The sequence below is a fragment of the Lytechinus pictus genome, chromosome 13 (assembly GCF_037042905.1).
Source record: "Lytechinus pictus isolate F3 Inbred chromosome 13, Lp3.0, whole genome shotgun sequence".
Lineage (NCBI taxonomy): Eukaryota > Metazoa > Echinodermata > Echinoidea > Temnopleuroida > Toxopneustidae > Lytechinus > Lytechinus pictus.
Window position 1 is genome coordinate 23,680,186 of NC_087257.1, and position 72,089 is coordinate 23,752,274.

At 37.4% G+C, this 72,089-nt stretch overlaps 3 protein-coding genes and 1 long non-coding RNA gene across 5 annotated transcripts in view; 1 reads left to right on the forward strand and 3 right to left on the reverse strand.

Annotated features, from left to right (window-relative positions):
- Positions 1-513: 513 nt before the first annotated feature.
- Positions 514-7,164, reverse strand: LOC135156289 (uncharacterized). The gene is made up of 3 exons (XR_010295393.1): positions 6,854-7,164; positions 1,165-1,311; positions 514-832 (listed from the first exon to the last, which is right to left on the reverse strand). It is a non-coding gene; the product is annotated as an uncharacterized LOC135156289 (long non-coding RNA).
- Positions 7,165-15,175: 8,011 nt separating this feature from the next.
- On the forward strand, positions 15,176-50,987 carry LOC129275254 (telomere-associated protein RIF1-like). 2 transcript variants are annotated; one of them, XM_064108819.1, is made up of 33 exons: positions 15,176-15,499; positions 17,347-17,575; positions 18,267-18,431; positions 18,837-18,978; positions 20,442-20,539; positions 21,107-21,389; positions 22,053-22,191; positions 22,760-22,911; positions 23,817-23,949; positions 24,558-24,719; positions 25,214-25,330; positions 26,517-26,674; positions 27,368-27,451; positions 28,278-28,348; positions 28,983-29,163; positions 30,079-30,183; positions 30,972-31,121; positions 31,828-31,918; positions 32,278-32,426; positions 33,178-33,323; positions 33,677-33,925; positions 34,310-34,406; positions 34,724-35,008; positions 35,429-35,601; positions 36,510-40,789; positions 41,213-41,613; positions 42,335-42,532; positions 43,559-43,738; positions 44,549-44,751; positions 45,809-45,887; positions 46,453-46,527; positions 46,949-47,009; positions 48,433-50,987. In XM_064108819.1, the coding sequence occupies exons 2-33, from the start codon at positions 17,445-17,447 to the stop codon at positions 48,735-48,737; spliced, it is 9,243 nt and encodes a 3,080-aa protein (XP_063964889.1). In that variant the 5' UTR covers positions 15,176-15,499; positions 17,347-17,444; the 3' UTR covers positions 48,738-50,987. The 2 variants fall into 2 exon arrangements, with proteins under 2 accessions (XP_063964889.1, XP_063964890.1); XM_064108820.1 differs by having other exon boundaries at positions 48,436-50,987.
- Positions 50,988-51,240: 253 nt separating this feature from the next.
- Positions 51,241-58,945, reverse strand: LOC135156408 (putative sodium-coupled neutral amino acid transporter 11). The gene is made up of 3 exons (XM_064108821.1): positions 58,753-58,945; positions 56,768-56,914; positions 51,241-56,084 (listed from the first exon to the last, which is right to left on the reverse strand). The coding sequence occupies exons 2-3, from the start codon at positions 56,897-56,899 to the stop codon at positions 55,791-55,793; spliced, it is 426 nt and encodes a 141-aa protein (XP_063964891.1). The 5' UTR covers positions 56,900-56,914; positions 58,753-58,945; the 3' UTR covers positions 51,241-55,790.
- Positions 58,946-69,703: 10,758 nt separating this feature from the next.
- LOC129274295 (putative sodium-coupled neutral amino acid transporter 11) overlaps positions 69,704-72,089 on the reverse strand; it is a 13,329-nt gene continuing 10,943 nt past the window's right edge. The window contains exons 9-10 of the mRNA XM_064108272.1: positions 71,442-71,603; positions 69,704-69,903 (exon numbers count right to left, since the gene is read on the reverse strand). Of these exons, the coding sequence (XP_063964342.1) occupies positions 69,704-69,903; positions 71,442-71,603 (362 nt within the window). The remainder of the gene's footprint in view (positions 69,904-71,441; positions 71,604-72,089) is intronic.

The window sequence follows — 72,089 nt, forward strand, 5'->3', positions numbered from 1 at the left end:
CCAACCGTCTCCTCAGCCATCCACCACCTCCTCCTCTGCCGTCTTCTCCTCTGCCGTCTTCTCCTCTGCCACCTCCTCCTCTCCAGCCGTCTCCTCCTCTGCCGACTCCTCTTCTCCAGCCGCGTCTCCTCAGCCATTCACCACCTCCTCCTCTGCCTTCTTCTCGTCTGCCGTCCCCTCTTCTGCCAACTCCTCCTCTTCCAACTCCTCAGCCATCCGCAATCTCCTCCTCTGCCGTCTCCTCTTCTGCCGACTTATCAATTTCCACCTCCTCAGCCATCCATCACATCCTCCTCTGCCGTCTCCTCTTCTGCCAACTCCTCCTCTTCCACCTCCTCAGCCATCCACCACCTCCTCCTCTGCCGTCTCCTCTTCTGCCAACTCCTCCTCTTCCACCTCCTCAGCCATCTGCCATCTCCTCCTCTACCTTCTTCCCCTCTGCCGTTTCCTCTTCTGCCAACTCCTCCTTTTCTACCTCCTCAGCCATCCGCCACCTCCTCCTCTGCCTTCTTCTCCTCTGCCGTCTCCTCTTCTGCCGACTTATCAATTTCCACCTCCTCAGCCATCCATCACATCCTCCTCTGCCGTCTCCTCTTCTGCCAACTCCTCCTTTTCTACCTCCTCAGCCATCCGCCACCTCCTCCTCTGCCTTCTTCTCCTCTGCCGTCTGCTCTTCTGCAGACTTATCACTTTCCACCTCCTCAGCCATCCATCACATCCTCCTCTGCCGTCTTCTCCTCTGCCGTCTCCTCCTCAGCCACTTCCTCCTCCTCCTTCTCTTCCATCCTTTCAAATTATTGTTCGTGTTTCCATAGCTTCATCATCATTATGTCTGGAAAGGAACAGAATAGTAGATATCATTGATTTTACAAATTTAGTGATTAACAGATTAAGTGAAATTGCACCACATATAATAATTCTGCGATTTTCAGCCCATTCTATTAGTATGGTAGGAAATGGGGGTTCCAGTACACCATCGAGAAGACCCTTTAACCAATTATTTGTATTGCCTGAATTGTTTAGTTAATGAATTTTGATAAATCGTGTTCCATGGGGTTCAAAATTTGCAATTTTGGCGGCCATGTTGGATATTTCATGAAAATCAATTATTTTCATATTTTTTGCTCAGATTATGGGAAGAGTTTCAATAAATGCGCTGTTCACCTCTTCCACCTCCTCAGCCATCCACCACCTCCTCCTATGCCGTCTTCTCTTCCTCCTCTGTCAAATCCTCCTCTGCCTCCACCTCCTCCTCAGCCACTTTCTCCTCAAATTATTGTTCGTGTTTCTGTAGCTTCATCATCATATTGTCTGGAAAGGAACAGAATAGTAGATATTATTATTACTTTTCTAATAATATAGGAGCACACTCATAGTTAATTGAGTCGCCAGGTTCAAGGTAAACAAAAATATCGAAATTTTGATAGATTTTTTTTTTTATAGAATTTGTGACCATATTTTCATGTTTTAATTAAAAATGTGTATGTGCTCTGTATTATGAACATTAGCAACTAATGCATAATGTACGCGTTCGACACGGAGATGGAAATGCCTCTTTCTCTTAAACGAATGGGGGCTCCCGCCCGGGTCAGGTTTGATTTACTAGACACTCTCCATAGGCGGATCCAGGGGGGCCGAGGGCCCCCCCCCCCCCATTGGTGGAGCAAAAAAGAAAAAAAGGAGAGGAAGAAAAAAGGGGGAAAAAGAGGAAAAAGAGAGGAGAAACAAAAAAGAGGAAGACGAGTGCATAAAATAAGATGAGGGGATGGCTTGGAAAATAAAAAGAATCTTTCCTTCCGCTATATAAAATTCTCGCTCGCGCTTCGCGCTCGCATTGCCTGTTAGGTGATTTACATACCTTTTTCAATATGGAGCTTGAATATCAAGTTTGGAAGTCAATATACAAAACATATTTCACCTCGAAAATCGAACTTTCATTATTTTTTGTGATTTACAAATTGACTTTTAAAAAGTGCTCTGTAAAAATGTCAGTTCTATGGTCTGAATAATAACATTTTCTGCTCGCGCTGCGCGCTCGCAAATTTTGATTTATCAGGTATCTATTATTTTAGTGTATTCCATAAAGTTTTCAAAATATCCCTTTTAAGGTCTGATTGTCAAAACGTATATCAGCTAGCGCTGCACGCTCACATTTTGATTGGCGAGTTATGTATATGTCTCAATATTGATAATACAACAAACTACTTAAAATCCCTTTTTCATGACAGTTTATCAAAAATTTTAACTCGTAACTTGCGCTCGCGTTAATGGTTAAAAGTATATTAAATGATGCATCCTATTCATAATTACGAAAGTGCTTGAAATTTCAAATTTTCAGGCCATAATATCATCAGATTTCGTGCCCTCATTAGGAATTAATAAATAAGATAATAATTTGATAATTAAATTGTCCCTTTTAATTCATCTCGCGTTTAGCAAGAGGAAAAGGAATATATTCATCATTTTCATATGATAACATATCCTAAGGATGTCCCGGTCCTATGTCAAAACTCAAAGTAATAATAATGAAAAATATCAGCTCTTTTTAAAGTGCGATCCATATCCACCTCACAATTTTCCTACAAAGTGCTTGTAATACAAAGCTAAAATCGACTCATTTTTTAGATCGGAATATCAAATATTTTAAGCTTTGATTTTCATGATAAAAGATGTATTTAGAATGCCTCGATTCTAGGTCTAAATTTTGAAACACGCGCGCGCATGTTTATTCAGATACTGAACTTGTTTTTCTATTTAAATCATTATCCAGTTTCAGATCACAATATCAAAAACTTTCTGCTCGCGCTTTGTGCTCGCAATATTAATACAGGAAGATCTCCTATTACTCATCCTTTTCATGATGTACAAAACATGAGTAGAGTGGCCCATTTTTAGGTCTAAATCTCGATTTTTTTCAGCTCGCGCTTCGCGCTCGCATCAATTGATTAGTTATATAGCTATCCTTTGCACAATACCAAAAATTGATAAAATGTTTCCATTCGTTATGTAGAAATGTCAAAAATTTCAGCTCGCGCTTCGCGCTCGCATTATTTGATTGTGAAAATATGTAACTTCTTCATGGCTAAGTGCAAGCAGTCCATAACAGGTACCTTTTCGATCAGTTCAAAACGTACATAAAAATGTTCTGCTCGCACTTTACGCTCGCATTATTAACATGATTTACAAAACATGAATAGAGTGTCTCGTTCAGTAGGACTAAATCTCAATTTTTTAGCTCGCGCTTCGCGCTCGCATCAATTGTTTAGTTACATACCTATTCTGTTTAAGTGATAAAAAGTGCTTAGAATTTCCATTCTTTAGGTGAAAATGTCAAAAAAATTCTAAATATGTAATATCTTCATTGCTAACTGCAAGCAGTCTTTAACAGGTACCTTTTCTATCAGTTCGTGTCTGCTGATCGCGCTTCGCGTTCGTAGTAATTATATAGTTGAATATACATCTTTTTCATGATAACAAACATTGCCCAGAATGTTCAAATTTTAGGAAAAGTACATAAAATTATTTTTAAAAAATTAGCTCGCGCTTCGCGCTCGCATCATATAAAATAAGGATTATGATATTATATATTTATGTTGATTTATAAGAATCAATATATAAAGAAGTGACTACTAGGACTACCCCTTCAAAGAAACAAACAAAAATCATCTTCGAGCGGCCGATCGGTGAAAATATGGCTGAAACGAAATTCCGCCGCCCCCCCCCTATTGGCGAAGGCTGGATCCGCCTCTGACTCTCCTCATATGTAGATTAGTGTCTCCTCTATCTTTTCCAAGAGAAAACAAAATAATGTGGTTTTGCGATGCCAAAAGACGATATTTCCGAATACAAGTCAAATACGAAAAGGAGTGATGTAACTATTAAAGGGGAAGTTCACCCTGGCAAAAACTTATTTTAAAAATAGCAGAAAAATGATAAAAAAATATTGTCGAAGGTTTGAGAGAAAAATCAATCAAAGAATTAAAAAGTTACGATTGTAATCATTTGATTTGTGACGTAATATGCGAGCAGGATTCCTGCATAGCGGATGGTAAAAAAAAATGTGTTTTACTGTACCTTTTGTATATCAATAGACAAATCATTTCACATCCGATTTTAAAAAAAGGAAAATAAGTCATCAGGACCAATAAAAAAAAGTGAAATTCATGCATCTATGACGTCACAAATCCAAACCTTAAAATAATAACTTTCCTCATCTTTAGCGGATTTTCCTCAAACCTTCGCCAATATTTTGTATTATTTTTTTTGCTATTTTTACAACAAATTTTTTCTTCAGGGTGAAATTCCCCTTTAACAGGTTCCAGTGAAGACAGGCGTTAATATGCCAGAATAACATTTGGAGCAACTGTCTCCTTTATCATCTGCATGAGATCCAAATAAACGCTGCTTTGTATTATCATTATAAGCGTCCCTTTCCAGTTGGAGTCTCCATTAAGACGATATTTTAAATTATATAGTCAAAATAAGGAAAAGGTGGGGTAACTTCGAAAAGCTCCTGCAAAGTAAAAAAAACTATACAACGCTGTTTACTATATGAACCTTAGAGTAATAAAAAGTTTAAACAAGTGTTTAAATCTTAAGCAACAAAGTTTAATTTTCAATATCTAATCTTCAATAAATTAAACATGATTGTTTAAACGGTTAAACAAATACTGTAAGGTTAATAAATTATAGTAAACAGCGTTGTATAAAATCTTAAACAGCGTTTTTACTGTGTAGGGGATAGGCTTCAATGTGCTTGAACCTATTTTAAAGTAACTTGTCGAAGAATGTATCCTCCATCTTCTCCAAGTATATCAATGGAAATAAAAGCGGCTTTGTGTAGTATAAATGCCACTTTCTTCCAATGGGGCGCTCCAAAATTGCATTTATTGCATTGCATTGCTAGGCAAAAATAGCACAAAAACGCCTTTTACCCATATATAGGGATATGATTTATGCTTTTACCTCACTCGGGGCTCCAAAATGGCGAATATGCCAATTAATAGACAACATAGGCAAAAGGAGTGGGGTGACTTCGACAGCCATTTGAGTAGGTAGGCTTCAATTTGTCTGCACTTCTTTATATGAAGCCGATGAAAAAAATCCTACTCTTTTATTTCAAAACAATGAGAGTGATTTTACGACATAGCAGAAACAACTTTTGTCTCGATTGAGGCTCCAGAATTACGAATTTTCCAATAGACAAAATCGGCAAAAGGGGTGGGATGATTTCAGCAGCCCGCAAAGGAGGATAGGCTTGATGTGCCAGCACTTCTTTAAATGTATCTGGAAAAGCCTATTCTTTCCTCTCTGAGGGGTTTAAAAATAAAAGTGACTTTAATAAATAGCAGAAATGCCCTTTTGCCTCAATGTGGCTCTAAAATGGGGTATTTTTCAATAAATAGGCAAAAGGGATGGGGTGAGCTCGTCAACCGCCAAAGGTGAATAGGTTTCGATGTGCAAGCACTTTGTTAGATGTAGTTGGTAGATAAACTCCTACTCTTTCCTCTCCATGTGGTTTAAGTGGCTTTACTGTATAGCACAAAGGCATTTTGCCCTGATTGGGGCTCCAAAATGGCTGATTTTCCGAGTATTGGTAAATTAGGCAAAGGTTTGGGATGACTTCGGCAGCCCCCCCCCCCCCACGAGGGGTAGACTCCGATGTGCCAGCACTTCTTTATATGAGCTGATACAAAATGCATATTCTGACCTCTACAAGTGGTTTCAAGAAAATACAAGTGTTTTTTCTTTTACAGTCGAAACATGATTTTGCCACATTGGGTGCTCCAAAAGCACGATATTCAAAAGTCAAACTATACGGATAGGTGTGGGGGTACATTCAACAGGCTCCTGCGGGACTATGCTTCAATGTGACAGGACGTAATTGTAAGAGCACGGCCTTCTCCTTTTTCCCCCCAAGAGGTTTCATAGACAACTTGGTTGATATTTGTAGATTTCTACTAAGCATTAGAAAGTCTTGATTGGAATTGAATTTTATAAATGAACGATTAGAAAAATTCGGTTTCAAAATAATGTTCAGAAAATGGGTTACGATTCTGTATACACACATTTCGAATTGCGTTCTTTTGAATGGATATTTTACAGAAACATTTTACCCCACTAGAAGGATAAGGCCAGGTTGCCCGTTGTCTGCTTTACTTTTCATCATATTTGTTGAGTTTGTCAGCAACAAAATCAGAAGTGATAAAGATATAAAGAGAATTCGTGTTGGAGACGAAATAAAGTTATGTCAGCTAGCTGACGACATGACACTTTTTATGCAAAATAATCATTCAGGAAATAAGGCTATTGAACATAAACGCAACATCAAAAGTAAGTCTCCCCCTATGAAGAACCCCATCAAAACTGCCAGTGTAACAAATTATTCAAGTTGAAACCAAGCATGGGCTATAGGGTTGTTAGGAATCATATTCTCGAATCAAGTCCCATTGGGTTCAAAATTGGCAATTTTGGCGGCCATCTTGGATTTTCCATGAAAATTACTTATTTTCACTGAGATAGTAGAAATCGATTGCAATGGTTTTCTGGACAGTCCGGGTGATAGCATTTGGGGAAAATGATTATCTAAGTCAAAGTTTAAATGTTTCGTAAAAAATCTTCATGAAAATGTATAATTAAATGTTAAATTAACCTCTTTTTCTTTTCTTAAACCGCAAACAATATGCTGAGGCTTCAAACAAACACAACCACCTTTTACTCGCTCGCTAGTCTTTTTCATTAAAAAATATATATTGAAATGTCGCCATATTACCATGCACTCTCAGCTATCAGTCTATTCACGCTTTCGCAATTTCAATCTGCTCTCACTCAAATTCAAATAAAAGTCAATTACCTTCTAGTCGTGGTCTTGAGCTTTTATTCAGCAAACTGGAGCAATTGGTTCTCAAATCTGCACCCAATATGAAGCAATTAAAACAACGGCAAAACAAAAACTGTCCTCCCCATCAGGGCATCACACCAACAGTTACTGTAATAGGCCTACTCGTCATGCTCGTACATGACATACAGGCCGCGGAACGGTTTTGAAAGTGAGGGCTGGCGGCCAATCACAAACAAGTGAGGGTTTCATCATTTTCGTTCGACAAGTTGTCAGATCTGACAACTTTCCTTGATGTTCATTGGCTAAAAAGCAGTGTTATTATGGTAACCGTCGGATAAATAGGACTTGTCGTATAAAACGTCCGACAACTCCTTTTATGAAAGCCCCCCCCCCCATGGTATAGAAAAAAAAGTGGGAAAGTGGGGAGGAGGGCTGAACCCCACCCCAAACCCCTGAATTGCTACCCCCTTTCGGAGCCAAACTCTAATTGGAGGAAGGTTAATTGTTCATTTTGGTTCGCTTTTATGTTTTATTTGAAGTCTGATCAGTTCCAGTAGGTCTATTCTATCCAGTTCAGGTTGGCATGTTCTAATCTTCAGTTCAGTTTCAAAAGATTTTCTTGTGTTCTTGATCACCTCAGCCAATGTCCTTCTCTGATCATCTTCATTCCTTCCTTATTCAGATGTAGTCTGCAGGCACAGACCCTTGGATTTCATAATTCGCATGGTACTTAAAGGAGAATGAAACCCTTGAAACCAGCTGAATCCATATCAAAGAGAAAAATCAAAGAAACATATTGTTGAAAGTTTGAGGAAGATTGAATGAATAATAAGAAAGTTATGAGCATTCGAATATTGAGATCACTAGTGCCATGTAGATCCTCCCAACGGCAATGCGACCAAGATCTGTGATATCACACACGTACAACTCCCTCATTACTTTAGTACTTATTTCACTTATATTCTCACTTTTATAGAGTCTATCACAAGGTGAGGTGTTCTCTTTATGAGATGACAAGTACAGAGGTTTCACAACATTATATCATTGATGAATCGTTTGTCATATGATTAGAATGAGCAAAAAGAGATGTTTTGGGGTATATTTTCAGTGTCCAAATGGGAGAGTTGTACGTGTGTGACATCACAGATCTTGGTCGCATTGCCAATGGGAGGATCTCCATAGCATTAGTGATCTCGACATTCAAATGCTCATAACTCTTTTATTGCTAGTCCTATTTTTCTCAAAGTTTTGTTGATCTTATTCTTTGATTTTTCTGCTTTCACAAAAGCTAACTTGCTCCAAGAGTTTCATTCTCCTTTAATACAGGGTCTGAAGTAGTGAGACTAGATTCACTATATGCACTGTGGTTGGGTCCACCAAGTGTTATTTCACACAGACAGAGCCTTTGGCCTCTAGTCTTCACTCTAGACATGGTATAATATTGTTTAAAGTGTCAAATAGGAGTCTGTGCTTGCAGACTAATTCAAATGCCTTCATTGATACACGTCTGACAAAACTCAAATACACACACACACACATTCATTCCATCCTCACATCTGGTTCCTTTGTTGAGCATTCTTTATTACATAATCACCCTGGTCAACCATCGTCATCAATTGGGTTGCGAGGGTTCTTCTATTTTCTATAAAGTTCATTGGTTATCTTTAGGTTGATTTACATAGTGTTATGTTACCGTGGATACAGTTTGAATATGGACCTGACAGCGAGGGCCCACTTTTTTTCCAAAACCATGTACAAAAATCGTAAAAATGACCATACGATTGTGATTTTTTTTTGTATGGTCAGCCCCCCACTTTTTGCTCAGCCCCCCCCCCCCCACTTTGAAAACCGTTCCGCGGCCCCTGAACCAGGAAATCCAAGTGATATTTTCAATAAACATTCAGTCTGTATACATACACGAATCGGCCTTTATTATAGTACAAGGCTTTCTCCCACAACAGCTGGTCAACAACCAATTACATCTATACAGGGCATATCCATTTTCCACGAGTAATAACTTTTGCAGAAATAATAGTGCAGTCACTTACCAACAGTTATATATATACATACATATATATATATCATGTTTTTAGTCAAAATCATCAAGAATCGCAATATCTACAAGAGATTGGCACACGATGACAACAAATCAGAACATAAAAGAATAAATATTAAGAATAAAACACAGAAAAATGACAGAATATTATGTAAACATATCAATTAAAAGCAAACTCCGAGACTGACAAAAGAATCACAAAGCAACGGGTTAAAGGGGAATCCAACCCAAATAAAAACCTGTTTTTATAGGAAAAAGATAGGTTGATAGGTGAAAGTTTGAACAATATTGGACAAACAACAAGAAAGTTATGAATTTTTCAAAGTTGTAAATATTGGTAATCACTATACTCATGGAGACTTCAAATTGACCGCATATGGGATGTCATAGTGATGTAAGGCAAGGACTATTCTTCCATGTACTCCACTTCATATTATGGCTAAAATGTCATTTTTCCTCAAAGTTTTACTTCAAATTATATTTTTCTTTCATGAGGACATTAACCAATATACTACCTGTGTTATATTTAGATTACTGCCCCAGGGGAATGGGTACTTAGGAGAAAACCACAAATCCCTGATAATAAAGTACATGGCCTATGGGAAAGTTGTCCTTGCCCCTTGTCATAATTTACTTACCCAGTTGCCAATTTGAAATCTACATACTATCAGTGATCCCAATTTTAAAGCAGCTATAACTTTCTTATTTCTTGTCCGATTTCTTTCAAATTTTCACCATTCTGTTTAATTTATTTTTCTCCTTCCCAACACAACATTTTATATGGCCAAGGCTGGATTCCCCTTTAAGCATGCAGTGAAACGGTCTTTTCGTTATTCATCTCACGATATCATTCGAATCCAGCTGTCAATTGTACTCCGAATTTGAGCTGGGGCACCGCCAGAATATTTGAAGATGGTGGTAAGACAACCCAACAATTGTGTTGATTTCTTCTTTTCTTAATGAAAATTAGGGTTATAAACGTCACAATTCATTTATTTTTCCAAGCTCTTGTTTTCTTATTCTTTTTGTCTTCGTTTCTTTATTATTATTTTTTCATTATTTGGTAAATTATGGGCAATCTTTCCCTCTGTATAGCATCGCCCGGAGGCATCCGTATGCGCAGTAAGTACTATTTACCATGCAGTGTATGATCGCATTTTTTCACATGCATAGGCGGATCCAGGGGGCCGAGTGGCCCAGGCCCTTCCCCCTATTGACGGACAAAAACGAAAGAAAAATGGGAAAGAAAGAAAATAAAAGAAAAAGAAGTGGAAAGAGAGAAGAACAAAAAAAGAGAAAAAAAATAAGAGGAGGAAGACGAGTGAATAAAATAAGGTGGGGGAAGACTTGGAAGATAATTAAAAAAACCTTTCACGTCACTTTACAAAATGTTCGCTTGCGCTTCGCGCTCGCATTGCCTGTTCAAAGAAATCTATATCTTGCTCAATAGGCTGATATGGACCTTATAAATATCAAGTTTTATTATGCCAAACCAGGGCCCTGTGAACGATTTTTTTAGCTGGGGGTGCTTAACAGGGGCGTCGATCCATTTTTCAGATTTGGGGGCAAAATCATGAATCAACTTTCTAAGGGCGCTCGATTACACAAAACAAACTCTCACACACGCACACACATATTATAAATTCAGGGGCGGATCCTGCTTTCGACAATAGGGGGCCGGCCCCGAAAAAAAAATCACCCATATTTCCCCCGATCGGCTGCTCAAAGTTTTTGTTTGTTTCTTTGAAGGGGTATAGTCCTTACGCTCACTTTTTAGCTATATGCTTATAAAACAACATTTATATGTAATCATCTCATGAGCCCTATTTAAATAGTGCGAGCGCGAAGCGCGAGCTAAATACTTTTTATGCATTTTGTCCTGAAAAATCCAGGCAATGTTTGAGATCCTGCATGAGCAAGATGTAACTAGATAATTACTGCGAGCGCGAAGCGCGAGCAGAAATTTTTGATATATAATACGTTCTGGCCTGATCTTAAAGGGACCTTTTAAGGACTGTTTGCAGTTAGCCATTAAGACGATATATATTTCAACTATAAAATAATGTGAGCGCGAAGCGCTAGCTGAATTTTTTTTGACATTCCGACCTAAAAAAATGACATTCTAAGCACTTTTTTGTAATCATGAACGGGATAAGTATATAACTAAAAAGATTTCAGACCAAAAAACGGGATACTCTATTCAAGTTTTGTGAATCATGAAAAGAATATGTAATTGGGTATCTTCCTTCATTATGCGAGCGCGAAGCGCGAGCAGAACATTTGTTATATTCTGATCTGAAACTTGATAATTTAGACCTAGAATCTGGACATTCTAAACACATTTCTGTTATTATGAAAATCACTTATGCGAGAGCGAAGCGCGAGCTGAAAAAAATGATACTCCAATCTGAATTTAAGCATTATTTCAAGAACTTTGTAGAAAATTGTGAAGTGGATGTGGATCGCACTTAATAAATAATGCGAGCCTGAAGCGCGAACTGATTTTTTAATCATTATTTTGACCTAGGACCGGGACATTTTAACGATATTTTGTCATCATATGAAAATTATGACTATCTTCTTATCCTCTTTCTAAGCTCGAGATGAAGCTTGTCGACATTCTGAAAAAAGGAAAATATAAATATTAGTAATTCATGAATATGTTATTACCTTATCTTAATAAGCCTAATGAGAGAGCGAAATTTGTTGAAATTAGGGTCTGAAAACTGGACACTTTAAGCACTTTTGTAATTATAAATAGGATGCAAGGGTTAAAGGGATGGTCCGGGCTTAAAATATTTATATTTTATAATACATAGAGTAGAATTCAATGAGCAAAATGCCGAAAATTTCATCAAAATCGGATAACAAATAATAAAGTTATTGAAGTTTAAAGTTAAGCAATATTTTGTGAAAACAGTCGTCATGAATATTCATTAGGTGGGCTGATGATGTCACATCTCCACTATCCGTTTTCTTATGTTATTACATAAAATCATAATTTTTTAATTATTTCATACTTGTGTGAATAATATGTCTCCCTTATAATGAAATAAGTTGCAGCAATGAATATCTAATGCACTAAATCAGTTGTCAATCCAATTTTTCTAGTTCTTGGAGGAAAAAATTTGAATAAACCTAATTTCATATAATAAAATACAAAAGAACAAGTGGAGATGTGACATCATCAGCCCACCTAATGAATATTCATGACAACTGTTTTCACAAAATATTGCTAAATTTTAAAATTCAATAACTTTGTTATTTGTTATCCGATTTTGATGAAATTTTCGGCATTTTGCTTAGTGAATTCTACTCTATTTATCAAGCTATACATATACTTTCAGCCCGGACCATCCCTTTAATAATATCTTAAACAGTTAATGCGAGCGCACAATTAAATTGCTAGCCGAAATTAGAGGTATTATAACTGGATCCGCCTGCATCCATCTATGACAAAAAAAATGGTTTGCCAATTTCTTGTTTATTCATGGGCAGAAAATTTTGTTTATGCCTATACATATTGAAGTTCCCGTGTAAAATGTAACAAAAGTTCCCATGATAGATGTAATCATTTCTTGCGGTGTGCGCGAGGAGAAATCATAATTTTGTACTGTGTTATAGATTTAGAAACCAAATTTTATATTGTATTAATTTGCCGATTTGTGTGTAACATTATATTTTTTTGCACATCCTGATGTATTGGGGGAGCTAAGCAGGGATCGACTCCTATGGTGCTGAAGTAAATTTGACAAGTAAAAAAAAGGGGGTTCACTATAAAATGAAGGTCGCTTTTGTCCAAAGGAATCTGACAAAAAAAAAAGAAAAAAAAAAAGAAAAAAAAAAAAAGGGTTTCAACTCGAAATGTTGATAATTTTATATACATTTATCTAATTTGACACACCTACCAGAATTCCAGGGGGAGCTGCCTATATGGAAAATAATACACGCGGCACCCCCCTGGGAAAATCTTGGGGGTGCACCCCCGCTTCCCAGGTCCATGACTGTGCCAAACATAATTTATTTCACCTCGGACATCATCAAGCTTTCAATATTTTGTTTGATTTACAAATTGATTTTTTAAGTGCTCTAAAGACTGTAATGTCCGTTTTGTGGTCTACATCAACATTTTTAGCTTGCTCTGCACGCTCGCATTATTTGATTTGCCAATTACCTATTACTGTCTTCGTGTATTCTATGAAGAGTATAATAAAAATATCCCTTTTCAGGTGTGATAGCCAAAACACAGGCCTATCAGCGAGCGCTGCGCGATCGCATTGGTGAGTTATGCATACCTCAATTCTTTAATACTTAAAGGGATGCTCCGGGCTGAAAATATTTATAATTATCTTCATAATAGAGTAAAATTCACAGAGCAAAATGCTGAGAATCTGATCAAATCAAATAACAAATAACGAAGTTATTGAATTTCAAAGATTTGCACTCTTCCGGTGAAATAGTTCTAGTATATAGGCATGTCTTCATGAATATTAATTAGGTGCATGGGCTGATGATGTCATATCCCCACTTGTTCTTTTGTATTTAATTATATGAAATTAGGTTTATTCAAAATTTTCCTCCCAAGAACTAAAAAAATTGGATAGACAACTGATTAAGTGCATCAGTTATTTCTTGCTGCAACTTATTTCATAATAATGGAGACACATCATTTACACATTCATGAAAAAATGAAGCAATTATGATTTCATGTAATAACATAAGAAAAGGGAAAGTGGGGAAGTGACATAATTAGCCCACCTAATGAATATTCATGAACACATGCCTAGAACTGTTTCACCAGAATAATGCAAATCTTTGAAATTCAATAACTTAGCGTTATTCTTGTTGGATGACAAAGGAGAGAGAGAGTGAGATAGGGGGGAGGGTACAGCCTGAATTTTGAAACATTAATTCTTAGTTTGTGCGAAGAATACCAATGTTCACATCCATTTCCAATTTAGATGACAAAGAAATTTAGGAAGTTTCGACCCTGACAAAAAAGGTTTGTTGCATAATATCCATCAAAAGATTTAAAAAGTTATTAGAATTTATTTATTCTTTATTTGTGACGTCACATGCGAGCAGCTTCCCATGTATCGTGAACAAAATAAAACACAATCAAATGTCATTTTCTTAGAAAAATGAAAATTTGTTACTTCAGTATTTATATACTATCAACAGACTTAATTATTTCACACCCGCTTTTAAAGGAAGAAAATATTTAGTCATCGTCAACCATTATAGTTGAAATTTATGCATGTTAAAGGTGCAACTGCTCGTATATGACGTCACAAATCTTATTAATTCCGCATTATAAAAATCTTTAGTGAATTTTCCTCAAACCAGTTTACCAATATTGTGTCTTTTTTCTTATATTTTTACAGCAAACTTTTCGTCAAGGTGAACTTCCCTACTCAAATCCAAAGTACTTAGCCGCATGTCAAATCAAGACTGAATGAGAGATCATGTGGGGGGGGGGGGGGGGCGGCCCGGACCTGGCCACGGAGGATTATCTATATTGTTGCTGGGGTGCTGTGACAATGCTCAGGCACATGGGCGGAAATCTCAGGGGACAGGGAGACGCGTCCCCCTACCCAAAATAGTAGGGGGACACAATATCAAATGTCCCCCTATTGATTGTTGGTCTTTTATGATTGAAAGAAATACATCATTCAAAATCGAAATAAAACATATAATTCAGTGGACGAAATTACCTTACATTTTTGGTGATAACCTTTTTTTTTTTTTTTTGCTTGACAAATTTATTTAGGTCGAAATGACCTAAAATTTGAGGTGGTAACCCTTTTTTTTTTTTTTTTTGCTTGTCAAATTTTATGGCAGCCCCTGGCCCCCCTACCTTTGGGGAGAGATTTTCGCCCTTCGCCCTTGCCAGTAAAAATATAATAATCCTCCGTGGACCGGGCTTTGGGGATGGAGGGGGATAGTCATCATATCTGAGATAATGGGCATGTCTACCTCCAAAAACAAAATGTTGATTCTAATAAGAGAAACGGTGAAATAATAGTGATAGACCTATATATGCTATATGACATTCAGAAATTTTGATCATTTATTATAACAACCCCCCCCCCCCACTAAAAAAAAATATATATATATAGGGCCTACTACGCAGTAATATACGAGTGAAATACTTGATAATGTTACTCACTATTTCTTTCTTTTTTATTTTAATGTTTGAAGCATACTATTTTTCATTTTTGTACTGGTCTGACTGGGCCGCTGAGGCAAACACGAATTTCCGGTTTATCCGTCCCATCATTCACGTGGTGATTGTTGACATGTTTTGGCGCGCCTGAGTTGTACAGCTGAGCAATTCCGCGCGAATCGCGAAACTGTGCATGCGATACTGTACGGTACATATTCGTGAGCGAAAGAGCAAGCCCTGCTCCACGATACTTTTCGCGAGGATCTTCCGGATGCATGGTATACGAATGAACGTGTCCAGCTAGCCGGGCATAACATTACCAATACCAGTTCTACGCAGTAAAATATTAGGATGAGACAGACGTCGATGTTTTAGTACCAAAGTCAGCCCGTTTGTGGAGCCTTATTTCGTGTTTTGTATGCGGCGGCAGGCACAGGTGAGGATCTTGATCCTGAACTGAACTTGAACTTGCTGAAGTAAAATTTTAAACTTATTTATTAGGCCTACTTGTCTTAGACTTTGTCAGTTATTAATATTAAGCCAACTTCCAAGGAAAGGCCAAAAAGCAAGACAAAGGCTCACGTAATCGTAAGCTCAGTCAGAAAGAATAAACGACAACGTTATTTATTACGAAGTCGACTGATTGTGATTCAATGTGTGCAATGCAGACGCAGTTCATGCAGTGTCATCATACCTTTAATTAGGTCTGTTTTCTTATTTTGTCATCCTGTAGTCTGTAGACTTTGCCATAGAATCCAATGTCATGAATCAATTACAGATGTGTCTAGATTACAATGTCGCCGGTGTGACATGTTATTCCTCATTCTGAGTCTGACTCCCGTAGCCAGGCGGCTTCTAGAGAGTAAAAATCATTTACTAACGTAAGGTTACTCTCATACGAAGCCAGGCAGTCCTCCCCATTCATCTGCGTGTACCGCAAAAAACCCTGAAACTTTCGCCCCCGAGATTTCTACTCTCCTTCTAAAAGATCTAGCTCTAAATCATGTGAATGGGATAAAACTTCATTTCCGACATTTCTACGCTCTCGTTGTTATTTTTAAAACAAAAATTCATCAAAAAAATGAAAAAATATTGTGAAAAGACGGAAGAGACTGCCCGATGTTTACGCCGCCATCTTGTTTCTTATTATACTTCCCCAACGTTACGCGACGCTCGCTTCTGGGCTTCTGACCTCAGTGAGACAAAATTTTGGGTGGAAAAAATCATGCTTTTGTTGGTGTTGTTTCTTTTGTCCTTTTGCAAAGCAAGTCTCCAATGTGGGAGATTGTCTCCCCTATTGGAGAGAGTCTCTCATATTGGCCGTGCGCCTCTACTGGCAATTTTGGTGAAAAGCGGCCGCAGAGCGCTTTCCGACCATCGCCTCTGCGCGAGCGCACCCGGCAGCCGGGCTCCCGGGCTAGCTGCATCATGCACGCATGCCCGTTCCATAGGGATGCATACGCACTCACACGCTGGCGATCCGTTCCAAGTACCCAGTTTTCACAAACATTTGTACTTCCAAAGCCCGTTCCGAGGACCCTCCTTTTTACAGTAAGCCCGCTCCCAAGGCCCCCGTTTTTTGTCTTGCCCGCGGCACACCCCTACCACTTTTTTGGTTGAGTGCCCCCCCCCCCCCCGGGGTCTGACTAACTTTGAATCTAACTTGGGTTCTCATATCAGACTCGTAATCAAATATCTATTCTAGAGGGTATGGTACTAGATCTAGTAACTTAGATCTAGCATTAGATTTTGACATCTAACATTAAATCTTATAAAAACTAATAATTAGACTAGTCTATTGTCGTTGTGAATTCTTTTTGTCTCTTAGAGCCAGGTTTAAACTTTAGCCTAGGCTGCCAACTCTTGTTATATTGTAACTTTCATTTTGATAGCTCCATCATCATGATCATACCTCTGTTGATCAACTTATTGTCATACGAGAAGTCTCAAATAAATGCAAACTCTAAAGAATCTAGCATTTAGGCCTGTGATTATCCAATTTGCAGGATTTGGTAGATCTTGACTGACAGTGACATTATTTAATCTAATAAAAGCTCTGATGAGTTGCACTCGTTTGTAAGCTTTAAGACCACCAAATGACCAATGTTAACACCAAAACGAACTTGAAATCATCATTTTCCCCTTTCCCTGATGTCAAAGCCAAAGGTCTAGAATGCCAATACACCGTGTTGCCGACTTGACATGATCATCAACACATAAGAACATCATCTGTGTTGGCCGGTCTTACTAATAACTTTATTCCATTATAAATTTCTGTTTTAGGTTGTTCTTCATAGACGTTCACATGTTGCAACATGATACAGTCCAGACTGTGAGGTACCTGGCTTTTTCTGTGTTGATCTGACGTGGAGAAAACCATCATGATGGTAACGGCTGCAACGGATGTTAGCCAAGAAGTTTCCTCGTTCCAGACCGTCTTGGGCAAGCTGCAGGGCAAGCAAGATGGCGGATCGAGCGAGGACAGGATGGTTGTTTACGAGGCAATCTCCAAGTAAGACAACTTTAAGGATCAATCTGTTATTACTAAGAATAAATGTGGATAAAAATGAACATTAGCTCAACTCGTCACATCCTGTATGTGTGGTTATAGATCTACATTGATCCATTAAAATATGTTATGGATTGGCTCTGAAAAGATCAAATTTCTTTAGAATGTAGTACTACTATAATGTTTTAACTATTATAGTACTTGCTATAATGTTTTGAAGTTATTTGTGAGGAAGCAAGAAATGCAGAAACCCTCTATACATGCATAGAAGATTCTTTTTCTAATTCAGAATACATGTAGCTAAGGTATTCTTAATATCAGTATTCATTTTCATTACAGAAGAAAGCAAAATAGAAGACACTTTAAGGTGGTTACTATGGTCAGTGCTCTCATAAATCACTTACAGGGGGTGTAGTAAATTTTTTAGTTCAAATATAGTTGACAGTAATTTTATTTGTTGAATTGAACATTGATTTACGTCACTTGATATATTCGCAAAATTTCACCGACTGCCATGAACAAGTGATCGACTGATAGAATAGTCCCTGACTGGCAATCTATATGTGAGAGGTTAAAATTTCACTGGTTCCTAGTTATATTGCGACTCACATGTATTTTGATGATGGAATATGCAATCTGATTTATTGCAAGCCAGAAAAGTAATGTTTTATTATAATCAATGTTCTTGATACAGCTGGTTTAATAATAATGATGCAGCAAGGATAAAGGACAGCGCAAACATAGATGTCGGCGTCTTTGTTCGTCAGTTCAGTACCGATGTCATGTCAGAGGACACCAGCATGGTCCAAGCTGCTCTTGTTGCTATGGGATTCTGCCTCAATCAGTCGGGGATCTTAAGGTAAAATGCTCCCTCCTTAACCCCTTGATAATTCTTTAAATTTGCAACTATCTTATTTGTCTTTTATTGCTGCATTTTGTAACTTTCAGATTCTATGTATGTCAAGCTAGTCACATTGGAATGACAGTTTCACAAATATATGTACATTTGTTTTCCTTTATTTATCTCGCCTTTCTGTATTGCTCAAAGAAATTTCCACTAAAGTTTTCAAAATATATGTGTAATGTTCTTACATTTTCCAATCATACTGAAAATAAGATTTAAATACTGGTAATAATTATTCAGATTAGGCTACCATTTTTCTTAAAATTAATTTACTCGTAGAAAGAAACAATGCTTCAATAGTTACTTTGTTCCATTCATCCTTTTGTCACCTTTTTATTTTATTTTCATTTATCTTTACAGGGCATTTACAAATGAACAGTGTAGTCTTGTCGTGAAGGCATTGTGCAATTGTTTATTGAAGACGGATGATAAGAGTCTCTGCACCAGAGCGTTATGGTGTCTCGCAAAGCAAAACATAAAACCAGAAATCATCAAAGGAGAGGTAAACTTTTCTCAACAGTTTTATTTTTATTATTTGGGTGATGACACGACATTTGCTCCTCTGGCAATTGCTCTGGGCTTAATTTTGTCTAAGATTTAGGGTAAGGGTTGCAATAGGGTTTTATGTTAGGTTTAGGGTTAAGTTTAGGCATGGACCTATTACGAATGGACATTCAACGAATCCCCTCCTTTGGGCCTATGACCGTCACCGCTAATCCTTTTATAAACATAGTGCTGGCAGCTGACGCCCATCAAGCCGGTCGTAAAACTCACTCTCACTGATGGACAGCGGGAATTAATTGTACGCTGCTCCTACCCATTGCAATGTTGTTCGTTCACATTATCAAAAGCAACGCACAGCAGCGAACGTTAGCGCTATGAAAATGATAGCAGAAACAAGAAAACAGGCATGCATAAACATATTTTTTACGTACATCGCAAACAACCGCACATGAAATGCATTGACATCACCTTGCAGATCCGTATATCTACGGCAAAAAAGCAGTTGAAATTTGACGGAGAAATGTGCGGAAAAACTTTAAAAATGCATCTTTTTCGGACAGTATTGCTGTCGATGGTAGCGCTTACCTTCGGTCAGAAGTTGATTTTCATTTGGGCATAAAATCCACAGGATTGATGAAATTTAACGGGATTTTTTTTTATGGTCAGACGACAATCGCACATTATAGACAGCCTAAAATAATGAACTGAAAAACCGGATATGAATTGCGCATTGCATTCTAGGTAATGTAGGGACTTTCCCTATTGGCAATCGTGGCTAAAACATGACCGTCTTTGGTCGAAAGAGGGCCAGTGATCGATCGGTGACGATCAATGGCCGAAAGGAGCTTGTGTAAACAATCGCCCCGGGCGGTCGTCGTAAAAACCACGTAAAGAGAAAGTTAAGGGTTAAACAGCGATTTTGACAGCTGTTGTTCTCGTTGAATGTCCATTCGTAATAGGTCCATGGTTTAGGGTAGGGTATAGTTTTTAACCCAGGGTTGAAGTTGATCATTAGATTAGTGTGTGGAATTTAGAGTAGAGCAATTGTCGCCATCTGGAGCAAATGTCATGGAATTTATATGGATATGCACATGTGAATTGTAGAGTACTTAATAGTTTGTACTAAAGCGAGATAAAGGATAGTCAGAGATGTGGGAAATCAGAAGAGAAGAATGTCTTTAAGTGGAATAAAGATCGGTCAGTCACTGCTCAGCAAAGCTTACAAATGTAAATGATTGTCATTGGCATAAAGAATATTTTATTCACTATGTATAATTTACAGATGTATTTATTATAATACAGGGGCCAATGTCATAAAACCTATTACCTGTATAACAAATTATAACAATTTTACAGATTGCACGATAGTGGAAAGAGATTATTTTTTACTGTATGTTCTTTGGAGAAAATATATATTGGTGTACTCTGAAGTAGCCATCTCTGAATTTCTCCCTGCTTTAGATCCATACAATCCTATGTAGTGTTGAGAAAGCTGTGCAAGGGGAAGGAAGTGCCAAATCGTTGACTGTGCAACATGAATCGATTGATGTCATTATCAGGTAAGCAAAAAAAATCTTCCCTCTGTCCTTTTCTGTCTTCTTCGTCCTCTCAATCCTCATTTTTCTTCATTTTTTGTAAGTTTTATTAGAATCCAACATGTGCATTAACTCATTTATGTTTCTTTCTCCTCTTCCCTATTAAGTTTCATAAGAATCCAACAGTTCATCGCTTTACATGTACATTCACTGATTTTCTCTCAAACAACCTTGCAACTAATATTTCTTTCTGTCAATTTTTAAAGTTCACAAGAAAATATGGAGTAGCTACTTTCTCTTCTCTAGAAACAATGGTACATAGTGATATTTTATCTTTGAATATGTTCACATTGAAGTATACAGACATCAATGTTTGTCTTTCTTCTGTTCTGGTATTGTTCACCATTTATGTATTATTTGTTGTGCTTATCAGGTACTCAGTTAACTACAGAAGAACTGTTCAGTTGAAAAAGTAATAATTTTAATCTCTATGTATCACATTTCTTTGGATTTTAAACATTACAAATGACAACAGCAGTTATCAAGGCGAGGTTATCAAGAAAACTCTTTTCCAAAATTTTCTACTGCCAGGCTACAAGAGCAGCTTCCTGAAGACATGTCTCACCATGCAGCCCGCTGGGGTAAACTCCTCCTCCCGAACCTGGTCCACATGGCTCCAAAGATCCGGGACCGGGCCATCCATGCCACCCACCTCGGGTTGGTTGCCATGGTGCAGGCAAGGGTGGAGCTAGTTGGGCCTTTGGTTGCCGATTTGAAGAGCGTCTTGCTGACGGAGATGGTGAAATTGTTTCGGGCCAGAAATGAACTGTCAATGTTGAAAGTATGGACGTACTATGTCACAATACTGGGGAAGGTGAGTATGTAGGTTGTGGGTACAAATTTGTAGATAAATTCTAGTTGTAACCAACTCTAAAGGGCATCTTACAGAATCAGAGAAGAGCCACTGAAATATAGGTAAATTTTTGTATGAATATAATAAAATATATTAACCAAATGATGCTGGAAGAAAATTAGTCATTTCTCAATAAATTGCAAAGTAAGCATGGTAGTTTTCATCAAACAGGTGATTTTTCCAAGGTGCTTTGCTGATGTATGCCCCATTTGAGAATAGCTATGCTGGAGACATAAAAACTTGTGGCTCTGTTGACCCTTTCAAGAATCTCGTCAAAAACTTTCTGTTCTTAATTCTCTATGCAACTTGACACAGTGAAATTGATGTTTTTTATAGTCAAATTTATATCCATTATCTTTATTATGTGTCTATCAGTTTTGCTATTTTTACCACATATTTAATTAAGGCAATATTTTATAGTGTGCCATTGAATAGACAACTAGGTAGTCAGTGCTTTATAAATGCTATATTGTTATTATGTTACATTATTTTGGTTAATGTTGGACTATTTTCTTGCCTGGGTCACCTCTATTTCTTCCCTCCACCCCCTTCTCCATAACTTCCTGAAACTTTCATACTACATACCTTGTTCAATAATTTTCCTTTTCTAATTGTTTTTTGCAGACGTTGCACAAGGGAGGTAGTCTGATAAACAGTCTTCTCACTGTTATCGAGCTAGGTTTCAAAAGTCCACAACCCGAAGTTAAGAAGACGGCGTACAGGAGCTGGCGTGCACTCATCGATAATTTCAGTCTCGATCTGGGTATGTGTATGTATGTTTTTTGTTATGAAGTTAGCAATTGTTCTTATGTGTTACAGTTTTTGATGTATGTCTGGTTGTTGAAAATGGATTGATATTCATCTCTTACATTCATAGCCATTAATTCATCTTTTTCAACTTTCTCAAATTTTTCAATAAACTTCTTTCTGATGGTGGAATACTAGAATTGGCATCTGTGCTTTGTCAGTTTAGCTATTGATCATGCTCTTGATTTAATTGATAGATTGTACATGTTGGTCAGTGCAATTGTAAATGTTTTATGCTCATTACGAGGCCCTCTAATATCATCAGTTGATCTGAGATTTGCTCCTAATGATTGCTCCTGTCTTCAATATCTTGGCAGACACAGTGATCAGAGTTATGGATGATATAAAGTAGGATTAGGGTTATTGTAGATTTGAGGTCACAGTCTTTAGTTTGACTTAAATAAATGAGCAGAATTTCTGCCAGACCAGTTGTCATAGTACCATACGGTAAACTAGTTCACACCCACTCTTGATTTTCAGCTATCTTACATATTTTGTTTTTCAATTCTTTTGCCTTTATCCAGACGTCCTGAGTAACGCTAAGAGGTTGAAACTGCTCATGCAGCCATTCCTGGCTACCAGTATCAGGTTTGAAAGCGTGGTTCATACCAAGTTGGATACTTGGTGGTATCTGGTTTCATCCCTGGGGACGAGGTTGCCGTCTACATTTCAAGTGGTAAGAAAGTGCTTACATTCTAATCCCTTCATGATCGCTTAACCCATTGCCAGCCATTGCCTATGGGATTCACAGAATACAGATGTCAACAGGTTAACCCATTTTCTGCTGAAACCTGGATGGTCCCTGTAGAAAGCCTATGGGAGTGATAGCTTTCAGTAACAAGTTAACCCATTGCCTACCAGGTGGTCCCAGGAGAAAGCCTGTGGGAAAAAAACACAATTCAGTAGTTAACAGGTTAGCCCATTGCCAACTGGAAGCCATTGGTCCCTGTACAATGCCTATGTAATTCATAGAAATCAGTAGTAATTGGGTTCAAATGCAGGAAAGTTTGTCACTGTATGTTGACTTTATCATGTCAAAAGATTAGTTTTATTTCTTGGGCATGTTTCACAAAGAATTACAACTAATGTAACTTTGTCATTATTGTAACTTTCATGGAAACCTTGATTTTGATTGGCTGCTCAGCACCGTTACCATAGTAGTTGCCATAATGATAAAGTTATAGTAGTTGTATCTCTCTTATGAAAGGAGCCCCTGGTTGTGAGGGCTTCCAAAAAGCAATCCTTTAAAGTGGATCTTTCTACTATAATATTCCTGTGGAAACTTGCAATTATTGTTTTCAGTTTTCCCACATATTTTCTGTTCTTTGAGACATAGAATGGTCTATTGAAAGTAGATCCGTCGCAGCAAAGCCAAATTATAACAGAATTACAAAAGGCATGATAAAGAGTAATGGTAACTAACAGGGTAAACTGAAATTGAGACACATCACAGTATGAATAACAACAAGTATAAAAACCTGATAAAGATGGTGAGCGCTGTCAAATAAAAATTCAATTACACCTTGAAAAAGCTAAGATTGTCATTTGCTGGTTTAATTGATATTTTCCTTTTGTTTTCAGGTTTGTGCACCCCTATTGCAGTTTACATTGGGATCAATAAGAACCGGTTCGGCAGGGGTCGTGACCCCTAACAAAGGAGGGTCTGCTGCGCCCCCGTTCATGCAAGGTTTTAGCACCCCTCAGGCAAGAACAGGTAAGACGGCACTCTTCCAAAAGGTGTCCCTAGTTGGGTCTAAAAAGGAAATTACTTTTTTGCCCTCATCCAACCTACCTTAAAATGACAAAAATCAGGGTCGCTTTTTTTTCAGTAGGCCCTAAATATACGAATATAATGTTTTTGTGAGAAAATGTCAGATTTTGGCAGAGAATTTGCTCAAATTTGTATTTAATGCCTTTAAATAAAAAAAATAGATAAAAATGCTATTTGATTGCATGAATAAAAAATCTAATGCATAATATTCTTTGTGCAGCTCAGCAGAAAAAAATATATTGACCAACTGACCCAACTTTCCTATTTTGGTCATGTGAGGGCAATTTTGTAGGCACTATAGGGCTGCTTTGCTTAATGATATGATAAGCTGTTAGGTTTCACTACATTATACTTTTGGCAGTATCTGTTCATTTAAGGTTTCATTGTCCATATATAAGTGAGTCGTTTCCCCTATTAGAACCCTCCTCTGTCCTGATAAAACTGCCATGGTTAACAAAGGATAGAAGTGTTCAAAATGTTTTGTGGAAAGTGCCCCCCATCCAACATGTCTTTCACAAAATAACAATTTTCCTGTTTTCTTTCTGATCAAGCATTGCTTCCAGCCACCAGCCCCATCACCCCTCGTCTGAACCTATCTCTGAACGGCACCGGTGCTCAACAGACGTTTGCTTCCGTTCAACTCAGAGGGGTTCGTATGTTGGCAGCCATCTTGGGTATTCAGGAGCCTTCGAAAGCTGCTAAAGGTGCTTCAGGTGAATATAAGGGAAGGGGGGGGGGAGGTTCAAGAAATATTTTGCAATAGATTGAAAAAGTATCAGAGATATCAATTGCAAATTTATTAGAACAGAACATCTAAATTAGTTCATGAATGTAAGTTAAATGTTGGGCCATAAATTGCTTTCTCATTGATTTTAGTATTTTGATATAAGATTCTCAATACAAAGATACCTTTGTACATTTTGCTTAGCTATAACAGTTTATTTTCTCTTTCCCTATTATCAGAAGCAATAAGTAAAGTACAATTTTTTTGTTTGCATAACATGATTATCCTCACTGCAACTTAATTTTACTTTCATGTTTGCCTACTCACAGATTCAGTAGATATATTACTCTTGTACATTGTGATTTCCCTTTTCTTTACAAGTACATGTAGCCTACCAATTGCCCTTTTTGAAAAGCACAGTAATCCTCACTGCAAATTCATTTTGATAAATCAAACATTGCTCTCATGTTTGCCTATTCACAGATACAGTAGATGTTCTACCCCAGAAATTATTAAGCAGCCCTAGTGTTTTCAGCAAGGTTGCACCATGTCTTGCCCCCTATGTAATGGATGTCTTGTTCTTACAAGATGAGACAATAGGTAAGTGATTTTATCACTTCATTTAAGTATTGTGGCAATTTGAAAAAAAAAAAATCGGCCCACATTGAGGCCAGTCAAGACATTCATGGCTGTAGCCTTTGATGGCATTAGATTGATTTAACCCTAACTTAGGCAGTGGTATTATGTGAGATCATATGGCAGGGAAGGGTCCTCACATTCCCTCTTGAGATCTTGGCCGTTTCCTGCATGATTGCACTGAAAATTGGCATGCACGTTGCCCACAACCTAATCTACAAAAATTGTAATTATTTCATGAAAATTGCTTTCAGTTATTATGCTAATTTATGTTAGGAGTAAAGGTGTTTGGATTGTTTCAAAGGTAACAGGTATGTGATATTATTCTACATGTAATGCCTGTGCTGAATGATGTGTATTATATATATGTTTGATAAACTAGTAATGTGGATCCTTGTAATTTGATAAACCATCCTCGTGTCCAAATCATGACTGGTTACTAGAACTAGTCATTAGTATCAGTCAGCAAATTTTTCTGTTAGCTAAAATAAATAATAGTAATAATAATAATGTTATCTTTTCGAGCGCACACACTATCCAGAGATGCTCATGGCGCCAGCGCAGCAACAGTTCCTTTGGATACAAATATTTTATACATATAAACAACTGCAAAATAGAGATATAAATAAAGTTGACAAAGAAATCTTAAATCACTACAAGTACAGTCTTGCATCATCACCACTGAAATTCCCAGCTACATCCTGGTGGGGCCTGGAGCCCATGTGCTTGCTGCTCCGTTCACCGACAATTTAAGGGGCAAGCCCGGTCAGCTCAGTACTCACAGGAGCTCTAGCAAATAAGGGCACCAGCCCCTATAGGAAGCCAGTCAGTCCAGTGTGTAATGATAAAAGAGTGTACTTTACATATATTTATATACTATATATATATATATATATATGTGTGAAGTTATACATGTACAACAGCTTTGGCAACTCTTATTTAAATATTGTGTGAAAGAAATGGATGAAGAGAACAATGGTAGGCGTAGCTTAAATCAAGGTTCCCCAGAGCTATCTACCCTTTGGAAAAATTATAATTTCCTTTGTATATATATATATATATATATTTTGGTTGTCTGGTCAAGTGATAGAGTTCACCCAATCATTTGTGATTAGGATGCTGACTATTTTTCTACGTTCAATGAATCCAGGTGATCTTCCGCTTAGGATATTCAGCGAGTTTGTTAAGCAGGTTGGAGTGGTCCTCGAGGGATCATCTAAGCGGGACAGTGTCGGAGTCTTTGCCCTTCTCACAGAGCACTTGACAACAGTCGTCAATTCAAATCAACTACCTCCTTCAACAGTTCTAGTAAGTAACATTTCAGAAATATTTCACAACATTATAGGTAGAAATTGTTTCCAGTTTTGAAAATATATTATTTCCAAATCAGTTAAAAAAAGAAAGTAGTATGGCCATATTCAATGATGTTTGAAGGTTTGCATGGTGGTATGAGCAATCGTGGAAGAGGTTTACGGTACACTGTGTGAAGTCCTGGAGGGACTGAGATAAAAAAAGTGGATAGAAATGGAGGTGAATTGGAAAGGCGAGAATATGGAGGTTTGAAAGTAGAATATTCTTTTCTGTCTACTCTCCTGCTATTAATCTATTCACCTACTCAAGCCTGCCTACTACCCATTTTCCACTTCTCCTGGTTTACGATCCTTTTAAGGACTACACTCATTTTTGAAAAGATTTTCTTCTTTCAAACCTCACTTTCTTGCCTTTCCAATTCACCTCCAATTCTATCCACATTTTTTAACTCAGTCCCTCTAGTACTTTACACATGGTGTACCATAAACCTCATCCGCTATGGCCATATTGTAATCAATAAAAGGATCTGTCATTAGTTTTTTGTGTGTGTTCTAGATACATTTTTTACACACAATATTTTGTGAAGTTGAAATAGTTTTATTGTATTTAAAATTATTTTGTAATTTGTCTGTTCCTGGACACCATAAGCTAGTATGTATTAAGTCTTCTGTGTATCTTTTAATTTCTTAGAAACTTCTTGATTGTGTAAGTCAGTTGCCAAAGAAAGTACTATCATCTTCAAGCTACCATACTGGAAGCGCTGGTGTCATGCATGTAAGTAACATCTTTAGAATAGTGTTCAAATGCCAGCCCAGAATAAATACATGATTAAACAAGAATTTAATTACAAACTTCTATAGGATAATAGATTTTTATCTCTTTGGGGAGTACAGACATTACAAATTGTTGAATACCAATTAAGTGTTGATCACTTCAAAACATTGATGTAAAATTAATGCTATGGGAATTAGACAGATATTCTTCACTCCCTGGGGAGTACAGACATAATTCAGGGTTCTCAGCCCATCAGGGAAATCAGGGAAAATTATTTTAATTTTTTTCCAGTCAGGGAAAAATCAGGGAATTTGATTAAAAATACCTCTAATCAGGGAAAAATGCCTCAAATGGGGAAAAAATCAGGGACTTTTGATCAGCCCAAAAGTTGAAAGCACGGTAGTCAGTCAGACTCTGTTATATTTTGTTGCATACCAAAACAACATCCATTGAATGACTGGTTGTGGTGGTACTAATTAGTTTTACATTATTGTTTTTATACTGAAAATACATGTAATTCACTGCAACAACTTAGAAAACATGCAAAAATGGGAATGGTTTTAAATAATTATCAGGGAGTTTTCAAACTTTATCAGGGAATTTTGTTTTCTTGAAAAGCTGGGAACCCTCATAACTAAAAAGGAAAACCCGGACGATCTCAGATTAGGGTGAAGGTAGTTCATTACCGTGACCGAGTCGACCATGAAGTATTGAATGGCATACGAATCACAAACAATAAAGACATAGTGGCGTTGAGTACTCTCAAAGCATGGATCTAAAATTATCAACAAATGTATAACTGTTTACCATTTATTTTCTTCTTTAGGGCACTCCGGCTCTTTACCTAACCAGTCTTCTATTCAATCAAACTACAGTTATCTCAAAGCCTGAAGAAAGGTAAGAAACGAAACCCTGTATAAGAAAACATTAGTCAGTATTAGAAGGAGTACTCCATATTGAATGCTGTTAACATTATGCCATCAGTGTGGTAACTTTGTGACACATTTTTTCTAAAATTTGTGTACAGATGTTAGCAAAAATGTGTACTTTGTATGAAACGTGTGCAGTCCAATACCCACATCAACTGCTATATGCACCGTTTGGTGACCACAATTTCATCCTATTCACATCGTATGGGTTATTCTTGTTTTAAGGTAAACCCGACTCAGCGACCTAGGTGATAAATATTTGGCCAAATCATGAATTTTGATTGAAAATTATCAAGTTTTATAATGATATTGAAAGAAAAGCAAGTGTCATATTAAATAAAAGTTGGTTAATATTGGTATTTTATAGAGCGAATTTTTTTTCCAGGTCAAATATTGAAAATTGCTGATTCAGCTAAGAGAGATATGGCTGATTCACCATTATACCAATAAATTGGGATCTATGTAGATGGCGTACACAATTTTACAAGAAAATTACTCTGTTATTTGCGTCTGATTGTCAAATGAGGGCAGTGTAAGACTAAACCAATCAAACAAGCTTTCACGGAGTTACCTTGTGTACTTAATTCTTTGCACCATGACAGGTTTTTCAGTATTCTCATCCGATTGGTCGAGTGCGGAATGGCATCGCCGGGGACCTTCCTTGGGTTCAGTCAGTCCGTCATAGCAACGGTCGACAAGGTCTCGGATTCCGTTACCAGCAAGGAGGCCCTCTGGAGAATGTGGAGTGTCTTGGCCGGTCCATTATTACAACATATTGTTCAGGTATTGGTTTCAAACTTGGTGATTGTAATAACAATTGAGTCCTTCAAATCTGAACTAAGGACTCATCTTCTTCAGCAACTGTGTGAATGATATTTGACATATTTAGGGGGGGGGTCGGGCCTTTAATGTTTTTACAGATAAATGGCACTATACAAATTCTGCTTATCATCGTCATCTTCCTATTTGAGAAGGTGGAGCTATGTTTTAATTTCAAAGTATTTTAGTCTGAAGGCCTGGTAGGACATGTTGTAAAATGCTTAGCAGCATCATGTTTACAATGTCATGGGGATATAAAATTCTTTGTTTTATTTGCTAGGTTACCAAATATTACAGACTAGTTCAATTATTAGCCGAAATAAGGAAGAACTTGACTCTCTATCATCTGGTTGTGGTTTGTTGGATTGGTTGTTCACTATTTCATCTACATGTGTATATAGAAGTGTACATCAGGTGGCTGTTTCATAAAGCTGTTTGTAAAGTTATAAACGACTTTATGAAAGACTGGAATATGTTCTTAGGTGCTAAGTCAGCTCCGTATGGATGTGCTATTTAGCACAAGAAAGGATCACCAGTCGTGACTGGAATATGTTCTTAGGTGCTAAGTCAGCTCCATATGAATGTGCCATTAAGCACAAGAAAGGATTACCAGTTGTACGGAAAGTCATTTGTAGCTTATGAACAGCTTAATAAAACACACAACAGGGGGCCATGTCATAAAGATGTTCATAAGTTACATAGTATTTACTCATGAGTGTTGGCCCTTGTAGGAAATGATGTACGTCAGATTGTAATCGATGTTGATTTAGCTCATAAGAAAGGGAAACGAATTGTTTGTACACGTAAAGTCGCTAATAACTAACGGGCAGCTTTATGACTTTATTTGAAATTATTTGCATGTTTCTCTTTTATTCTCAGACAAATGAAGTAAACCAAGGTGATTCCCTTGAGCATGACTTCTCAGCTGTGATTGCCTGTTTGCTGTTTCCCATTCAACGCTTGATTACAGCTGATCTTTCTCAGGTAAGGGCCATTGTCTATCCCAATTTATGGGGCATTTCATGACCAGTCTTGTCATCAGTGAATTTCACAAACTCATTTGCTCCCAGCCAATCAGATGCAAGGGTTTCAGGAGCTTATAACATCTCTGGGTGAAAATCGTTGACAATACTCTAATATAACACTTCCCGGTTTCATTTTCCAATTATTTGGAAATTTACAATTTTACCTGACACTGGGAATTAAGCGGAAGAAAGGTCACTAAATAAATGAAATCAAAATAAATTCTTTCAATAAACTGCCTTTTGATATTGTTTCTCAAAAGCTCATATCAATGTGAAGAATAATGGAACTGTTTTATTGAATGATACATATTAAAGAAAACTTCTGTTCCATGCTCAGAAATAACTCCCTTACATTGATTTTGTATTTTTTGGGTCAAGTTTTATTTTCGCCTTTTAATTTTAAAAAACGTTTTGCTTTCTTGTACCCATGGCTGTGCGTGAATTGGTTTGTGTGCTCAAATTTCATTTTATGTATATTTGTTGTTTGTAAATATCCAATGGAAAACTGCATTGCAGATGCAAATTAATTCAAATCAAATTGAATGGAATGTTTTTTGTTTAGGATTGTGATTAAGTATATCCTTCATCATGAGGTTACATTTTATGGAAAATGAAAATGTATTCTTTATAAACATGCAACCCTTATGAACAGTTTACCTTATTATATTTGACTGATTGATATAAATTTCTTATCTGACAATATTTGAGGGTCATAAACATTTCTTTAACTTTTTTGCTCACTCACAGGCTACGGTCAAGACACTGTTGAAACTATGGTCAGAGCTGTATGAGGCGTTTGCGCGGTCAGCTTCAAAGGTAACCATCGCTGAAGCCAACCAATGCTGTGAGGATATCAGTAGCAAGCTATTGACACAGGTCACTGGAGCAGCTCTCGAGGTCAGTAGGTCAAAGTTCATGTCAAAATGTTTTTTACCCATCCTGGAATGTTATGTACTCTGTCAGATAACATAATATTTTGAAGAAAAATACTTTTTAAAAGTGTAGCTACATGTAGCATTTTATTGATACAATAATACAGTTGCTCTCCTGCCTTCTGGAAGTGAGTGGTTACTGTATATGGTTTGTGACAATTCAATGGGTTAACAAATCTTAGAAGAGGCAGAGTAGGTTATATGATAAAGTAGTAGGAGCAAATGCCTCATATGGGGCGTTGCAAGAAACTTGCGATCAATTGCAAGTCTATTTCTGGTGCCTGAATCTATTATATCTCTTGTAATTGATTGTAAATTTGTGATTGATTGCTTATCTGCTTCTTGAAACAAGGAGTGTAATCTGATTTGCTACAGCTAAAATTGACCTATCAATTGTAAAATTGCAACAGAATATTTGCAATTGATTGCAAATATTTTCTTGCAACACCCCCATAGTCATGGAGATAATTCCCTTCTGTAAAACCTTGTAATTATCATATTCCTGACCCCATTATGTTCTGATTTGATTGTTGCTTTGCTTTCATGCATTGTTTAAGAAGGTTGATTCTACGAAACCTACTAAAATGACTTTTAAGTAGTGAATATTTATTTCAAGTGGTTTTATATATATACTGACATGTATGTGTATACATTTATCTTTTTTCTTTCAGAAATGGTACTACATTGATGCAGTAAGCCAGGTTTGTCAAGCGATCACCCAGAATCTTGATCTGTCACATTATACTGTAACTACACCAGGATGTAAGTAACGTGATCAGGGGCCCATTTCATAAATTTCATACAACTGTTGTAACTTTGCCATTATGGCAACTACCATGGCAACATGGTTCAGCAGCCAATATCAAAATCAAGATTACCATGATAGTTGCCATGATAATGATAATGGCAAACTTACAACAGTTGTATGAAATTCTATGAAACGGGCCCAGAACTTTCATTTCATACTCTCCTGATTTTCTTTTGTAGCATTTGAATATTTTTTTAGTATCTGCACAATGATGTAAAATTGTAATTAATAACATTTGAAATTTAATATTTGAATATGTTTGTATTCACCTTTAGACATGTTATGATATTGGGTCATCTTTCTTTCTGTTTAGCTCCTCGCCATCCAGGGAAACGACCCAAGGTCAAAAGTCGTTACCAAGGTAACCTCGCATCGCTGGTCAAGCTGGTTGCTTGTGTGACGGAAGCATGTGCAGATCTTTGTAAGAAGCAGACAACTCTCTTTTCACCTTCACTTAGTCAGGTATGTTTACAGTATCTTTGAATGTTTTTCATTTACATCAGCAGCATCATCATCGCCATCAATTTCTTTCATCATCATTATCATTTTTATTCATCCTTATCACTATCTTCATCTTTATCAACATGAACACCATCATCGTCTTCGCCATTGTCTTCATCTTCGTTAGTATCTTCATAATCTTCATGTTCATCATCATAACCTTTATCATTATCATCATCAGCATCATCATCACCATCATCATTTTCATCAACATCAGATCCATCGTCATCTTCATCATCATCAGGTTCAACATCTGCTTTTCATCATCATCATCGTCATCATTCTCTTCGTCAGCTTTGTTATTATCTTCATCATCATCATCACCATCAAATGTTGAAAAGTGTTGGATGATTAATTTGGCACTGCACCATCAGTAAGATGATGACCTACACTTATGCTGGCACTGTCAGAAACTTCCATTAGCAAAATTTCTTATTAGTACTCATTGCAAAACCATGCTAGTCCATCTGCCATTTCTTTCCCTACTGACGAAGAAAATTTTATAAAAATTAAGCTTGTAATGTAAAACTCTGCAAATTGACAAGTTTTCATTCCCTGGAACCCCCATCACAAGGTGTCTTAATATACATGACTGTGAGTACCTCAAAGATATATACATTTATTCATAAAAGCTCTCTTGAACTGATCTTTTGTGTGAATCAAATGCATTCTTAACACCATATCTTATCCTCTTCATCATTTCCTTCCCCAGACCGATGTTGTACACTGGTTTTCGGCTGCACAGTCTCTTATTGGTGCTATGTCAGACTGTTGCCGAGTAGGTCTACCCTCATACATTCATGGAATCTTGATAAACTGGAGCAAACCCTTAGGTCATTTCATGCATTTTGTTGCCAGGTAGGTGTCTTGATTTTACTTGTCTCAAATTAAATGGAATTCAGCTTTATTATAAATAGAATTTCAAGGCTTTGTTGGAAAAGATTGACAAAAGTGCACTCAAATGTTTACTGCTTGAGTGAAGTCTGAGATCATAGAGGAATAATAGTTTGAAGATGACTAAACATTAATTAATCAAACACTTCTTTTCTATACCATGTTTTGCTTTTGAATTAGCATGAAGTGAAGTTTAATTTACCTCGCCATTCAAGATCTTTTAGAAAATGTGGGGCAATTTTCCCAATTCGGAGAAATGTGTCGTATATCCCTTTACCTGTTAAGGAAATTGCTACAATTTTCTATTGTTCCTACAGTCCAAACATAGCTAAGAAAGACTACCTCAGTGCAATAGAAGATAAACTAGAACGTCTCTGGATCGATCTCACGACCACTGTCCAGAACCGTTACTCAAAGGGCTTTGATACCCAATTCCTCAACGTGATGGCGCCGGCATTGGAAGCTGCCTTCACGCATAAGAAGCGCAGTTTAAGAAATTACACTCTCGTCTTCTGGACGTCCACATTTGGGAATGAAGACTCGCTGCAATATCCCGATGTCTTGAAGTAAGTATGGCATATTGGGTTCTTAGGGATTATGTAATGAATTTTTTTATTATTTTATACTGAATGGAAAAACATGGAAATCTCAGACCATTTTTCAAAAAGCCCTTATATGGCACTTATAAACTTTCATTTTATTCATATCGCCCTTTCATATTCTTTAAATATTGTCATGTGGTCAGCATTCATACATCTTTAAAAGGTGACCAGCTAAACTGCCACTCAGGGAGTTGGGAATAAGTATCAGAATAAATCTTCTAGTCAATGATTAAATGTTCCAAAAGGTATATCTCAAAATCAGTGTATAGCTTGTATAATAGTTTTCTATAAAATCGTTGAACATGAATTGATAGTAAAATTGTTTTCCTTAATCTTCATTTCATTTAGACCTTGTTTAGCCAAAATGAAAACTATTGGAGAGATAGCTCTTCCAGGATGGTCAGAGAAGGAAGATATTTTGAGTGAAAATGCTGTCATTCCAGAGGTGAGTTTTAGCTAATCCCTCAATAATATTTACAACAGATGTGTGTATCCTCAATATTAATGCAGCATTTTTCCTTTTACCATTTTGATAAAGAACAAAGACTGTATGCTTTATAAATTCTTGGAAATATATTGATAGATATGGCCAAGAAATATGTTTTTCCATAGAAGCAATACAGTATTGTATCTCATTTTGTTAAAGACCAAATGCCTTATTACTTCATTGAATTGTATTGGATCATAGGGATGGATATGACTAAGAAATGTGTTTTTCTGTAGGATTAATGCAGCTCTAATCTGTTTCTCATTTTGATAAAGACGGAAGACCCTGATGATGTCATGGCTCCCCCTGCCCCGCCAGTCATCCCAAACTTTGGAGGCCCATCTCCCCAGAAGATGCACGGCAGTTTCCTCCACCGACTGGATGATGCCAAGAAGCTCCTAGAGGCTTCATCACCGGTCAAGGGTCAAATAACCTCACCGAGGCGGAGTAGGAGGATCCAGACCTACTCCCCTGGGTCTGCGAAGAGGAAGCAGTTCGCGTCGCCCTTGACAACGGACGCTGCCAAGAGAAGGTTGCATGTCGATGAGGACAAGAATACGGTGAGTGAGGGGTTGATCAAAGGTTTGGTTACAATTTAACTGTCTTTAGATCTACACCCACCATTGGTGCTTGCCAGAGGCATGTACAGGTTGTCCGTCTTTTCATCCCTTTATTGTTCTTTTGAGAACTCAAAATCTATATGTCAGATCTAATTCAAACTTTTTTATTTGTGCATATGGGAGAAATGATCTGGGAGACACAAGCACCATACAATATAAAAAAGCTTCTGGAAACATAATTTGAATAATTTCCACTGTCATTTCATTTGTTTGGATGGCACAGGCAATACAATGAATGAATTCTATGAAATGTGAAGGGGATAGTCCATAAAAAAACTCAAAAGCAACCAACAAATCTTGAGAAAGTTAAAACTGTTGAATGTATTGTGATAAACGTCTCCTGATTTCATCCGTCCACAGGCCTTTGTAGTTATCTCGTCTGAGCCAAAGAAGAAGCGTGTTTTGACAGAGCACCAGAAGGAGGTGATGAGGACCAAGCGGGTCTCGCTGGCCCTCTATAATGGCTTAGACCAGTCCCAAGATACCCAGGCCTTTAAAGACCTGACCCAGACCCAGAGCCAGTCCCAAACACCGTAAGTATACATGATCTCTGGACACATACGAGCTCATGAGGATGATTCAATTTCTGCTAGAATCAATTTAAAGATGATAAGAACAATTTCATGAGCTTCAATTGGTGTACAGCTTCTAAGAAATGATCTGTTGATGGAATCCCCCTGGGGCCCCTGTAACATTAACCTTAACAACTGATAGCATTGGTTATCATGTGTGATCAATCATAATAAAAAATCACAGTCCATAATCAATGCAATCAATTAAAAAAATATCAGCTACAATATCAATCACTAAGTGTTTTGTAACTAGGCCCAGGGGGCCGTTTCGTAAATCCGTTCATAAGTTAAGAGTGACTTTAAGAACGACTGGTGATCCTTTCTTGTGGTAAATGATATTCATCATTAAATCTTCATTTGTGATTATTTAGCAGGTAAGAAAGGTTCACCAGTCGTTCGTAAGTCGCTGTTAACTTACGAACAGATTTATGAAACACCCACCTTGCCTCTTATTTGTGACGAATTACTGAATGTAGGACTCATTTTTGTCACTGCCATGTAAAAATTTTCTCAATGAGATTCGCTAACCATATGCAACTAGTATTGGTTTTCTGTATAATAAATAATAGGATGTAGAGATTTCAGTAGTCTAATTGTTGCCTATGCTATGATACCTTAGTCAAACTTTTGTTCAGATAATTCATGGATTCCAACTATTGATACTGAATAAAATGGAGCAAGAGATGATCAAGATATATTTTAGTAATAGCTTTTAATATATGTTCACTATAACCGGGAATTCATGAGAAATATACATGTATAACATGGAATTTATGAGAAATATACATGTAGTTTATCTAGATTTGAATAAAAAATATTTTATTGTGATAGTTAAAATAATAATTTGTTTTGTTTCTTTGTTTGTACAGATCCCCAATACCTACCCCAGAAGTGGAGGACCTCCCAGATGAGACAAAGAAATTCAACTTCTCAGGAATAACAGAACAAACTTCCGATGCAAAGGACGAAGCTGAAGAAGAGAAGAAGGAAGAAAATACCAAAGACACCAACGGAGATGACAGTCTGGTTGTTCTACCAAGCAGCCAACAAAATACGCAGAAGCCAGCCAGAAGGGTGGTAACCTTTTTTGAACCAGTGAAGAAGATGTCTTCACCGATCAAAGATGCTGGACAGATTCTTATTGAAGGTGGTAAACATATAGAAGATGCTAGTGAAGATAGTAGTACCGGGGATATATGGAGTGATGCTGTCCAGGAGCTGCCCGAACTTGTGAAGGAATCATCTGTGGTGATTGTGGAGGACACCTGCCAAGAGGAATCTCAAGAGGGCTTAGGACTACTGTCCGGTGGAGCAGTGGTTGAAGATGAGGTGAAGCAACGAAATGCAGAATTTGATGTGCCCGAGACACAAGATGATACTTCAAAAGAAGTGGATGTCTTTGATATTTCCGACTCTCTGCCAGTAGTTGTCGGTGACAGTCCAGTAAAAGCAGATTCTGTGAAAGAAGTGGATGTTTGTGATATTTCCGACTCTTTGCCAGTAGATGTTGGTGAGAGTCCGGTCAAGGATAATGTCATTCCAGAATCCTGTGTCGAAAGCCCTGTGAAGGATGACAATCCTGCCATTGCCCAGAAGGAAAGTCCTGAAAGAGATGTGCCCTTGGATGCTGAAGATCTGACTGATGTTCTCCCAGATGGTAGATTTAAGACAGTTGTCAGCACACCAGTTATTAAGCTGCAAAAGTTAAGCCAACAGGATATTGAGCTGTACAGTCCTAGGGCTGCAAAGTACAGTGAAGGACACACTCGAAAGGAGAGTCCCTTTAAGAAACCAAAGGATAGCAAAACTTCAGGAGGTTCCGAAGAAGGGGGAACTCCTCGTCTAAGGAGGTACAGATCAGATGAGATACACAACAGAAGAGGGACACCAAAGTCAGCTCGTAGATCCTATTCTCTCAGTGAAGTTTCAAGCCCTAAGAGTAAAGATAGCCCCTCAAAGACAGTGACAGATCTGAATTCCCTACAGGCTAGTCAACAGGACCTGGCAGAATTGGCTGAGAGATATGAGCTAGACGGGATAGCGCCATTGGGTGATGATCTAGACCAGAGTATTGAAGAATGCCTTAGAAATTTGAACGATCAGGATGCCGACACTATTGATGATCTGCCAGCTGTGGACTTTGGTCAGACTCAGAAAGATGATGAAGTAAGGCCTGATCTGGAAAGAATAGAAGATCACGTGGTTGATCAGGCCATGCCTGATGAGGATATTATTTGTAGTCAACAAGAACTGTTCTCAAGCATGGATGAATCTATGGATGAAACGGTCATTGAGGTCAAGCCTCAGTTATTAGATGAAGAGGCCGAGAAGGATGTTGACAAAGTGGAGCGATCTGAAGAAGGATCACCTGAAAAGTCCTCAGCAAGGAGAGGTAGGCCTCGAAAGTCAGAGAGCAATAAAGATGATTTTGCAAGGTCACAAGAGCTAAATGAGGAGGAAAACTCCCAGGATTCTACTTGTGCAAATATTGTCAATGTGGAACAAGTAAAGAGGAGACGAAGGTCCAAGCTTTCTCAAAACTCAGAAAATGAAATCCATGAAAGCCAAGAAAAGGAAAATGTGGAGGTTAAGGATACTGCCAGGAGGAGAAGGAGGTCGAGAAAAATAGATGATGGTGATGAGAGTCAGGCCTTAGAAAAAGAAGATAAAGAAAAAGAGATTAAAAGCCAGAGGGGCAGATCCCAAAAGACTCAAGATAGTCAGCCAGATACAGCTCCAAGCCTAGAAGATGCAGAAGTGACAAAATCTGAAAAGAGAAAACAGAGGTCTCGAAGAGGAGAAGAGAAGATAAGTTCCTTAGATAATGACAGTCAAGAAAGTGACAGTGAAGTACAAGATATACAAAGGAATAGTGGTAAATCAAGGAAGATGGATGAGAATGAAGTACATAATCAGAAAGAAGGAAATGAAAATGGAACTAAAGGAAGAAAGAGGAGGCATTTAAGATCCAAAGTCAAAGAAGTTTCACAAGAGCACCAATCAGAAGTTCCTAAAAGACAGAAGGAAAATTCTTCAGGAAGGCTTGCAGCTGATTCAGGTTTGTTTGATGGGAAACAGCAAGAAGATAAGAACAAGGAACAGAAGGAAGTGATTCTCAAAGATCAGAAAGAAGTTTTGCCAGAAGCTGAATTGGCAGCTCCAACTCACGTGACAGAACCTGCAGCTGATAGTAGCTCTGAAGACCTGTTTGGAACCTGCCCTTCTGATGGTCAAAGTGAGGCCTTGCCTAAGGTTGGTGAGGATAGTAAAGACTCTCAGTTGGATGATAGTATTTCAAGTGAGGATGATGATATCCCTCTTGTTCAAATCAAAGCATCACTGCAGACTAAAGCAGATTTAGATATACCACAGTCACACGTTAGAGATACCAGTAATTCATCTGAAGATTCAGAAGTGGATTTTCCAATCTTGACACCAAGTACAAAGGGAGATAAGGTCAGCCCTACAACTGAGACACCCCCTAGGGACCAATTGGCCGAAATGCTGACTAAGATCAAGGAGAAGGATACTCCAAAGCATTCCCTTTCTGCTGTGAAGGGAGAGGAGGTTTTGACTGTGACAAGATCTGGACGAAAATGTAGACCTAGTGCTAAAATAAGATGTGCTAAGGACATACTCAGGAAAGCCTTGAATTCGCCTGAAGGAAGACACAAGGTCATCAAATCAACAGCTGTGGAAGTGTTGAAGTCTCCCAAAAGAATATCACCAAAGGCGCTTAGATCAATGGCCAAGAAACTGGCAGCGAAAGAAACATCTCCCTCCAGTGGAAAGGAAAGACATAAACGTAGAAGTTCCTCTCCAAAAAAGCAAGATATATCAGAAACTGAAAAAGCAGCAGTGAATACAAGTGTAAATTTATCTAATGAGGATGTTTTGTCATATGCAATATCTCCAAAGTCATTAAAGGTCTTAGCTGAAAAGGTTGCACAAGATATGTCTCCAGAACAGATGCTTTCTCCACCAAAGGTCATGTCTGAGAGGAAACCACATTCCCCCAAAACTTCTGCTCTTACCAGTAGTCAAATCCTCCGTAACACCAGGTCTGGCAAGGTTAGCAAAAGGTCAAAGTCACCAGTATCTCGTAGGCTGAGGTCAAAGATGTTGATACTCTCTCCAGGACCTGTGAAGACAAGATCCGGCACCAAGCTATCTAGGATGGAAATCAAGAAGCGCAACAAGAAGCAAAAGGCCTCAAAGGAACCCCTTGATCAGTCCCATGATGAAGAAGGCATTGAGGACATTGTTGACAGCGAACAACCTAAGGAGGAATCAGATCATGAAGTTGATGAGGACATGACTAACCAAGGAGAGGAAGTTATTGTCATCAAGGATACAATGAGTCAAGAGATAGATGAGGACAGTACTCAAGTTGAAGTTAAAGAAGGTTTAGATAACAAAACAGAACAGACCACTGATATGGAGAGCAAGGATAGTGGGAACAAAGAGAATAAGTGTATTATTCCTGTTGATGCTGTCATCAAGGATTCTGCTGTTGATGAGGATGGTGATATTGAAATGAAAGACTTAGAGCAGATGATGTCCCAGGATGTTGAGGTGCCTGAAGCTCTTGATGATGTCCCTGACCAAGTCCTTCAAGAATCTGAACATGTAGATGAGATTGAAAACAAAATAGCAAAACAATCAGGAGAGAGTGAAGTCCTTGAAGTGGAAGACACCACGCCATCATCAGAACTCCTTTCAGAACCTGTCACTGTGGTACAACAGGTGGATGAGGCTGTTGTAACAAAAGATGAGGGTATTAAACCAAGTAATCCTGGGCGAATGAAGACGCGATCTAAGAGGAGTAGTCAGAGGTTAACATTTGGAGAAAAAGATGAATCTGAAGAACGCACATCAGAAATGGAAAGCAAGAGCTCCCTCAGAGTGGTGGACAAACTGAACGAGGTGAAGGCTGTAGAGGAGAAAGACAAAACAGAGGTTGGTGGAGATGAAGATCTTGATGATGAGACAAGCAGTGATAGTGAGGAGTCTGAAGAGGAGCAGGAGATGGAGAATGAGGGAATGGATGAGCTTCCAAAGAGCACAGAAACCCTTGAGAAAGATGGAGATCAGCAGAAGGTTGAAGGAACTCCCATCGGCGTGGTGTCTTCAGGTCTCGATATTCAAGGTTTGTGAAATTTTATATTGTCCAATCTCAACATTTAGGATTTCAAGGGAGGAGTAATGTCTCATGAAGGTGAATCCAAGCAGTTTATCCTCTGGTGGTTATTTTATTATGGAGCATATTATATTAATTGATTCATTTATAGTAAAAACATATTGTACAGATTATTACTTTTATTCAAGTACATATTGTGCAACATACCAATGTTTTGAGTTATTTAACTTGAGATTTTGCTCTACATAATTCTTTCTTTGACCAATCTTCTTGTATCGTGCAATTTCCTAAGTTGAATGAGAGAAACAAAGGGATTTCAGAAATCTTACAACTATTAGGGATTTTTCTCAGCCTTTGAATTTTAAGGAGGGGATGTGTGGTTCAAATTACAGCTCAAAAAACAAATTTTTTTACTCCTTTTCTTGCCTTCAGATACTGAAGAGGACATAATAAACAGTAGTCAAAGCCCCCTGAAACCTCTGGGAGAGGATGATGAGGCTGAAGGCACGTCAGACTCCCCATCCCAAAGACTAAGCTTCCCTAGCCTCACCTTTGCGGACCTGAGCAACCTTGCCTCCCCAGAGAAACCCAAGATGACCGCTGTCGCCACGGAAGGAGGACCCTTTCAGATCTCTCCCATCATCCCTACCAAGTTCACCCCAAGGGTTCAGGGGTCGCCTGAAGGGGCGAGCATGCGACCCATGTGGCTTAACCCGGTTGATTCCCCGGAAGGTAGCATACCTCACATGTATTCGCCCACGGCGTCGCCAAGCAGCGGGATTCTGAAGCACCGTGATTTGGTCGGAAGCAGTTCTCCATCCCCGTCCAGTAAGGTAAGCCACCGCCACAGGGCAAGCTCAGAGGGTAGCTTTGCAAAAGATTTTGTTCATCAGACCAGAATCTCTGCAGTGTTTTACAGTGGTTTGTCTGATTCACCATTGTGTTATCTATGCAGATAATAGAAGGTTTAGAAGTAAAGACACAAGAGTCAGATTCCTGTCGAAGGATAACCATTAGTAGTTCAGACTTGCTAAGATTCTGTAAGCTTTATGTGCACTTGACATCAGAAGAAGATGCGGAATGGGGTATTTGCCCTGTATTTTATGTGCTTTGAAAATCAATGTCTTAGATTTCAACATATAAAAAAAAAACTTTGTGATATTCTCTAATCTAGGATAAGTTTGCTTTGTAATATTTTCCTACAATGATCTTGATTTTTGTTTTTAATACACATCACTTAATCACAATACTGATTTCCCTTATATATTTCCTTGAATGCTACTTAAATGTGCTGTTTGATCATTATTCCTTGAATCCATAAATTCCACACACTAATCAAATGTCTAACTTCAACCCTGGATTTAATACTGCACCCTACCCTAAACCTAAACCCCTAAGCCTACATCTTAGACAAAATAAGCCTGGGGCAATTTTTGCAAGAGCAAATGCTGTGTTATCTTCAAAACAGTGTAGATAATGCTGTTAAGCTGCATTTTAGGTGTCTATTCTTTGTTCATAAAGATTCCATTTCTCTTTCTGAATATTAATCCATAGAGCCGCCGTGTGAGTTTTGCTGATAAGGTATTCATTGAGCCAGAGCCTCTTCAAGACCACAGTGCTATCACCAAGGTTTCCAAGCCCTCCGACAGTTCTGTCGCACACGCTTTACCACAAGAACCCTCCAGAGTGCGCCTTCCGATGTCTCCACTTGTTACCACGGCTTCATCAAAAGTTATGGCCCATCATCATAAGGTGAGAGCCGAAGATATTTTTCCAATATTGTATGACACACACACACAGGATCGCTTTCACAAATACAGTGTGTCCTAGAAAAAAATAATATGAGAATTATTGATGATTTATCCAAACTTAATCACAAATACATTAGACATATTTCCTATCATATAATTGTAAAATTCAGAATCTCCCCTCTCACCTGGTATAACTCAGAAAATTCTGCATGTTCTGAGGTATACCTGCTGAAAGAGGAGACTGTAAGCAGCTTTACAATGATAGGTAATTTGTATATTGTATTTGCGATTGATATGTTAAATCCGTCAGTAATTCTCAATTTCATTTTGTCTAGGGTATAATTTATTTTCTGTTGTCGTCTCTGTAACCTTGTGTGTGAAAAATTTGGTCACTTTCAGACAGTATGTAAGCACGACAGTGTAATATTGTGTCGTCCATGACACATAATTAAAAGTGAATTTCTCTCTACAACAGCTCAATTCTTTTTTTTTTTAAATACATTGTGTCTGTGTAACTGAGAGTTAAACAAGTCTGATAAACTCGGCAAAAATTCTTTTGATACAGTATAGATTTGAACTTCACCCAATCAATGGGCACAGGATTAGAAACTTGTGACAGAAGCTTGGTACTTGGCAATGATAACAAAGTTTCCAACACGGGTCCGAGATATTATTCTATTAAGGGGACCATTTTTATTTAGTTAAGGGGATCATTGTATTGAAAGTTGTCCGCAATGACAAGATGCCAACAGTTGCCATAGTAACCCTCCGATATATGCGTTTCTCAGCAAATCAAAACTAAAGAAAGTTATCAGATCTTGCAACTCGTCAGACAACAGTGCTACAGGGATGCCTTTTCAACTTATTTTCTGCCATAGAAATCACCCTTTTCATGTAGGAAAGGGGTCATTCTAGATGATTTTCAGACTTTTTAATCAAGTCTTGTGATATCTCAGATGCTATCAGTATTAATTGATTCATCGTCACCAAATCTGAATTCTTTTTCCATTGGTTTTGTTGCTTTCAGTACATCACCACGCCCTCTAAGTCGGATTCCAGCCAGTCGTCGACGTCGTCGCCATCCTCCAATACCCTGCAGCGGTTGAGGAGAAAGAGTCCCCATTCTAGCCGGCGTATGAAGAGCAAGACCGTCAAGAGCTTTCCTAATAATAAGTCTGCCACGTATGCAAGCAAAGTCTTTCATATGGTAGGTACTTTTACTTGCTTTTCATTAAAAAGATTAGTTTTACTGTAATTCCTTGGCCCAATTTAAAGAAGTTTTTGCGATAGGGATGTCTAATTTCCTTCTGAAGGTTTGTAAGTGTCCATGCACATAGAATCTATTAAAATCTGTTGTTTCGTCAAGGATAATGGTAAGTTGTAAGGAGTTGGTTTATTACTGCAGTAACTAAGAGTTGCAAATGACCTGAACAATATAGAGCACCCATACATACTACAATGATATTATCATGGGCTGATAAATTCAAGCAAGAAAATTGAGACACCCTTCATGGTGATTTCCGGTGTTCTACTTGGTTGATAGAAGGCTTGAAAATTGTGAAAATCTTAATATATAGATAAAGGAAATGTAAATCTTGGTCTCAAAGTGGTTAATATTCAGTCTTTGGTGATACTGAATATCTTATGCATTTCTTTATTTCACTGGTCCACCAGTCTCGACCAAAAAATAATATATTCCCGGTGGGCACCAGTAAAAAAAAAAAATAATAATAGAGTTGCTTTTATTCCTGCCTAGATTGGGTTGATTAATTTTTTACAGTTGATAATAATTTGTATCATTTCATTAATATTTTAATGGAAATGATAAAGTGGATATAGAAATCTGGGCAAGAAAGAATATTTGAAAAGTTGCATTCTTTCATAATTTGTTTTTAAGTATGTTTAAAAAGTCAATCTCCACGTAATAGTGTAATACGCCTTTAATTGTATTTAGTGGGGGAATTTAGCAAAAAAATATTCTAAAAAATCCAATTTTTGTTACCACTGTTTTTCACAGGTTAATCAACAACAGGCAGATCAGAAGAAATCCAACGCCCCGTCCCAAAGCACCCAGGGGTCACTGACCCAGGGGAGTCCTTCAACACAGGTCGACAGCAGCTTAGAAGCACAGGGAGAGAGCCAAGGATCTGTGTACCCCGCCCTAGCGGAGTGTTCCCTCCCAGTCGAGAGTGTGTTACATCGTCTGACCTCGTCCATGTGGTGAGTTATGATATTTTTTAGTAAGTTTTTTTTTTAGAGAAGGGGGGGGGGCTTGATTTGCTTTGTCTAAACTATTGAAAGTTAATCTACTGGTTGGTATACTCATAGCCATGTTTTACTTAAACCTGGGTTAACTTAGACCAAACTTTTATGGAGTGCCAGTTGTCATCTTATTCACAAATTAAAAGTTTTTATCATCCTGCTGCAAAAAGTTGTCAAAAAAGTCAATAAGCTGTGAAAAGGGAAGAATAGGAAAAAAAAATGTTTTTAATTTTAATTAAGTGATACGATATAACTGCCATGAATATGGAAGAAAAATGATGAAGCCAGCATTCCATAGGAGTGTTTGAAATTCTGATTTAGACATGGTTAAACCTAAGTTTAATTATAGTACCAGTGATGCCACCCAAGTTAGGCTTGATTATGATTCCAATATGTATTGTAGAGATACATGTATGTAATCCTATTATTAGGTTTTTTTTTTTTAAATTTCATATAGGATTTCTTGTGTAAATGTGACGTGGACGATTGATTCCACATCAATTCTAAGAATCGGGCTTGTAATCAATTGCCATGTTTTGTGAGACGGGGCCAAGATCACTATCGTAAAGCTCAAAAAAATAATCGTAATAAAATATAATTCTGTTTATCTGTGGAGTGTTATGGCCCAGTGGATTAGTCTCTGGACTTTGAGGCAAGAAAGTTATCCACATTGTGCTGCACTTGACCCAGGTGAGGTGAATGGGTACCTGGTAGGATTTATTCCTTGAATGCGTAAGCACCTATTAATACGGCGGCTCAGCTACAGCCGGGGTAATAATATGATACCAAGTATCAAAGCGCAGTTGAGTATATGCACATAGTAACTGCGCTATATAAATGGACATATTATTATTATTATCTAAACAAGCTAGGTACAGAATTCTCAAATGAATAAGCGCTCCACTCATGTTAAGTCTGGCTTTGATAAAAATTAATTTTACCTGAGAAAATGTTCTGTTATAAATTCAGAACGCATGAGATCATGAACATCTCTTGTATTCTTTCGTTACTCCAGGTCTAGAGGTCTTGGTCAGCTAGTCCGGGCCAGGAATATCAGGACTATCGGGGACCTGTCCTCTCTATCACCCATGCAGGTAAGAGAGCATTTGCATTGTTGCAAGTTTTGTGTTTTCTACTGGGGAGGGGTGGTGTGGTAAGTTGGGATTAATATAAATATAAATTTTATTGTAATTAATGGTGGGTCATTACAGTTTTTTTTTATTTTTAATAACATGTATAATTCTTTTGCTCGTGGATCTTTGTACTGATTAAAAGATAAATGAAGAAATATGAACTGGTTTAAATTCCACTTTTTATGTTTCTAATTTTCACATGATATTTTAATTTCATAACTTAAATGAACAAATATGATATCGCCCAGTTTAGTGTATGCCTTCATATTTATTTACAACTTTTTCCCTTCCTTCAAGGTGGCACTAAACTATTGTGCCATCTCGCAGTGCAGTTGTAACCTTAAGTATTGTGGAACGGGACGACGTTGTAACATTAGAGGCTGATAAATTCAAGCAAGGAAATCAAGGATTTCTGTGCAGATAGTCTTTCCATAATACAATTTCATTCATTGAAAGTCTTTCTTCCTTCCTTTTATTTCTTGTGCTTCATTCTCAAAAAATTCAAAATGATAATTGTTCGTTATAGGTTCAATCACTGCCAATCAAGTCTCCCAAAGTCAGTCATCTCAAGCATATCCTGGGAAAATTCCAAACAGAAAAGGTAATGGATGGGACTGAACCATCAAATGATGGGGTTTTGTGTGTGTATTTATTCATTGATAGCCCAATTAGATTTTTTTTTTTGTTGCTACATGTATTTTGAGACTTACGTGTTTTGATTATTTCAATCTAAAATGGCTGAAAACAAATCTTTGGGTGTGTTTATGGGACCGAAACCATCTGGAGATGAATATTATTATCATATTATTTTGCAGATATTTTTGATGTACTTACATTATGTTTTGACTTCAACCAGACATTGAGAAATATCAGAAAAGATATGATTTGAAGAAAATTTTTATGTTTATTAAAAGAAATGAAGCTCTTCAGGACTTTTTGATATAGGAATTGCTCAGTGTCTTTCAGACATGTAGTTTGATATTTGAATTAATTTGAGATTTTTTCTTCCTCTCTTTTCTCAGTTCCCAGAATCTAAAGGTACAGACATTGATTTGCTGACAAAGACAGACAGCGGTGCAAAAGGTAAGAAAATGAACAGATATTTATCTCTTTGCTTTTGAAAATAAAACCCATTCAATAATACCACTTGAAGAGGAATGAAAGGGAGGAAACTTTTTTTCTTGACCCTTGTTTAAAATGTATTGCGAATTGAAAATAGCCAATGTGATACATGTACTTAATGACATTTATTCTCTGATTTATTTTTCGATGGTTCATTTTTGTCTCGCCTGCATAGCAGAGCGAGACTATAGGCGCCGCTTTTCCGACGGCGGCGGCGTCAACATCAAATCTTAAACTAAGGTTAAGTTTTTGAAATGACATCTATATGGACCTAGTTCATGAAACTTAGACATAAGGTTAATCAAGTATTACTGAACATCCTGCCTGAGTTACAGGTCACATGACTAAGGTCAAAGGTCATTTAGGGTCAATGAACTTAGACCATGTTGGGAGAATTATTTTCAAAATCTTAACCGAAGGTTAAGTTTTTGAAATGACATCATAACTTAGAAAGTATATGGACCTAGTTCATGAAACTTGGGCATAAGATTAATCAAGTATTAGTGAACATCCTGCTCGAGTTTCAGGTCACATGACCAAGGTCAAAGGTCATTTAGGGTCAATGAACTTTGGTCAAGTTGGGGGTATTTGTTGAATTACTATCATAACTTTGAAAATTTATGGATCTAGTTCATGAAACTTGGACATTAGGTTAATCAAGTACCACTGAATATCCTGTGCGAGTTTCAGGTCACATGACCATGGTCAATAGTCATTTAAGGTCAATGAACTTTGGCCGTGTTGGGGGTCTTTGTTAAATTACCATCCTAACTCTGAAGGTTTATGGATCTAGTTCATAAAAGTTGGACATAAGAGTAATCGAGTATCACTGAACATCCTGTACGAGTTTCAGGTCACATGACCATGGTCAAAGGTCATTTAAGGTCAATGAACTTTGGCCGTGTTGGCCATCATAACTTTGAAAGTTTATGGATAGAGTGAATGAAATGTGGACATGGGTGTAGTTGACAAGTCTTAAGTCACCGTTCAAATGTCATCTATGGTCAATGAACGTGGTATTATGTCATTATATGAATGGTGTTTTTGTGAATGATTATCTTACAGTAGTTTTCAAAGTTAGCACTGCTGCTATATTAAATCGCGTAATGCAGGCGAGACTGCCAGAGGCGTTCCACTTGTTGTCTCAGATTTCCGTTTCAATGTTAGCAATTATGGCTTATGATTTGCAATTTGATTTAAGGTTTATTTCTTTCTCTTTAAAGTAGGTAGGTTAAAATAGTTTAATTCTAAATGTTAAAGCATGGAATTGATTCAATGTAAAAAAGTGTTGCATGTATGCAGAAAATAAGTAAGCATCCAACACGTTCACCTTTTCCCCTGATGATTATAATTATGTTTTGTTTTGTTTTTTAATTGTTATTAGCAGATGAAGGCAGCTCAACACCTCCAGGCAGACCTGCAGGTCAAAGGTCAACCAACGTTGCCATGGAGATGACCTCTAAGGATTCCAGCAGTTTGTCACCACCCAGGAGTCCCCGATCAACACCCGATGCCAATCTCCTTGGACGACTGACCGGTCTGGTTTCCGATTTCAGAGAGGGTGCCCTCGATTCTTTGCCTGCCATCGATCTGTTCCGAGCTCACCAGCACGTCAATGAACTGACGGATATTATCATGGATGCTCTTAAGATGAAGTGCAATTCACCCAGTATGTCAAAAGATAACTGAGGTCAGAGGTCAAAGGTCATACATCAGTAGTGCCTTGTTTAGATGCTCATCCTGATGGACCATAGATGAGATAATTTATAGTACTGAATACTTATGTGGAGTTTTACCAATTGAGCTGTGAGTGATTAAGATTTAAAAATAGTTCTTCCACTCCTATTCTCTCTCTTGCTTTCTCTCCTCTCTGAGAGACCCAGATGTGATGTTCCTTTTTTTGTTATTGATGGTCATTTATTCATGCTTCTTTACAATGTTTGTTGCCAATTTTATGTGCCTTACAAGATATCCAAGATTTTGTCTGTTTATTTTGCCTTTATTCACAAAATGTTTTTATTGCATGTAAGGATTAGGAACTTTCACTTTCTACTGACCAGCACATCATTTTGTTATTGCCTGTATTTCTTTCATATCTTTTTTTTTTGCAATCGTCTATGAATTGATTCTGACAATGCTTTACATAAGGCACTGGACTGTTATTACGAGCAGCTTAATTTCTAAATATTTTTTATTTTATTTTAGGTACATTCATTTGGAATTACAGTCTCTGAATCAGGAATGGAATCATGCTTTTAGCCTTTCTCAAAGACATTCTAAAATTTCATTCTATTTATTATTATTCTGTGTAAGTTCCCAGTTTTCCAGTGGTTGAAATTTATTTATTGACTGAATTTCTCGTCTACGTGAGTGTTTTTTTTGTGTGTGTAATCTAACAGTAATATTTTGTATAAGTACATGTAGTACATACTAAAAATTTACAATGAAGTTTGATGATTGATAGAGGTATGGTATCATCAGAATGGAAATAATACATGTACTAGATCCTCAGGCAAAAGGCGCTTTATAAATACAGCTATTATTATTATTAGATGAAGAAATTGCTAATGAAAATAGTGACGCTACTGTCCTGATATTCAGTCATTTCTTCCTGATCCATATTTTAGGTTCACAACATCCAAGTTTACAGGATATATGTAATCATTTGGAAGTTTTATGCTGTTCATACTGGCAACCCTACATTTGACCCTGTGACATTTGCTCCTGTTATAAATTCTCTGAAAACTTTGGGTTATGGTTAGAATTGTTCTTGGTTCAGTGTAGTGTGAAGATTAAGATTAGGATTTAGATTAATAGGTTTGAGATTTTTTTCGTAGATTTTTCACGGGAGCGATTGTTGTTGGAGAAAATGCCATTGTCAAGGGGTCGCTTTGATTTGTTTTGTACAAAATGAGATTAAAAGAAGATCATGATAAGACTATTGAGCTTTAATGGCCCCAAAGATAGACAATATATAACATTTATTTTTGGCATGTCAATCCTTTCCCCAATGAAAAGCATTGCCTTGTATTATTTTCAGCCGTTGAGTGATAAAAAGCAAACAAACCTTGTTGATATTAAGAGCTATTGATCACATTTATTTTGAGCTGTTAGATCTCTTTTATTCCCTAGTGTATTCCATGAATAAGATTGATGTCTAGAATTTGTGTTGAAAATCTTAATTTTTGCTGGTATGTACACATTAAAAAAAATGTTATTGCAAGTTGTTTATTTGTTAAGAGTACACCTCAGATGGCATATTGATTTATTCAATTTTGTTTTTAAAGCAATGAAAGTCATTCAATTTTGATAAATACTTTGTTTTCATATGTTACTATACCGTAAGTGTAATTCTGGTGCTCCTGAATTAAGTAGCGTAAAATATTTTGACAGGGATAGGGGTATTTAGCCTTGGTCCAGATTTTAGATGATTATTTTACAGCAGGATTGAAGTTGGGGGAATAGTTTGGCATAATCACAAGTTCACAACAACAAAATAAACATCAAAATATGTTTTTGTTTATGTTTTCAGAATTTTTTCCTAGTTTTAGAAAATGGAAATTATTTGCAGTCGGGAGAGGATTAGAATTTATTTCCCCTCTAATATTGTTTATCCTAGTTAAAATATGAAACATGGTTGTCTTTAGTATGTACATGACTTTATGTGGTACTAATTCGGTGCTGAAAAGTGCATTTTTGTAAATAATTTGTACGTTTAATGACAATGAACAAATATTGATTTTTGCAGTTTTTTAATATGTGAATGAAGGATCATATCATGTATACTGTTTGATGCCATATATCACTGTCAAATTTTTAGATATGAAAGGATATTGGTGTTAAGAAAGATATTGTAGATGTTCTTTTCTTTTTTTCATAAAAACCTGTTGTCAACTGAAGATTTGAGATGTTAATAAAGATATTCTAATATTAAAACAAGTGACTTTGTTATTTTGTATGGAATTAGGGCTGTGTAGTTTATATGAATTGTAATTTAACAAGATTTCCATAACACAAATTTTGATTGATGAAAATGAAGATTGTGATGACAACAATGATTATGGCTTTCAAAATGGTGAAGTGGTGGTAATGATTGTTAGTCGTGATGATTGGGGCGGTGATAGAGATGATGAACATGGCGATGGTGAAGACAAACCTAGTCAAGCAAAGAAAATATCAAAGAAACAAAATGTTATGTTCATCAATATATAGATATCTATTTGATAATCTGCACAAGATAATTTACAATTTCACATGATATTGGTAACATGCTTGGAATGAATGAATAGAACAAGTCAAGTGGAAGAATAAGAGACAAAAACACGGGTCCACGTAGAATATGCATCATATATCACAAGAGACAAGAAAAAGAGCTATTTTCTCTGAGAATTTGCTAAAGACTTTTAAACAAAATCCATATGCTACAGCAGTACAGTACGAGATCTCTCTCCAAAGAACAAGAATTGACCTATTGGAAAACTCTAATATTCTGTTATCTGAATTCCACTCTGCCGAGATCAGTTGAAATTCAGTTCAATTCAACATTTATTTCCAATGTATAAGCATTAATAGATTTCTAGAACTTATAATATAATGGAAGTAACGACTCGGTAAGCAAAGCTTGTAACGAGTGCATTGTGAGATAAAGACCCCCCCAAAAAAAAATATGTGGGAATATTTTTCTGAGGTTACACAACCAAGTATTTAGACACATTTTACACAATATTCTATTGCTGAAATTATTATTTTGTGGTTTCTCTTTTTCTGCAATTTGACAAACACCGCAAATAAATTGCACATTTCATGAAAGACACATACATTTGAGGGAACAAAAGACAATTAAATTCTAAAATATCTCGTCTCGAAGAAAGTTCTTTAAAAATTATGTTCATGAAATGTATGGCATGCGTTTAAATATAGAACCGATATCAAGTACTGTTTTTCATATGGAAAACATCTGTAAAGCATAGAGACATAAACTTTTCATTACATCAGAGCGCGGTTCATAAAGATCACTCTTAAATTCCATTTGCATGTGGAAAATAATGCATCACTGAAAAAGGAGACATGCTCTGCCACATATTTAACAATGAGATTATGTGATAAATAATATTCGTATTGGCGTTCATAAGGTCACACCTATTTGTGAAACACCCTTGTAGCCACATGGCATGCAACACCGCTTGGTCTGTGTTGCAATTTTCTGTTTCTTTTGGCATGATGGGATGGCTAATCTTCGCATAAATACACACATACTTTGATGATAAAAGGAGAAACTAATCCTAACACAGCTTTATTCACCATAAATCTGAACACAGACCTACATGGACAAAGTAAATAAAAATCTATACATATACTTCATTCCCATAATACCGTATGTCATCCTTGTTTTGGTGGTTTCCAACAGATATGACAAAAGAAATTAAGACTGACTAGGCCTTATGCATTGAGGTCATAGCCCCGCCAACTTGGAGACTGAAGCCATCCCCTCGCATGTGTTGGTGATCTGCAGCTGGCACATCTCTGACAACTCCATTTTACATGTATTCCTATATCCTCTAAGGGAGGGCGCTGCAAGATTATGACATCATTTTATCAGTGTATAAAAGCTGCAAGATTGCAGTTGCCTGTATGATGGTATTACCATGCTGCAGTCCTATCCATATAAAAATGTAATCATAACAAAGTCACATGGTCCAATATCATCAACGATACAAGTACAATGATAACCATTCAACTGCTTAATAAGTACATTTAAATGTGTAAAGGCCACCGCAGACCTTTTTTTTTTTTAGGTTCAAATTAGCTGTAAGGTTACTAATTAACAATTTTGGATAATTGCAAGCATTTATTTTGGAGTAAAGGCCAAATTGATTTCAAATCGTAGTCAATTGTGCAATTGGATATGATGTCATTACGACTTTGTTTTTTTTCTAATAAGGATGATGACATATAGTCACAGATTTTAACATAAGTGTTTGTACAACAATTAAAAACTTAACACAGTAAGATGTTCCAAGTCTCAATTATTACGTTTTATTCAAAAATTGGGTCACAGACCAATCTCAAGGTGTGCGGTGGCCTTAAGCCTTAGTTGTATATTGATTGGGGTCATTTAAAGATTCTTTGATTTGATAGGTAATGAATAAATAAAACTACTAACCATATCTACCCCACTTTTGTTCATTGGTATGTTAACTTGAATATTACAAGGAACATCAGATCAGTCAGAACAGGGAAAGAGCCACTAAACTGATTGTCATCTGAAAATGATAAATTATTACAAAATCTGACTCTCTGAAAAAAAGTATTTATGTTGATATTTCTCGAAACATGTTAATGATGATGAAGACGACTATAATAATGACAATGATGACGAGGATGATGATGACAATGATGATATTGATGAGAGTGTGATGATGACATTATAATAATGATTATGATGGTCATATATCATCACCACTGGCGGATCCAGGGGGACAGGGGGGACAGCCAGCCCATGCCCCCCCCCCCTTTCAGATGCACAATTAAAACTTGTCATGAAAAAATGCCGTTAAAACAGAAGTGTGCCCCCCTTTTGAAACTGAAGACCTTTTTTTTTTTTTTGCTTGTCAGATTTTTTCATGGACAAAATCCCCTTAATTTTTGGTTAAAAACCTTTTTTTTATTTTTTTTTGCTTGTCAAATTTTTCCTCGAGAAAATGTGCCCCCCCCTTTCGAAAAATCCTGGATCCGTCCCTGATCATCACCATAATCATCATGACAATGATGATTATGATGATACATGATGTTTAGTATAACGGTGATGGTGGTAGTGGATGTGGTGGTGATAACGGTGATAATATGCCACTCTTGAATATCATTACAAATAATTTTCTTTAACTTCTAGCCCATACACCTGAATTAAGAGTGGCAATATACATCTCGTCAAAGTAAAGGATTGTCATGGTAAACTCCACAATGACACACGTAAACTTTGCACAATAAAATATCTTCTACAACTGGCACACAATCCGTCTGCTACGTACACTACAAACAAAAACTTAAATAAAACACAATGTTGGATTTCACTTTCTTTGCAATACCTACTTTAGCACACATTTATATACATGTATCCATGCATATATCAATTTCCAGGTAGGAATAAATAAACAACAATTAACAAAAAAATACAAAATCTACATTCTAATTATGACAGCCACAAGAATAGCATAAAAGCAGGAAATGTTAAAACATAATTGAAATAGAATGTGTCATAATGTACGTAACAAGCATATCTATAATTGATAATCAATCGTATAAAACTGGGCCTAAATTAAAAAATTGCATTCAAAACTTATATCAATTTAAGATAAGTGGTAAAATTACTTACTGTGTTTTCAAGCCGAAGGAATTAATCATAAAATCAGATTTACAATAAATCACTAACCTCAGTGTTACAGGGTTCTGCTAACACATTTCAAACACAAGAGTGTCTGAATAATAATGTACCTGAATAATGGACGGTTTGCAACTACTAGCAAAGGATTTAATGACAAACAGGTATGTATTCATACACATTTTCTTTTTCAATGCATATTTTTGGCAAGCTTGAAAAATGAAGTACGGCTGTATGCTTAATCATACCAAACTCAAAATATCATAATCAATGACACACGAATCAAACAAAGTATCTTATAACTCACAATATTGCTATGACTGTTCATAGAGACTATTAATAAGAACACTCAATAACAATCTTTTAATCTTTGACACAAGAACCTTTTTTGTTTCATAATTCTTGAAACTCATTTCTATAAACTAGATTCTATCATTTTAAAGCTCACAAATAAGTTAGTATAAATAAAATCGTATGGCAGTAGACATAAATGAACACTGTACACATGATTAATAAAATCAAATCAAATAAGAAAATCATTAGAATCTCCATTCATCTTATCTGAGCATACTCTGGTACCAAGATAAGTTACCCCAAAAAATATTCCAAAAATGTTGATGTAATATTTATAATAATGTTCCATAGATCAATGATATCGATATTTGAATTTGTGATTAGTTTTAGTTACATCATGGTGGATTCGGGAGAATAACTTGTGGGCCTTGGTCATTTAGTTGGCACTTTGCATACCCAGAATAATACATCTGAAACTATAGTACTTAACATGTTTAAATACTAAATTTTACATATTTTTTTTCTTTTTGTACAAAATGAAAAGAAATATTAATGAAGGATGTATTTCAACTCATCATTAATCTTTATAAACCTTCATCAAATCTGGATTTGAAAATGAATTTAATTTTGATGGCTTGGATAAGTATATGATCAGTCCTAAATCATACAATCAAAAGACATTCTCTCTTACAAAAGGTTTTGTTTTCATAAGCAGCTCAATGCACGGCACTCTGAATTTACTCAAACTGCATGAGAGTGTTTTTGTAAGTACATGAAATAAGATGCATAAAACTTATAAAGTCTTCGCAATACACAGTAACTCTGAAGAGATAACTATACTACGCAGATTTCTATCAAATGATGCGTTGATTATTTCCTCCAACACTTTATCTTCTGGCCTACTATAATAAATTTACTGGGTGTTTTTTTGTCCAATCAGGGGGCCAAAAGGCTGGCTCTTGTAATAAAATAATTCTAGAATACACAATACTAAAACTAATATATTACTTTGAAAAACAATCTGGTATGTTATATCTGATAATGTTAACATTCTATAGAAGTGCACACAGCTATGACTGGCCACCAAGGAGGGGGGAGGCAGGCTGGAGGCTGATGGGAAGAGGCATGGCCGATGCGTTTACGAGGACATCGGAGGGGTTGCAGTACGCGAACCCCTCGCTCTGGGTGCAGGTGGTGAGGTTGCGATCGACGATCATGGTGACGATGCCGGATATGATGATGATGAGTCCTACGAATGAGATCAGGAGGGAGGGAAGTTTGTCCCGACCGTAGATGGAGCCCTCCGCCACGCGTAGGTAGCACAATGATGGGAAACAGATGAGGGGCACTGCACAGATAACCCCCTAGACAAGATGAAAACACAGAATATGACATTATTTTCTGCTTTAGATTTTCATAGTCGAGGATAATGGGTATAAATTTAGAGTAGTTTATCCTATTCAGGACATGAACACACTTCTGGTTTGGCCCAAGAACATTTTTGGCAGATCCCTGCAACTTTTACAATATAGATTAGATGAAAGAGTACAAAATCTGCAAATACTATTCCTTTTTTTTATTCTGTCAGTTGTTTTCATTCATTTGTTTCAAAACAATGTTCAAATGAATAAGTACAATTTAAAATTGGCAATGCAATGGAGTCATCAAAATCACTGTTAGTCCTACTAAATTAGCAAAATTTTAAACTTTTTAAATATATTTTCAAGAAAAAAATGCAGAAGCTAAAAAAAAAAAAATGCTGCAAATGAGGTCTGGTGAGCTCTCATCTTGGGTCAGGGTTTGAATCCCAGCCATAAAATATTTTCCATCAGCATTAAACCTATCCATTGTGCTGCACCCAACCCAGGTGAGGTGAGTGTGTTGTAGCCTTGTGCACAGAGTGCTGGAAATGGTAGCTGGAACTAAGCTAGGGAAATATATAGTGCACCACAACACGCAACTAGATAAATGGCACTTCAGAATTGCACCATACATTATTACAATTAATAAAACCTGATAAAAAAATGCATCATATAACGTGTCTTACGTTGACAGTGAGAACCAAGCCAAGACATGAAGTACTCATGGAGATACCAAGAACAAGACCTACGATGATGAGGGTGAGAATGAGATGTCTTTGGAGAGGTTGAGGTGAATCGACCCATCCCTGACGGACCATCGTGTTTTCAATTACCTGTGGATTGAATCAGAATCTCGTGTTAGAAAATGGGAAAACATGACGAAAGAGCTCCGTTTGATAACACTATACCCCTCTTCTCCAAGTACGAAAACCCTACTGCCCCAGGCATGCAATGTAAGTATCAAAACACCTGTTTCTTGACCTCGGTCCGAAGATAACACAACAGCCCGAGTGCGGTCCGGGAAAACATGTCGCCATTTTTTATTCACTTACTTTCCTTATTTCGAGGTTGATTTTCTTTGTTCGAAATTGAAAATGGGCTAGCATTGAATTTCTGAATACAATATGCCTTTGAAAACGTGATTAAATATCGAATACAATAATTTAATTCCGAAGGTCCTTCTACAGGCAGAGAAGACTTACGTAATAGCACAGCTGTTGTTATCATTTCGTCCTTGGCTCAACGCTCATAATCTGGCCTGTGGGGATTACCTGGCCAAGCGGGGTTGATCAGGCGGGTGTTTCATAAAGCTGTTCGTAAGTTAAGAGCGACTGGTGATCATGTCTTGCGGTAAATGGTACAATTGGCGATGATCACCAGTCGTTGTTAAAGTCGCTCTTAACTTATGAACAGCTTTATGAAACGACCCCCAGGGCTTGGAAATGATGTTTTAGATTTTCAAACGCAAAATGGGGTGAAATACCGCAGTTTGCAATCCGAACTGCGGTCCGTTCCCAAACGGGGGTAAGACGTAATGAGAACTTTGTATTCACCATTGTTCTATAAATTATTCATCATTATTCTCATTAAAACATAAAGGAAATCATCAATCAAGAATACAATGTTATTGTTTTATGGCAAACAATGAACAAAAACTTACAATAAATTGTAAATATGAATGGTGTCACTTTAATGTTACAGGGCTTTCGCCATGCACTAACACCATCACCATTACATTCATCATACTCCTAATTTCAGTCCTAATCAATATCATCATCAGCATCATCATCAACCCTATCATTGCTACCATAACAACTATTTTCTCTTGCTCCTCTCCCCGTCATTATCAACACACGACCACCATCATCATCATTATCATCATCATCATCACTGCTACCATAGTAATCATTTTCTCCTGCTCCTCTCCCCGTCACTATCGACACACCATCAGCAGCATCATCATCATCATCATCATCATCACCATCAACACCTTCATCATCGTCATTGTCGTCGTCACCATCACCGTCATCACCACCACCACCACGACCATCAGAGGCACCAGCACCAACACCACGATTATTTCTATTTCCATTGTCATCAAAGTCTCATCCTCAACCATCAACAACAGCCACCACCATCATCACTGTTACAACCATCATTTCTTTCTCCTCTTCTACCTCATTGATATCATCACCATCACACCACCACTACCATCTCCATAATAGCATCCTCTTAACTTACTAACTCCAAACAGTTTGGAACTTTAGTTTACAACCTCCCTCCCCTCTTGTAACTTTTGAGAAAAAAATCTTCTAAAAAATGTGTTTTAAACCCAGGGGGGCCACTTACATCGACGAGTGGATACCATGCGTGACCAAAGAAACATGTAAAAAGGATCTCTTTTTTTCAACATACATGTAGGGCATGTCACGTACGTAACGTAATAAGGGTGTCAAAAAAGCTAAAATAATGAAAAAATTGTATATATTTCACTTGGAAAGCTACGTGTTTACGGTCCAATTTGCGAGGGTATGCTATTGAAATACTATAAAGGATGTACTTTTTGCACCAACACTACGTGTTTAGGGTCCTGTGGGAGATGGAGCCGTCTATTAAGTTGTTTGTTTGTTTGCTTCTCTGATATAATAAACTCAAATGTGCATACACATACCAGAAAAAGGAATGCTGCTAATGCTGGGGTTGTTAAACTATCGCTGTACTTGTTTAGGGGGTCAAAGTGAGGGAATACTTAGGCGAGGCGTCAAAACCCCAAATGCGTTCCAACGCGTGCATAGCCATTGTTCCATAATGAGAGTGTGCAAAGGAGTTCCAAGAGATTAGTACGAAGTACCGTTATATTCTACATTAAAGCTAATTTGCATAATCCGTACACGCTGGGGAACGGGGCAATTATTATCTCGATCGCTATTGGCTAATCCGCCGGAGCGTCGCACGAGAATACACTGAATAGTGCAGGTTCACATACACATACACACACAGCGCGCGCGTACACTTCACATAAAATGAGGTCAGTGTTCGGCGTGCACGTCGGATCAACATTTGCAGCGAAGCTTTGCAGCGAATGCAGCGCGTGAGGTGCGGGCGGATCTACGAGAGGGGGGAATAGGGGTTGCCTGGGGCTAGCTTCCTGTACAAAGTACCAATTAAAAAAAAAAAAATCCGTGTTTACGAGAGTCGCGCAAGCAAAACGGTGGCGGATTAGGACATGCTTTTAAATTGTTTTGAGGGGCGAACGAGTGAAAATATATTTTGTATACCTTTCGTTATGAACTCCCGTTCTCCATGACGAAATGTAATTGACGAAAGGAAAGTAAAACAAAATAGAAGTCACAAACATCTCAGAATAGTTTGCGATCTATCAGGACATGTTTTAAAATTGATTTTAGGTGTCAACAAGTTAAAATATATTTGATATACCTTTCGTTGTAATCCCTTGTTCTCCGTTAAGAAATATTAAATACGTCTTTTCTCGACGATGTTGGAAACGTAAATAAAACAGAATAGAAGTCACAAACATCTCAGATGGGTGTGCGATCTATCACAACATGTTTTAAAGCTGTTTTTAGGGGTCAACAAGTTAAAATAGATTTGATATACCTTCCGTTATGATCCCCTGTTCTCCGTAAAGAAATATTAAAGATGCATTTTCTCGAAAAAGTTGGAAACGTCGATAAAACAAAATAGAAGTTGGTAGCATCTCATATTTATTGGTGATTCATATTTTTCGAGGGGTCAACAAGTTAAAATATATTTGATATACCTTTCGTTTTGATCCCTTGTTGTCCGTTAAAAATATTAAATACGTCTTTTCTTGACGATGTTGGAAACGTAAATAAAACAGAATAGAAGTCACAAACATCTCATATGGGTGTGCGATCTATCAGGACATGTTTTAAAATTGTTTTTAGGTGTCAACAAGTTAAATTATATTTGATATACCTTTCGTTGTGATCCCTTGTTCTCCGTTAAGAAATATTAAATAGGTCTTTTCTCGACGATGTTGGAAACGTAAATAAAACAGAATAGAAGTCACAAACATCTCAAATTGGGGTGCGATCTATCAGGACACGTTTTAAAATTGTTTTTAGGTGTCAACAAGTTAAATTATATTTGATATACCTTTCGTTGTGATCCCTTGTTCTCCGTTAAGAGATATTAAATGCGTCTTTTCTCGACGATGTTGGAAACGTAGATAAAACAAAATAGAAGTCACAAACATCTCAGATGGGTGTGCGATCTATCAGGACATGTTTTAAAATTGTTTTTAGGTGTCAACAAGTTAAAATAGATTTGATATACCTTTCGTTATGATCCCTTGTTCTCCGTTAAGAAATATTAAATACGTCTTTTCTCGACGATGTTGGAAACGTAAATAAAACAAAAGAAGTCACAAACATCTCAGATGGGTGTGCGATCTATCAGGACATGTTTTAAAATTGTTTTTAGGGGTCAACAAGTTAAAATAGATTTGATATACCTTTCGTTATGATCCCCTGTTATCCGTTAAGAAATATTAAAGATGCATTTTCTCGACAAAGTTGGAAACGTAGATAAAACAGAATAAAAGTCACAAACATCTCAGATGGGTGTGCGATCTATCAGGGCATGATTGAAAAATTTTCGAGGGGTCAACAAGTTAAAATAGATTTGATATACCTTTCGTTATGATCCCTTGTTCTCCGTTAAGAAATATTAAATACGTCTTTTCTTGACGATGTTGGAAACGTAAATAAAACAGAATAGAAGTCAAACACATCTCAGATGGGTGTGCGATCTATCAGGACATGTTTTAAAATTAATTTTAGGTGTCAACAAGTTAAAATAGATTTGATATACCTTTCGTTATGATCCCTTGTTCTCCGTTAAGAAATATTAAATACGTCTTTTCTTGACGATGTTGGAAACGTAAATAAAACAATATAAGTCACAAACGTCTCAAATGGGTGTGCGATCTATCACAACATGTTTTAAAGCTATTTTTAGGGGTCAACAAGTTAAAATAGATTTGATATACCTTCCGTTATGATCCCCTGTTCTCCGTAAAGAAATATTAAAGATGCATTTTCTCGACAAAGTTGGAAACGTAGATAAAACAAAATAAAAGTCACAAACATCGCAGATGGGTGTGCGATCTATCAGGGCATGATTGAAAAAAATTCGAGGGGTCAACAAGTTAAAATAGATTTGATATACATTTCGTTATGATCCCTTGTTCTCCGTTAAGAAATATTAAATACGTCTTTTTTTGACGATGTTGGAAACGTAAATAAAACAGAATAGAAGTCACAAACATCTCAAATTGGTGTGCGATCTATCAGGACATGTTTTAAAATTGTTTTTAGGGGTCAACAAGTTAAAATAGATTTGATATACCTTTCGTTATGATCCCCTGTTATCCGTTAAGAAATATTAAAGATGCATTTTCTCGACAAGTTGGAAACGTAAATAAGACAAAATAGAAGTCAGTTGGTAGCCTTTCATAATTATTTGCGATCTATCAGGACATCTTTTAAGATTGTTTGAAGGTGACAAATCGTATCAAGGTTATACCGAGGTTGTTTTACCTGACTGCTAAGAAAGCACGAATGCATGTGAACAAGCAACCAGGGGACGAACGGCTTAAGGTCCTCTCCGAGGGACCTGGTAATGAGGATAAATGCCTTACCAAAGGGCACTAGCGCACCACTTGGGAATCGAACCCGGTTCACCGGAATCCGAAACCCCCGCTCTACCGACTGAGCTATCGCGCCTCAGCTATATAGCGCTGCACGCTTGCATTTTGATTGGCGAGTTATGTATGTCTCAATATTGATTATACAACAAACTACTTGAAATCCCCTTTTCATGACAGTTTATCAAAAAAATTGGCTCACGGTTTGCGTTCGCATTAATGATTAAATATATTAACTTGATGCATCATATTTATAGTTACAAAGGTGCTTGAAATGTCCAGATTTCAGGCCATAATATCATCAGATTTCGCGCCCTCATTATGCATTCATGAATATTTAAGATATTTCGGGTGATTTCATGCAACGGTCTAGAGTGGGCCATAATGTGCCTGCACTGTACATCTATAGGTCCTTGGTTGAAGTCAACGATCCTATATAACGACCCCTTGAACCTGAATTGGGTCAATTACGCCGTCTAGCACGTTTTGAGAACAATGGATGAAGGTGTGAAAATCACAAAGCAGCTAACAATAGGAAAAATCCGTTTCAATTGAAGTTACGCTATAGAATGCGTATAGCGGTTTGAATGTGAAACCCTGAACATGCTGAATGCCTCATTGTCTGTATGTTACTACTGTGTACTAGTAGGTCCATGGTTATAGACTCTATTATAGTTGCGTGCATGTCTTCTCCAAGCCGATTCATAGCTTGTCGGTGGCTTTAATGCACGTAAAATACAAATATACATGTAACTCTAGGTCCCATTATAGGGCATTTTTAACGGAATCGCCGATGAGATAATTTTGACAAAACAAAAATGAATCACACTAATTATGCAGCAGCTATGTTTCTAAACATTACATGATCAAAGAAAAGACACGGGATGATATTTATTAAATTTGTTAATGGCGGCTGGTCTTTATGATAAAAACATAGGTCTATTTTATCTTTAAGACATGAGAAAACAAATAAATCAATTGTATAATTAATGTGTGTGTTTTACTTTTTACAAACGTGTATCAATCGAACATGCTGACTACATGAAGAGTGCTGAGGTCCATTACATGATTTATTGGTATTTACACCGAGTTCTCAAATAATGGTACAAGATTTTAGAAAAGAAGTTTTGAGTGTCGTCTCGTGTACTTCAAATCTTAGCAAATGTTAAAAAGTTTCTGAAATGTCGGGGACATCCCGATAGACCGCGGCTCCGATAGACCGCGGGTCCGATAGACCGCGGGTCCGATAGTCCGCAGTGTGTGTAAAATTATGATCAGATATATCAAATGTCATCGAGAGGTCCAAAGGTCAAATGATACGAGGCCATGGGGTTCTATCAGGTGCGGATCCATGGGGGCCGAGGGGGAACTGCCTCACCCCCCCCCCACCCCCAGCTCAAAAAAGAGGGGAGAAGAGGGGAAAAGGGAGAGAATAAAAAAAGAGGAAGATGGGAAAAGAAGAGAATAGAAAAGAGAGTAAGAAGGAGAAAGGAAGAGAAGAAAAAAAGAGAAGAAAAAGGGGAAAGGAAAGACAAAGAAAAAAATGGAGAAGAAAAGGGGAAAGAAGAAAGAATCCTGGATCCGCGCCTGGGTTCTATAACAATAACCCAATTAGGGCAATCACCCCCTGACAACTACTTCAAGGAAAATATTATCCCCATATTTTTACCGCCGGGGACTGATACCCCCCCCCGGAAATTTACCCTCCAGACAATTACCCCGGATAATTACCCCTAGTACGGACATGGCGTGGTACTTTATCTTGCCATGTCTTAATTAATCATTGGCGGCAGAAGGCAAAAAAATTTAGGGGGTTCCACCTGAAATTTTGGGATGGACACAGGTAAAAAATTTGACAAGCAAGTCAACTAAAATTTATAAGAAGGACCACCAAAATTTTTTGACAAGAAAAAAAAAGGTTATCAACCAAAATTAGGGGGGGGGGACAAAAAGATTTTAGGGGGGGTCCACCTCAATTTAGGGGGGGCGTAGAAAACAAATTGACAAGCAAAAAAAAGGTTCTCAACTAAAAATCTAGGGGGGACCGTCCCCCACCTCAAATTTAGGGGGGAAAGGCCCCCCCCCCCCGCCTAAGTAATTAATACGCTTATTATTTCGACATAGCGATATATTCTATCTTGTCAAGTCGATATGTCCACATGGCGAGATATGAAGTGTACAAGTCCCGATATATCGCTATGTTGACATGTAACTTATTTAAGTCGACTTGGCAAGATAAAATATCTCGCCATGTTGACATATAACTTTTTATAAGTGGCAGGATAACGTATCGCGCCATGCGGACATAATAAGCTTATTTAGTCGACATGGCAAGATAAAGTATCTCGCCACGTCGTCAAGTCGATGGCATTTTAGAGGCTCCGTATGGTGTCTAGAGGGTAAATTTCCGGGGGGGGGGGGGTAACAGTCCCTGACGACAAAAATATGGGGATAATATTTTCCTTGAAGTAGATGTCAGGGGGCGATTGTCCTTTGGGTCATCGTTATAGAACCCTATGGACTCGTATCATTGGCCTTTTGACCTCTTGATGGCATTGGATCTCACTATATCCTGATCATAATTTTACACACACCGCAGACTATCGGACCCGCGGTCTATCGGACCCGCGGACTATCGGACCCGCGGTCTATCGGACCCGCGGACTATCGGACCCGCGGACTATCGGACCCGCGGTCTATCGGACCCGCGGTCTATCGGACCCGCGGACTATCGGACCCGCGGTCTATCGGGCTGTAACCGAAATGTCAATACTGTGAAAGTATATGCACTTCATTAAACGTGGACATCAGCAGGGTGGTCTCCATTAAAAGGATTTTTTTTTTTGCCCTGTCGATGTGTACCTCTCGATGTACGGAGGTGATCGGAGCTGCACCCCTTCCCTATTGTCAGTGAGAAAGGAAGAAAGTGATTACTCGAGATGGAGGGAGAAAAAGAGGAAGAGGATCTGTAATGGGAGGAAGAAACATAATAGAACGGTAGGGCCGGAAGGAGAGGTTGGCCATATAAAATTATGAAAACATTCAGGTCACTGTATCAAAATCAAGTTCAAGTTTATTTATTCAAAGTTTAAAAACAAACATCACATTATAATAAAAATAAATATAGGCATGCAATGCGATGTAAATGACTACAGTAAAAGTATGATATTGTTTTAATGAAATGTACTCTGGCTTCTCTTTTTTTTTTCTCTGTTCATTTTCCTGATCACTTCAATCTTATGTAAATATTGGCCTAGTAAATATTATCAATTATCATTGATGTGTAATTTATGGCGAACATTTGATGTAAAGGATTTGTATGTGATAATTTATTTATAAAACATAAATAAGCATAGACAAATCGGTTCAAGGCCCACTGCTGCTGGTTCGTGATGTCATTCTATTGAAGGGCACATCCCCGTATACCTTATTTCGTAAGTCCCCCCCTCCCCTGGCTCTAATTGTATTAAAATTTTCTGAAGATATTTGACTTGCACGTAATTAATTTCCTCGTAATTTTTCTCTTATGGCTCGACTGTATTGATCTTTTATTTTCACTTTGCCGTATGGATTTTTCGTTTATTTGGTTCTCTGGTTATTTTATAATTTTTTTCTTTTACGGGCATTATAACTATTCCCTTCTACTACCACAGTGCGCCCCCACAAAAAAACTATACACTTTTGAAATGGCTGCCAAATAAAAAAGATATCACTTTGGGGGGAAAGACTTGCATGTTATGGAAGCCATTAAAATCAACTTTCATATGACACCAAAAAGTTGAAATACTATCACGATTGAGCGAACACTGCTTACTGAAACAAATGGTATGATAATTATGCTGGGCTGGAATTAGCCTTCCATTTTTTGTCAGTTTTTGAGGGGCAAATCATTTGGCTTTGGAACTTGCAATGTTAAGGGCGTTGTGATAAATTATTGATCAACCAGTTATGAATGTTTAAGCAAGTTTCATGAATTATTAAATTGAACAAAAATTACACAAAATTACACATCTTGGGCAACATTTCAACATTATCATGTGGCTCTCAGCAATGTGTTCATTGGAGTCAGGAAAATAGGGGGTGAGATTTGACGTAAGTGGGAGAAGTTGATGGAAAAAGGGTCAACAGAACATTTTAGGCCCCCTCCCCCTCTCTCGCCCTCCCCTTCTGTTGAGTGACTGATTTTTATTGTCATGTACGCGTGAAGTCCAGAGCAGAATGTTAATTTAATTATAATGATAATTGGGGCATCAACTTTTCCTATCAATCAACAATTTATCAATAAATCAACTATTTCAATGGGCAATGTAATCAATCAAACATTCAGTTTTTCAATAAAGTATTTCATAAATTATAATCAAGTCAATTTCTTGGTAATCATTCAATAAAAAGAAAAAAAAATGACTATCAGCCACTGGTCACTTCAGTGGCAAATAAGTTTTGAATAGGCTACCATCCAGGAAGTGAGAGGGGTCTGGGAAATTGAGGGGGGGGGGGGTGGAGATACATAAGAATTTTATTTGTAAAATGACAAAAAGATGATGAATGCCCTTTCAACCAAGTCTTACCATATCTCGCCCTCTCGCTTGTAAAAGGTACCATCACATTACTCCGACTCACAAAACACACTGCTTAGGTCTACAAGATGAATAGGCTACACTAAATTTACAGTTCACTCAACCATCATTCTTACAAGATTCAAAAATCATATTTGTTGGGGAAAATCCAGCATAAGTGTTACCTTCCCCTTAAAAATCCCAAACTTAGGATTTTTTTTAAGAAGTCACCATGCAATCAAATTTTGCCTCATTGTGATGTCAACCATACGATAAATAGACATAATAAAAGAGAAAAATTCGTCCATAATTGACATCGTATACCATTATGTTACCTGGTTATTGATCATTCGTTCTCTGTATATGAGGTTCATGGGTCGAATCTCGAACCAACTAAAGAGAGTTGCAGCTCCGTAATTAGCTTGAAGTATAGAAGTTCGCCTTGGTGAGAAACACTCATGAAACTGTTCAGTCTAGGACCTACCTTTAATTTTCAAATGAAATTCAATCTCGACAAGCATGCCCCTTCCCCCACTGTCATGCCATCACAATCGCCATAATCATAATCATTGTAATCATCAAAACTAGGATTATTATCATAATTAATCTCAGCACCTTCATCACTGTCATTATCACCGTCATCATCATAAAACATTAATAAATTCATTATAAAACATTAATAAATCATCACCGCGGGCGGCGGAGCAGAGGATATATCCTTTGTTCATGGGGTGCATCATTATTGTCCCCCACAGCAAAATATTATCCTCTGATCATCACTATATTGCTACCATAATCATCAATCTTGTCGTAATAAATATTCTCGTGATCAATTACGATCATTATTACCATCACCATTATAACAACATTATAATTATTATCACCATTCTTGTCATTGCCATCATCGTTGGGATTACAATCATAATCATCACCATTATCATAATCAGCCATCATTACCTTTCTTTTCGATGTCATCATCACGATCATAATGTCTTTTTTTATTCACACATCATTATGTTTATAGATTAAAAAACAAAAAAATGTTATTATCGTCATCATCATTACCACCGCTTTCATCCTCACCCTCCTTATCCTTCTTCATTATCACCAACATCATTATTACCATCACCATTATATCATCCTCGATCATCATTCCGTTTTCACAAACGCTGACTACTTGTAGTAGTTCCGTCATTGGACAATGTGGTTTGGGAGGATTCATTGGGGTCAAGAAAGCACAATTAGAGATTATCAGAGATCGTTGCGTAACTTCAGTTGAAACGGATTCTTCCTATTGTTAGTTGTTAATTGTAATTTTCACACCTTCTTTGTTCGCAACACGCGAGACGGTGTAGTTAATCGAACCCATTCAAGTCGCTCCGGGGCATTCACTTCAAAGCTTCAAAGGGACTTTAAGAGTTATCTTTCCTAAAACGAAGTAACTCAAGTGCATTGGGGTCTTGAGAATAATTTAAACAAATTCTTGACCACTACGAACTACTCAAAGAACGAATAACAAAGGAGATTAAGAACTGAACATGACTGGGAAATGGGAATGGATGAGGATTTCAATAAGTTGTATGCATAAATACGAATGCTAGTACCCATGAGCATTGGAGGATGCAGGCGGGGGGGGGGGGGGGGGCACAGTCGGTCCATGCCCCCATTTGAGAAGCAAAATAAAAATTTGTAATGTAAAAATGCAAGTCAATCTTCATCATTTCATAATTTCAAATCAATACTCGTTTCTTCATCATTTTGAGTTATTTTAAGAAATATACAAGTAATTTGCTCAGCCATTTCATGATATTAAGAGAAGTCATAACAAATATTGAATAATGAACATTGCTTTATCCAAGTTTCCATCCTCATGATTTTGCGTTCCCAATGCCTCGGTCATATTTGCTCTACGGCGGCCGTACGGTGAGTCGGAAACACCCGTTTTATCCATTTTTATTCAGACCACGTGTTTGTAGCTATTACAAAAAAAAATGTTAAAACGGTTGTTTTTGACTCGCCGCACGGCCGTCATAGAGCAAAAATGACCGAGGTAAGGTCAGGGAATGTTGCAGGAGTTCACCCCCCCCCCTCCACTTAGATTAAAGAAAAATTGCTTGTAATTTTTTTGTTATGTAAAGACCTAATGGGGGGGGGGGAGTGAAAACCTCTGTCAAATTTTCATTGAACTCGAACTCTACCTTTCAAAAATTCTGCGTACGCTACTGCAAAAGCTAGAGCTATTGGAGCTATACGTAGCGTAAAGAGAATTTTGTTTCATAGCGGCAAAGCTCTGCCTCAAGTACCTTGTATTGTGTATGCTTGCGCGCACATGGTATCTATTAAACTGATATTAAGCGTGCGGGTATACCGCAAGAACGATACTGAGTCGTGACTAAACTTTTCTGAGGACTAATTCGGAGGAATCACGTACAAGTGACAATGCGGCCGTATTTGTCAGCGCTTTTGGAATTATTATAGGCACGGTTGTAGTCACATCTTCAGGAGCGAACAGAGCTCTGCAAGCTGATTCAGTGGGTCCAGCGCCTGTAGACGTTGTGCGCGGTCGCCGCGGTTGATCGAACGCTTTGACGGATCGCATTTTACTTCCGCTGGTAGCCCAAACAAAATTTATTTCCCTTTCCATCTTTGTCAGGAATTTACGGGAATTATATACATATTTTTGGAAGCTCACATCATCAGGTACTAATACCTTGGTCACATTTGCTCTAGGGCGGCCGTACGGCGAGTCGAATGCAGCCGTTTTATTCATTTTTATACAAACCACATTATGTAGCTCGTACATAAAATGTTAAAACGGCTGTTATTGACTCGCCGTACGGCCGCCGTATAGCAAATGTGACGAAGGTGTAAGCATGAATAAGCGATTCGCCGGAGCAAAATTTTTGCGTCCAGGTTCTTGTCCCTTTGAATACTTGTCACGCCTTCCAACCAATTAATTACGGCACACATCGTCATTCATTATACTAGTAGTTGCACCCTCACAACATTTCACGGCAAACAATTGAGGTATGGAACTTCTCTACACGCGCCAATAAATTCCTCTAGGCTTGCCAGCCCAATGCCCGGGAACAATAGAAGTGCCAGAACGCGACTGCACGGGCTCGTTATGTCACTCCGCGATGATCGCAAGGGTGCTCTATTGATATGCAAATTCAACCTCATTAACTTCGTGGCGTGCAAGCCCGTGCATGAAAAGTAATGAGGGCGTGCAAACGCGTTTGCACACCCCTCCCGGATATTGACGTCCCGCCTTAATTGGTCAAGGGTACCGGTTTGTTTCCAATACTTAAGGGTAGGATTACACATGCCAATACTTGTTAAGGGGTGCATTTTCAGAGCATGGAAAATACTTTTTAGAGTGCTTTTCGAAACCCCATTTTCACGCATGGTATCAACTCGTCAAAGGAAGTGCCCTCCCCCCCCTGGGGTCTTCCACTAACCTCTCTGCATACGAAACATTCTAGTGGGAAGGTGCACATGATCGTTACAGCAAAGAACACCCTTGCTATGTTGACCAAGACATCGTTATAGCAGTAATTCTCGAGTAAATCACCTGACAATATCAAAATTAATAAAAAAATAACACAAAATGAATGTTAAGGGGCCACTAAAAGAACAATCCATCTGACCCAGGTCACAGCACAACCAGTCACTTCAATGTCATGGGTTTGAAATACATCCCACCGCTGCCACCATAAGTAGAATCATCTAATTATGGAATGGATTAACACTGTCAAAAGTACAACATTTCCTCCTGACGGAATGAAATGCGCACTACATATTTTCTTAGGGTACAACAAACAATACCTGGAGACTTTCAGACGAAATGGACATCATTTACAAACTATCTGCAAAGGAATAGTTACTATATGCAGTGCCTGAATATGAGAGGCTGGCAGGCAGGTACTGGATGAATTTCTATCATAGATATTTTGAAAGATGAATGATCACTTGGTCTCCAAAGCTGGAGTGATTCCTGTCTGACAGACAAGTTTGCAATTATGATTTGACAACAGCTGCAATTTGAAATTCAATTTTGAATCCTGGACTTAATTACTAGCTGCATCTAAAGACATGAAATAAACACCAAGTGATTAAAGGTGTGTTTTCAGGTCTAGTATTGACTTAATTAGATGGCATCATGTGATGCAAATATATGGTTTGCAAACAGAGGTTATATGAATGATGAGAATCATAAAAGACAGGAAAAGACATGACTGGGAGGCACATAAGAGCATTACTGTTGTAAACTGTAATCAATAAGCAGAACATTGCAGCCATGTTTCATTCAACATGATGGCCTGTGATTCTCAAAAGAGGTTTAACATGAAGTACAAAACCCTGGATTATGCAGATTTTTTTTGCATTATCACGCTTCTCTTTTAGTGCCCTCTGCTGAAAGCGCCCATTCAATTGGATTTTTCTTAGTCTACGAAATGACATACAAAGTTCTGAAAAGTTTGTGGTTTTGTACCATCGTACAATTGAAACCTCTTTTAAGAATACAGGCCATAGTAGGGTTATTCTTGAAAGAGGTTTCAATCGTACCAGAGTACAAAACCATGAACTATGCAGAACTTTTGTCAGCCATTGAAATTCTGTTACTTGAATGTGGCTGAGAAGTTTTTTTCATAACAAATTTTGATGAAAGAGGAGCCATCAACATTCAATTCAATTCATTATGTAGGCCATCACACACTTTGCTGAGTCTACAATTATATGACAACTTATAGCCATTTATCTTTTTTCTCATAGTAACAAGTAACGTTATTCTATTAAGATTCAGATTGAACAGAGGTACAGTAAAATATCAATCAAGGTCAAGTGGCTCAAAGCAAAGTTGTCAAACTTGATTCTAAAGACGCGATAGCTTAGTCGGTAAAGCAGGGGAATCATCAAATCGCGGTGACCCGGCTTCGATTCCCTCTTTGTGCCCTAGTGCCCTTTGGTAAGGCATTAATCCTCATTACCAGGTCCCTCAGAGAGGACCTTAAGCTGTTGGTCCTCTGGTTGCTTAATTGTTTCCAAGCAGTCAGGTAAAAAATCACCACCATCTACCATTTGTGCCACCCAAGTATTGAGTACACTTACCTTGTGTATGGCCGGTGAATGTTACATAACCACATATACCAATGACGGCACACATTATACCAGCACCAAAGACAGATATGTGTGTAACCTTTGCCCATCTACTACTAGTCGCTTGCTCCAAAGAATCATAAACCAAGAAGGAATTGTGCTGACAGATAAAAGCTGCAGGTTAAGAGTGAAAAGAGAAAGAAAGAAAAATAAAGGTTTTCCTCATTTAATTAGCAAATTTAATTACCCTTTGTCTCTTTGCATAAAATACACTATTAAGTCTAGTAATTTTGATATCGAATGGGCCCTACCATGGTGACAATGGTCAACAACCAATTAAATCAAAGTTACCATAATAGTAGCTTTTATGAAACATGGCCCTAGAATCAATTTAAAATTTTATTTTAAAGAATTTACATAAATGCAGAAAAAAGAAATGAGCATATATCAGAATTAATTTCACAAAACAGTCATAATGCCATCATCATCATCGTCATCATCATCATCATCATCATCATCATCATCATCATCATCATCATCATCCTCATCATCATCATCATCATCATCATAGTCATCATCATCATCACCATCATCATATAATCATCATCATCATCATCGTCATCATCATCATCATAATCATCATCATCATCATCGTCATCA

What these genes read in the sequence shown, in the direction of transcription:
- LOC135156408 (XM_064108821.1), bottom strand. Translation starts at nt 56,899, where the DNA reads ATGGTCCGTCAGGGATGGGTCGATTCACCTCAACCTCTCCAAAGACAT. An exon ending in GCTTGGTTCTCACTGTCAAC is followed by an intron (nt 56,085 to 56,767) that starts GTAAGACACGTT and finishes CATCTTGTCTAG; the next exon opens with GGGGTTATCTGTGCAGTGCC.
- LOC129275254 (XM_064108819.1), top strand. Translation starts at nt 17,445, where the DNA reads ATGATGGTAACGGCTGCAACGGATGTTAGCCAAGAAGTTTCCTCGTTC. An exon ending in ATCTCAAAGCCTGAAGAAAG is followed by an intron (nt 28,349 to 28,982) that starts GTAAGAAACGAA and finishes GCACCATGACAG; the next exon opens with GTTTTTCAGTATTCTCATCC. An exon ending in TCGATGAGGACAAGAATACG is followed by an intron (nt 35,009 to 35,428) that starts GTGAGTGAGGGG and finishes ATCCGTCCACAG; the next exon opens with GCCTTTGTAGTTATCTCGTC.